Source organism: Leptonotus elevatus, chromosome 10 (assembly GCF_054856555.1).
Source record: "Leptonotus elevatus isolate MCC_2025b chromosome 10, RoL_Lele_1.0, whole genome shotgun sequence".
NCBI classification, from domain to species: Eukaryota; Metazoa; Chordata; class Actinopteri; order Syngnathiformes; family Syngnathidae; genus Leptonotus; species Leptonotus elevatus.
The window spans coordinates 4,343,845-4,415,933 of NC_141248.1; the positions used below are offsets into that span (position 1 = coordinate 4,343,845).

A 72,089-nucleotide genomic window follows, 5' to 3' on the forward strand; every position below is an offset into this window, starting at 1 on the left:
TTACCACAAACAACCGGACAAAAGTACTGAAAATTGGTACTGTTCAGTACGGTATCGATACCCTGATACTGACAATTGGAACCAAACCGGTTCAAATTGCAAAAGGTACCTATCCCTACTTGAACGCAGCCCATGATGTTTTTTCAACATCCATTCTTGGTCCAATAAATTTGGCAAATATGTTCGCATTTTTGCAAATGTTTTTTTTTTGACGCCATAAAATTGTTAACATTTAAATTCATAAATAATTTTTTGTCTGATTGCTTCTCACCTTGTTCAACCATTTTCTTGACCCAATTTTGTTTTGACTTCTTATCAGGCCTTACTCTTCTTCTCTAGTGGAGAAGTACAATTTTGGAGTTGGAGTTGCTCTGAAGCGATGTCTGCTAACCAGTGAAGCACAGCTTACATGTTCAAGAGGGAGTAGGTAGAAGTAAAAAACGTATCGAGTCCTACCCTCAAAAGAAAACACACACACACACACACAAAAAAAACACTGAACACTGTTAAAACTACTCATCTACAGTAAACATTATTACTTTCAAAAAATAATTGGCATGAAGCCCATAGGCCGCCAGTTGCCCATCCGGGTCTACTTGATAGAATTGTTGAAAGTTGCTGAAACATGAAATGACTAGTGAAATTCTTAGTTATTCATTTAGCTTTGCCCTAATGTTGTCAAGACCACTCTTGAAGTGGTTGTTCAACAGGAAATGAAGTTGCACTTGGAAAAAGGAAAGGCATTGGCTTTGTTAAGATGGGTAAGATGTGGGGGCCGGCGCGAGGTGACAATGCCATTGAAGCTGAGCAGAGGTTGAGTGGGGTTGGAGCCACACTGTAAGCCCTCCTTTCCCCTGAGACAGACGGAGTTAGAGGGCCAGGATGGTACTGGGTTACATGGAAGGACCTGGGGCCATTTCATTACAGAAAGTGTCCGTCCAGAAGATGGGAAAAGGATTATCCTCCAAACAGGATTTATTGGAGGGGATAATTCCTTGGCTGAACCCAAAGTGGTAAAGTGCCATATAGGTTGAGGTTACAATATCGCTTCATTCACAGCTCCCAACTGCCTGATTTCGTGCCATGAATGTGTGTGAGACTGCTTGTGTTTGTGAGTTTGGAACGAAAAAAGCAAGTCAGCAAAGGCATTTCTAGAGAAACTGATGTATACAGTATGTGGGCATCTACACATTTGAAGGTTTTCTATCTCTACTTCAAATGTTGCCAGTTATGTGATGTTATTAGCGACATTACGAGGTACCGCGAGGCTATTTTGCTGATTTAATGGACTACAAGTGACCACACACAACTCAATTGCAAAATCAAGAAATTCACCTTTTTGTGGAGAATATGTAAATGTAGTTTGTTTTATAACAGCTGAGGTGATAAGACAAAATAGAAAATAAACTAAGAATTGGAACTCATTTGTAGTCTTGGAGCCTGGAGGGTACTTGACAAAACAATAATGGAGACATAGAAGAACACTGGGGGGATTTGCATTTAACAAACTAATGTCTCCTGGCCTGTCATGTTGCATTAATGCTGAATAAATATTGCTGTTTTCTAATGTGGTAATAAGATAACAGTCTCCACAGAAGTTTTATTTGAGCTTTTAGTTGCTATATAGCTAGACAATTGGTATGAACATGCAGTTTTTTGGGGAAATCTCTAATCCCTAAATCCCTAGTCCCATCGTTAAATGTCTAATACTCAACTTTTCTCACGTGTAAACATGACAGACATGTGTTGGCAGAGGATCGCACTCCACTCCATGCGATTGTGTGCATCCACTTCTTGCCCTTTAATATTTTTCCAAGAGTTGCAAAAAAGAGCCAGAAATCATTCCCTCAAAAGGCTGTTGATTGGGGTGCTGGGGTCTATAATTTGCAATTAACGACTGGGCTCTGGAATTTGATTTGGGTCAAGGTCCTCATTTGCATACTCCTTCCTGACTAGTAGCGAGACTCCAGGGGTGCTCCTTCTTGATGACGGTGTCTCGTTGTCTGATTTATGTTCGGCGGTCACGGTGAGCGAAAAAAGCAGAGCGGCGTTGCCCTGTGCCACCTCACTGCACTTTTTGGAACTCGTCACTCTCTTTCATTTAATGAATTCAGAGCCCAAGCAGTGCTTTCTATTGGTTCACCTCAATTGCCTTCTAATGGCAGACTCGTAAGGTCGAGGAAATGGCAGACTGACATCGTCTTGGGCTGTGAGCACCACAAGGGTTAGACATTGCCGAATGTGGAGACGGAGGTATAGTTGCACCTTTTGATCAGAACTTTGCACAAAATTAGCAGTATAAAGCATAAAAGTATAAAGCTCCCTGGCAGAGATGAAATTATTTACCATTGAGTTGCCTTGTGTATGAAATGTGGTATCTAAATAAAACTGCCTACAAGCCTATTTAGCCTCGCCGTTCAAAGAATTCATGTATCAAATTGCTCAATGTGCGGGTGTGAATCGCCAACGCTTGGTGAATTTAGCTTCAAAATGATAATAAGACCTGATGTGGCCACCACAAGATGGCGAGATATTTCCAACTACCAGTCAAAGGAAAGCTGTTCTGATTCTGATTGATATATTTGTGTCTTTATGGGTTTCTCCTCATGTTTTCAAACAATATAATAACAAAGACAAAAATATATTACAATTCTTGTTAATTTCGTTGTTCATTTTTACATAAGTCTATCTTCTGCATCCTATTCACTAACAGCAACTGCTTTCATGTCTTCCCTTTCAACATCTATCAGCATTCTCTTTGGTCATCCAAGAGTTCTCTTGCCTGGCAGCTCCATCCTCATCATACTTCCACCAATATACTCGCTATCTCTCTTCTGAATGTGTCCAAGCCATCTAAGTTTGATCTCTCCAAAACATCTAACTCTGCCTATTGCTCTAATGAGCTAATTTCTCAACCCTGTGCAACCGGGTCCCTCCTAAAGCGAACGTCAACATCCTCATCTATGCCACCTCCATCTCTATCTGCCTCCTGTCATCTCTTCAGTGACACTATGTCCAAGACGTACATCATGACTGGTTTCGACACCATCTTATTAGGCAGACACTCTTGTGCATTTAACACACCTGACACTTTCCTCAACCTGTTCCAATCTGCTTGGGTCAGATTCTTCACCTCCTTACCACAGTCACCATTGCTCTGGACTGTTGACCTAAAGTATTTTAAAGTCCTCCACCCTTGCTATCTTTTTTCCCTGTTCGCCTCACTCTTCCTTCACCATCCCTCTCATTCACGCACATATATTGCACATAATGTATATTCTGTCTTACTTCAACTAAATCTTCATTCCTTTTCTTTCCAGTGCAAAACTGTACACGTTTTTTTAATATTATTCCGGTTATTTTCCAGAATGTTACTTTTAGTTTTACTAACTCATAAACAAGTTTATACAAGTTTATAAATCGTATATACTAGTCAAGTCAAGTTTATTTATATGGCCCTTAATTACACAAGAGTCCTAAAGGACTCCACATGCCCGCAGTTGACAAATATCAACGACATCCCCTAATCGAACCACAAGAGGGCAAGGAAAGAAAAATAAAATCCAACAGGCAAAAAATTATAAACCTTGAGAAAGTAGCGCAAATGTGGTAATCCCCCTTCCAAGATGATCAAGCTGCAATGGATGCCGAATGGGCAAAAATGTACTTAGTTTGTGATACTAAACATTATTAACTAGAATAGTGCGAACGTCCATTGAAGAAATTGAAGCACAGCAAGAAGACGTCAGGGAAGTGGGTCCTCCTCCAAATCCAGCCCGGTTGGTCGGAGCAGCTATCTCCATGACGGCAACTTCAAGATGATGGTCCCATCCCGGTCAACCAGCACAGAACCCGTAATCCAGCATCCAAAACGGTCATTAACACCTAACTCCCTCTCCAAGCCGAGGTGAAGGGAGGGAAAGAAAGCAGCGGCAGTCACCAGGTATACACCATTCAGCCAAATACAAGACTAAAGAAATTAGTCTTAAAACGTGATTTAAACGTTTCTACAGAGGTAGCGTCTCTGACCTCCGAGGGTAGGACATTCCAGAGCACTGGAGCCCGAATCAAAAACGCTCTAGAACCCGCGGATTTCTTTTTGGCTCTTTGAATCACCAAAAGACCCAGCGTGTTACGAACGAAGGTTTTGTGTCGGAACATACGGTACTATTAAATCGACGAGATAGGAAGGCACTAAGCCGTGTAATATTTTATATGTTAGTAACAGAACCTTGAAATCACATCTCATGGGAAGACCAGAGAGTAATACATTACAGTAGTCGAGGCGAGACGTAACAAATGCATGAATTATAATTTCTGCATCACCATCAGACAAAATAGGATGAATTCTAGCAATATTACAAAGGTGAAAAAAAGCAGCTCTAGTAATATTTTTAATGTGCATTTGGAAAGAGAGATTTGGGTCGAATATAATACTATAATAATATAATAATATAGAGTCACTTTGGCTAAGAATCAATTGATCAAGGTTTAAAGAGGTATTCATAAACAGATGCTGATAACGGGCGGGACCGACAATCAACATCTCAGTTTTATCTGGGTTAAGGAGCAAAAAATGAAACGACATCCATTGTTTAATGTCGGCGAGGCACGTCACCAGATTACAGCAGTTGTGTGGATTTGTTATTTGTAGAGGCATATATAATTATGTATCGTCAGCATAACAGTGAAAGTTTATGTTATATTTACGTATAATATCACCAAGCGGAAGCATATAAATGTTAAACAAGAGAGGGCCAAGTACCAACCCTTGTGGGACTCCACACGTAAAGTTACATAACTCAGAGGTCGCATTGCCATGGATTACACGGTGCGTTTTCTCTGAGAGTTGAGAACGAAGCCACGAGAGTGCTAAACTTACATGTTTGGAGATGCTTTAATAGTATGTTATGATCGACGATATCGAAGGCGGCTATAAAATCGAGTAATAATAATATTGATGAGGTATTGCAGTCCATTGCTAGGAGAAGATCATTTGTCACTTTAGCAAGGGCTGTCTCAGTAGAGTGAACGGCCCTGAATCCTGACTGAAAAGGTTCATATTGTTTGTTAGCGGCCATGTAATCGTTCAGCTGTTGTGCAACAACCTTTTCAAGTATTTTTGCAATAAACAGACTTTCTGGGTCGAGGTTAGGTCGTTTAAGTAGAGGTTGAATAACAGCAGTTTTAAAAGCTACTTGAACAGTGCCAGCATAAAGTGATAAATGTATAATATTTAAAACAGAAGGTCCAAAAATAGTAAACAATTCTTTAAACCGTTTGCCCGGGAGCGGGTCAAGCAAGCAAGTCGTTTGTTTCGCCGCACTAACCAGATGTGTAAGGTTTTCAAGCGATATTATATTGAAATAAGATGGATGGATGGAAGAGAGCGTTGTCGGACAGTTATTAGCTGCCGGTCGCATCAGAAAGTGTGCGATTTAACTGAGTTTAAGGCACAGAGCCCATAATCTCATCGCTAATAAACTGTATCTTTTGTGTAAAAAATTGCATACAATTGTGTGCTGAATGCGGGGAGCTCTGCCATGTCAGCTGCTGTTGCGTTAACATTGCTGCGGTATCAAATACGATTTTAAGGTTATTTTTATTAAGACCGATGATTTTAGAGAGATTATTAGTTTTTGCTAAAGCGAGAGTTTATTTATATTTATGCAAGCAATCGCACCATGCTTGACGAAAGACCTCAAGTTTCGTTGCACGCCATTTGTGCTCAAGCTGTCTATATGATTGTTTAAGTGTTTCGGTTACATTTGTAAACCAAGGAGTAAGCCTTTTCGGACGAGTTTTAATTCTTAATGGAGCAACAGTATCGAGGACATTTAACAAAACAGCATTAACATTATTAGTAAGATTATCTATTAAACCAATATACGAAGGAAAGGACGCAGTTGCCAGGGGTAGCAACTCAGAGAGCGCAGAAGTAGTTGAAGAACTAATCTTACGGCTGCTGTATCTTTGGTTATGGTTGCGACGTTGGCAGTGAGCCAAAGCGTCAAATTGAATAAAGTAATGGTCAGACATAGCCGTAGTATACGGCAACACCATTACATTTGAAGTTACTAAACCCCGGGTCAATACCAGATCTAAGGTATTACCATTTTTATGGGTCGCTACATTTATTATCTGCGTAACACCAAAAGTATCAATTATTGTCTGAAATGCTACAATTCTAACGGAGAATTCATATGAATATTAAAGGGACTACACCATGGTATTTTAAGCCCTTCCACAGTTACCTGTAGGCATATAATGATGAAATCTTACCTTTGACACAATCGCAATGTATTTTAATGTATTTCAATGTAAAACGCCCGGTTCAGTAAAACCCCACCTCTCCTCGTGTGGTTGCCGCACCGCTCTGCTGCCAAGGAGCGCTGCAAGACCGGCCAGCCGTTGTAGTGCAACTGTATTTTCTTTACATGTGGAAATTGGATGGATGTTCAATTCTTCAATAAACATTTGAAACAAAACGCTCCTTGCCGCAATAAATTGTAGTGGAGGAGGGGAGAAGAGGGAGGATTTTTTTTTTTTTTTTTACCATTAGCGGATCTTGAACTCGTGCCTGCTACTCACAAGGGGAGCGTGCTGACCACTATACCATCCGTGCAGTTATGCACAGTAATGCAATAAGTTTTACTTAGTCAGTGTCAGCCAGAACCTTTTCTGGGATTTTAAGTCAGCCAATTGTCATTGCACTTTGGCATTGCAAATGTGAAGGATAATTGATTGCTTTGAATTCATCTGGACAGAATGTTTATTGGTAAAGACTACTTTTGTCAATATCCCATGGAGGGCGGTCTCAAAGAAAGTGGGCGTGCATTTAGTCCGCAGAGGCGGTGTGGGGTTGGGGCCGCACGCAATGACGTCAAACCATGCCAACAGCTCATTTTCTCAGGTTGGGAGGGGCTGGTGCTTGGAGAGCAGAATAACCTAGAATTTCTCATGCAGGGACGAATGGAGGAAAACACAACTTTGGTCATGTTTTTGGTGAGGAATTAGCATTTTAACATGGCTAAAAGCTCCAAAAAGTTGATTTTGCATGTTGCAATCCCTTTAAAGTCACCCATAATTAGTATATTATCTGCGTAAGTTACCAAGTTGGCCACAATTTCAGAAAATTCATCAAGAAAGCCAGAGTAAAGTCCAGGGGGATGAAAAATAACGACGAGATAAAACGACATTGTAGATCGCATAATGAGAACTTTAAATGTATTAAAGACGTTACCAGAGCGAGAACTAAGATTAAGTACAGATTCGGAAATAAAGGCAACTAAGTTTTACTAAGTTTTCATCTTCTTTGATTCTTGATTTTACAATCCCCTTTTATCTTTAGTCTTCATTTTACTGAATTTGTAAACCATTATTGTCTATAATTATCTGTGTCTTTTTTCCTTCTTTCTTTTTACCCCGTTAGTCACCCAAAGACAATATTTGTCAAGTAATTTAGATGCTATGGAAATAAATGCATCATCTACCTCTCCCATATCAATTTCACCTCAATCGTGATTTGTTAATTCTTCCCTGAGAAAGTCAATAACCCTTCTGTTTGTTTTTCATACACTCTAAAAATTGATTGGTTAAAAAAAACTACCAATCAAGTAGGTTAAGCTCACATTGGCTTGATTAACCAATAGATTACGGGTAGCTACAGGCATATAATTTTTCCCCAAACGATTCCTTGACCGCTGCCCCTGCGAACAAATTTATAGGTGGGACAATCAGTGGTACTTTTTTTTTTTTTTATCCCGTGACCCGCGGGATTCCCGAAAAAATTTCAGCGTCCAACACAGATTAACCAATATCATGGTCAGAATGACCAATTTGTATCGGTTGGCCCAATCACCAATGTATATTGGTTGAAAACACCTAACATTCGAGAGTGGTTGTTTTAACCAAAGGATCTGTCGGACACATAACTACCAGCTCGATTGGTCAAATTTAACCTTTTTTTGGTCAATTTTACCAATCCGTTTTTAGGGTGTATTTGAAATTGAATCTATTTATTTGAAAGGGACAATGCACATTAATCAACATTTTACAACGTAAATGTGCCCGAGTTAGCCAAGTTAAGCAAATTTTCATCAGTAGTCCATTGGGCAGATGTAAGAGCCAGGTTAAAATGAGAATCATTAAAACCACAAATCAATTTCCAACAATATACAATAATGACAAGATAGCATTTCCTCCACAGGTGATCGTGCTAAGCAGTCTGCTCTGATTTGGCCCATTTTTTTGTTGAAGACACTAATATAAAGAATAATATATAATATTAAAGTTTTCAGGGCGGTACGGTGGCTGACGGTGGTTAGCACGTCCGCCTTCCAGTGCAGAGGATGTGAGATTCGAGTTTTGGCCTTCCTTGGTGGAGTTTGCATGTTCTCCCCATGTTTGTGTGGGTTTTCTCCGGGTACTCCAGTTTCCTCCCACATTCCAAAGACATGCATGGCAGGTTAATTGAATACTCCAAATTGTCTATAGGTGTGATTGTGAGTGTGGATGGTTGTTCGTCTGTGTGCCCTGCGATTGGCTGGCAGGGTATACCCCGCCTACTGCCCGAAGCCAGCTGGAATAGGCTCCAGCGCCCCTCGCGACCCTTGTGAGGTCAAGTGGTTAAGAAGATGGATGGATGGATTGAAGTGTTCATTTTTGACATTTGAATTAAATACCTACTGTACCAACACTACTGTTTATGTAATTTTTGTCTTGTTGATTTCTAAACTCTTACTGTCACTAAGGAAACGGTTAAGGTCAACACACACTTGATGTTGATAACTGGCTGTGAAAAGTTATTGTACACTCCAACTCCTGAAAGTGGACTGTCAAGTGCAATTTGCTTTTGCGCTACAACTATGAAGTTGTGTTTTAAGATGTTTGAAGTGAAGCAATACAGAGAAAGATGTGCTCCCATGATGATAATCTTTGGCAGTGGATTCCGTCCTCTGCGGATGGATCGAGTTTCTCACAATTGAAGGGGTTGTGGTAAGACAATGAGGTGAAGCCCTTGGGAGCTTCTGGCTTGCATGCTTGTTGACTGTACACCCCATTTATCAACCACCTCCTCTGCGTATGACATTTGGGTTCTACTTTTGTTTTTTAATTACAGTCTATACAGTACACAGTACAGTATCCAGTATCCTCAGCTATAATGTGGAATAATGCTTCTGCTTTTTTTTAATTGCTGGATAGATTACATAGCATCTTAACTACCACTATATAATACAACTCAGTTCATCTATTTTTTATTTTTTTTTAAAGTTTACTATTTACAACTCCTGCTCCCCTCATTGTTCATTACTGCTCACTGTGTCTGTGGCCTGTGTTAAGTCAAGGAGCCTGTGGTCTGACAGTCCCCAGGGTAGAGTGTGTTTGTTTAGGGCCACTGCTTTGCTCGGACAGCGAGATGCAGATGGTGGAGGGAGCCGGCCCTGGAGTGCCTTTGGACACGCTCCGGCAGAGTGCAGGGTCATGTTCTCTTGCCGACTACGAGACAGGAAATCCATTTAATTACCTGTGAAGCAGAAGAAGGGGTGTGGAGGCCTGACAGAAGAAGGCTGTGCTCCCTGTGCACTTTGCCAATAGTTAAGGGGGGAGGCAAAGCAAGGTACTCTAAAAAAAGAATAATACAACAAGAAAATGAAGTGATGAAAGAAAAGTGAAAACAAAAATAAAATACTTTAAAAAAAATGTATAATCAAATGTTGATCACCATTCTTGTGTTGGGTTGCTATAGGAGTTGGGCGGCCTGTCTCACCGTGCAATCAACTAAATCATTTCATGTTGATTCAAGCCTTTTTAATCGTAATATTACATACAGATTGCATCTGTCAATGAACATAACAGATTTTCAGATAATATGGGTGGCAATGTTTTTCTTCTTATGGTTGCGGTGGAAATTTGACTCAAAAATAGGTTTGTGATAGGACTCAGTTCCTGCACTGAAACAGCATTTATATTACCATACTGTCTTAAAATCATCAAAACTCACGAATTTTGAAAAAAAAAGAAGTGTAACTTGGTTGACAGAATTGTTCGGAAGTGACAGGGAGATGGTTTTGACATGTTTTCAAATGACAGACTCTACAAACTACTTAAATCGATACATGGATGGATGCAAACGCTAACTTTTGTCAGTGGTGTAGTCCAAGGTATACACTGGTATACGGTGGTAGTCACTTATTTTCAGTCAGCATTGCGTATACCCATTTCTAATGACTAAATCCCCACTGATGCCACCGTTCGGTAATATCTGTGAACCATTACCCATTCTTTCTTCAAGGATGGTCAAGCCATGACCCACCTTCCTCGGTCTCTAATTGGCTGGTATTTCCAACCTGCGCTGATTAGATTGGCTAACTTTAGGACTGAAAAGCCAATCAGAGGCAGAGTAGGGTGGGCCATGCCGGGGAAAATATACTTCCAAATAATGGCCTGAGAAGTGGCGGCAGCCCAGATTTTTAGCTTGTGGGAAATGCTCTGCCCTCGTACATCGAAGACTTGCTCGGGGCCTGGGTTTGATCCCCTGGGTGGACGCCACCGGTTGCACACTAGCCCACATGGTTTAATTTAGTTTTAGATTAGCAATAGTATAGCGCATATACACATACTCACCCACATACAAAATAAAAAATACAAAATAAAAATAAAAAAAACAAAATAAAAAAAATAGAAATAAAAAAAAGCAATGATGATGACATGTCAAATCGGTAAAATTACCGAATGAACAATACTGAGCTCTAAGAAAAAGCAAGAAAAAAAAAAGCAATAGTATAGCGCTTAGACTATTAAGGCAAATAGTCTAAGATTCATCCTAAAATAGTATTGAAGTCTAACCTGAAAAGAGGCTATATATTCAGAAATTGGAATGCAAATGTGAGGCTGAGAATTTTTTTCCCCGACACAGCTCGCATGCATGAGTGGGTCCCAGATTTCTGTCATGTTTTGAAGTAATGCCCTCGTGTCCCCCATCGCTCCTTTTATTCCTCTGCATTTCACCCATCTAAGTCTCCACTTCTTTTCTCTTTCCTGGTGGGTCAGCCAGCTAACGATCTGGCCGAGCGAGAATCCCACGAGACTCAGTTCAACTGCAGTTCAGGCCACGGCTGGGTGAGAGATGGAGCAAGAGACGGAAACACAAAAGGTATCCGCAGTATTCATCACCACCCTTGGTCGTTTCTCATTCTTGATGTTGCTTTGTAATAGCTGTTTTCATGCCCTAACTGCTGGGAAAAAATTGTGTCATTTAATCTTCGAGCTGAAACAATTCATATGGAAACGTGTCAGTGCATGTATCGCAGTTGAATAAATGCTGCACGCCTTTTCCAGAAAAATCAAAAGTGAGCTGTAAATTATTGATTCCAAATATTTTTACTTAACGAGAGCATACAAAATGGTTTTGCATTTTAATATGATCTTGAAAGTACAACTCAATGTGATGTTTTAACTTGTGACTCAGCCAGCGTGCCTGTCCCATCTAACTGTTTAAATAGAAACAAAACATTCCACTGGTAAAATCAGTGCCCGCCATAAATCACTCACAGCGAGCAGCGATATTGAGCAAGGTGTTTGGAGATGATAGTTTGCTTGTGGGGGCAACAGAGCATGAACTTGGGTTGCGAGAGATGTGGAGACGTGACATTCCTGTCATGAGCCACCTGTGTGTATGTCTTCAGTTGCTTTGTGTGTGTGTGTGTATGTGTGTGTTTGGCAGTATGGGGCAACATATTGTAGCAGGTGGCAAGAGATCAAATTGTTACCTCATGACTGCAGTAGAGACATTAGACGGCAAGTTAATGTCTGTATAGATGTATAAACTGCATTTGACATTTAAAGTAGTCAGGCTTTGCCTGGTTAGATGCTTCATCCTTTTATAAGAATTTTGTAGGAAATCATACAAATGAAATGCTACTTTCAAAATGTACTATTTGGTCACTGTCCTTGTGCGAGCTCTGTATACAAATACAGATACTGGCGCCATCCCCAGCCCCAAAACAGTGTTGTCTAAAATACGGCCCAGGGGCCATTTGCAGCCTACTGTCCAATTTTTTGCAGCCCGCAGTATATACAAAAAATAACATTACACACAGCTCGCAATGCTGTGGATGTTAATAGATTGTGACACCCACATCCCAGTTTCAGTGAAAAAAAAAAGTTCCTCCCTTTTCTGCTCTTTGTCAAAGATTAGATTAAATACGATTATGATTACTTCAGACTACCATGCACATACTGTAATTGTATATTATACGATATATTACATACAACGTCAACACAATATGGCAAATTTTCATAATTCCATCTGTACTTATGTATAATATGCCCCCTTGATTTTGTTTGTGTGTAAAAAAAAAAAAAGTTTTACATGAGTAATTACAGTATGGTCCTGACGTAAACGCTGCTTTAAAGCTGCTCTATGGAACAATTTGCCCAAACATATCTAGCCTAGCAATAGCCAGATATACCAAGGGCAGGGGTGTATCTATTCTAGTAGGATACAGGGCTGCAGGCCACCACAAAATCATGAAAAAGCCAGCTTCACTGTAAAAAACGATTTTGGAGAGAGGTAAATATAATCCACAAAAATTTAAAATTTACCTGATTACTTTAGACAGCAAAGAAATCCGTCGGAGGAGTGCCCGCGTTACATTGTGTACGTAATACGTACGCACGTGAAATACTTGAGTATGTAAGTTTTTAATACTTATGTACTAAGTATTTTAGTACGTATTTAAATGTATGTGCCGCATACTTAATGCGCGTACCCATGATGTCGTTTCTCACTGTCTCACTCATGAAAACTCTATTAACTAATTTGTTTATGATGAAATAGTTTTATTCTCCTTTCTTAATGTGGTAATTTAATGTTGTTTATAACACTTTACGTCCAACAAAGTAGTAGTATGCTAAGAAATTGTGAGTATATTTTACCCAATTATGATTTGTAAATATATTGAATTAAAATAAAGTGGCTGCAAATTGTTACCCTACATTTATTGGGTAAATTCTATAGTTTTTTTTTTCTTCCAGTGAAGCTATTACCTAATCACCTTTAAAAGTAGTTTAAATAATAATAATAATTCAAATACATCATTGCTTGATTGATTTCTTTATCGATGGTTTAGTTTAATGAATTCGAAGAATGCCGTAGTGGAAGAAAACATTTACCCATCCCTGACATACAGAAAAAGGCTTTGAAAATAATGTATCGTGCTACAAATCTATCTCAGTGTGGGGTTCAGGTTAAGGCATATTTTTCATCCATCACAGGGAAACTGGAGGTGACTTGGGTCCGAGGTCTGGAAAGACTGCCATTCTCACTCACGTTAACACCGATGGACATTTCAGTTCTCAGGTAACTCAAGTTTTGGACTGAGAGGAGTAGAAAGTACCCAGTAAACCAAGACACACATGTAAACTTCACAAAGAAAGTCCTGAGTTGACATAATTTCAAATACTTCACTTTTCATGCCAAATATAACAAAATGCAAGTGGTTTTCAATATGTTCTCTGTTGAAGTAGCAAGTATATTGTTTGAAATTGCGTGGTTTATGACCATGGGTGCAAGAAGAACTCTGCGGGTGAAATAACGTTATCAGAGTTGATCCAGGAGGAAGCCAACTAAGCATATCGTGAGGAAAATAATTAATAATGCATTTAATAAATAGCTACTGAGCCAGCATTGCGCAACCACCATCTGCTGTTGTATAATTATCTCCCTTTATTAATGTCAGAGAACCATTAGATGACTATGGAGACAATCTCTCTGAAGGCCACATGTTGCATCAGTTTAGTGAGGCGAATATGTACAAAGTCTGACTGCATACCATCGGTGATGTCAGTGCCTCCTCACTTGAATTTTCTCCCTCTGAGCTTTTTAGTTTCCTCGCCACATGCTCACAGTAAAAGCAGAAACCTGAAAGATCCTGCTCTGTGTTCTCCACATCAGGGAGCAGTCAGTCATTTCAGATTAGACCATGGATGGTAGGTCAAGGCAAATTAAATTGTCTACAGGGGAGATACAGTACACACTCCATCTCTATAGAGCAATTAAAGACTTTTATATTAGGGGAAGTAATGGAGGAGAACAGACAATTTTGATCATCGAAAATGTCATATTTTCGCAAGCAATAACCATAATAAAGCTATGTTTCACCACAAGGTACAGTTTGGTATTGTACACAAGGGATGTGAAGCCTGCACAGAGAGGCTGATGTCATCTGCATTCTTGATACACTGCCAAAGATATTAAACATTTTGGATATTTGTGAATGAAATAAATGAAGATTTCCTTTCCCTGATAGAGCCGAAATAATCAATTTGTGTCGTTCATCTTCCAAATTCCTTCTTTACACATAATTTTTGCATATCGAAACAGAAATGCCCTATCTTTACTCATTTTAGTCCTTTTTGGCTGAACCCATGCAAACATCTGAAACATGACTTAAGATAAAGATGACTTGATATTTCCACATTGTGAAGTATAGGGTAGTGTATGACAAAGGGACATAATACATGTATAGGCGGAAACTTGACTATTGAATCAATCAATCAACCAATCAACCAATCAATCAATCAATCAATCAATCAATCAATCAATCAATCAATCAATCAATCAATCAATCAATCAATCAATCAATCAATCAATCAACCTATCTATTCATGCATTTTAATGGTTGGCAATTATACAAGGATTTTTGCTATTTGTAGGCTGCCCGGGTCCCTATCACCCGCAAATAGCAGGGGCAAACTGTATAGAAATATATATTGTGGTGGTATTTATTTTTATTTTGTCTTTATGAGCATACTACTAGGTATTGGAGTGATCCAAAAGCAATCCAAAGTAATCAAGTTACATTACTTTAATATCATGGTACTTGGATTACGTTACAAACTATATTTTTTAGCAGGTAACTTGTAACTGTAACGGAATACATTTGAAAAGTAACCCACCCAAGCCAAGCTTAATACACCTCCATCACAATAAACCTGTTTCACAATACACTTATTTCTTTGAAATGTCCTGCGTTTCAATCATTTTCACGAATATTTGATCATTTCAAAATTTTCACCAATAAAAATATCCTAAATTTATGTATAAAAAGTTGCATAATGTGCTTAAATGTACAGTGTGTAGAATGTAATGCCATCTAGTAGTGAACTAACAGAATGCAAAGATAAGTAGCCTACAACCAATTGCTGCCAATTTTAATATGGAGCGAGCGAACAAGTGAGCAACCCGGCAAGCACAAACTACTGTGAGTGGCGAGCAAGAGTGGCTACTAGCTAACAAGAACTAGCTAGAGCGGCTAGCGGGAGAAGCTAGCGAGCGCAAAGAGGAATGAGCCGCGGGAGCTCAAATCAATGGACTCAGCAACAACCACCTATAGGCCCCAGCTGTGAAAGGTAAGCGGCAGTCAACCCAATGTGTCCAACACTAGCTGAGGCGGTCAACCCAATACGTCCAACACTAGTTGCAAGCACCAACAGAGCCGAACTACATTCGCAAACTTCTGCTCCTTCGGGTATCCGTAGCAGAAAGACAACGGCGAAACATGTCGGCCTCTTGCAAGGTGCGGTGCGACCTATGTAATGTAATTAGCAATTACTAGACTTACTATTATATATATATATAAAAAAAATTGCATTGATGTGATAGAACATATTTTTTTGCATATTATTGAAATTAATAGTGCTTTTTTAAATGAACAAATAGTTCACCACTAGATGGCACTAAATAAAACACTGTCCCTTTAATGAATTATCGTTTAATTAGGTTTACCTGGGAAACTAAATATGCAACATAATCTAGGCCGGAGAAACACTTGCCCGGAAAAAACAAATACTTAACTGTTAAACTTAAATCAATCCATCCATTTTTAATACTTATTTTTTCTTTTCTTTTTTTTAACAATACAATGATTACTTTGATTTACAAAGATTAGACCATTTCAAACTTTTCATTAATAGAAAAATCCAAATTTTTCATGACCCATAAAAATTTGCATCATTAAGAACAACCTACTTAAAGGCACTGAATGCAAGTTACTGAGTTTTTGCAGATTTGTGACCCCTATAGCAAAAAGCGGAATGGAAGCCAGCGAGTGCCGAGTCGTTAGTTAGTGGTAGTTTTATTGTGCATTGTTTATCATAAATAGACCCTATCGCATTTTCGTGTCGAGATCTTACCTTTTTAGCAAGCTTTGGGTCCCGTTTCATCCTTTTAGGTCTTTCCACATACTACAATATTCACGCTGCTCTAATATTGATCCACGTCCTCCCGCAACGCTTGTGCGACTTCAATTTTGCCCTTTTTGTCGCAATTGACAGTTATCCTTTCCTGTTTGCCGGTATCCTGACCGTGGTCGGGGGACACATTTCCCTCCCTGGTCAGAGTCATCTCCGGCAGGGGCATGCAGTGACCTTTAGATGGGCAGGTGCTCAAAGCAACAAAAAGGGGCACATGATAACGTGCCTGCACTATGCACTAGGGGTGTTAAAAAAAAAAAAAAACGATTCGGCAATATATCTCGATATTGCAGTGCACAATTCTCGAAATGATTCAATATGCTGCCAAATCGATTTTTAAACATCAGTTTTTGATGGAAATATTCAACAAAATGTCTTACTTTGGGTTAGGGTTCACACTTTAAGCACGGAAGAATGTTATATGAATGAAACATTAAGCCTTAATATTTTATTTTAGTGCTGTTCAAACATGAAACAGACTGCAACTTGTTTGTTAAATATAGTGGCTCAGTTATAAGCCTGAAGTTTCAGATAAATAAATACATTTTCATACAAATCTTACACTGTACACGTACAAGTTTGCTGATTTGTATTTTCTAAATTTGAGTAAAAGAAAAAAATTGCAATAATCTATTTTTAGATTTGTATCGGGATTAATTTAAATTGTTAGAAGGTGTCTATGTAGATGTGTGTGTGTGTGTGTGTGTGTGGGGGGGGGGGGTAACCATTGTAACATTCCTAATTTAAATAATGGCTAAACAATAAATCACACATAATGAAACTGTTGTTTGTTTGCAATGCCAATGCCAATCACAATAAAAACGTTTTGACATTTGTGTATGAATAATCATTTATGAACAAATTTACATAAATAAAAATGATTATGTAAAATGCACATAATTTAATTTACATTTTAAATAACAAAACTAGGTTTTCCTATAGTGCAAGTAGCATAAAAATGTCTTACTTTACATTTAGCTTGATTCAGGTAAGAGCAAATGCCTTTTATTATTTTTCTGCAGGTGCAGATGTTAATATTTCATTATTGGGACGGTACCCAACAATTACTGTAACTGCCACATCTCAGCAAGGTACATTGTTTGTTTTTGATAAAACGCTGTGATTGTTGTTGTTTTTGCTTCTTCTTTTTTTTCTTTTCTTCATTGTCCCCCTAATTTATGAACACACTTTTACCTATTTCTTATTATGACCTTACTCTGACCCAAACACACCAAAACGAGCTCTTAGTTACAATAAAAACAAAGATCATGTAGCAATTTCCACTTATATTTTGAAGTATATTTCAATTCAGCTATCATTGAGTACATGCTACAAGTTGAAGTATTCAGGAAGATTTTATTAAAATTCAGTTACAAATTCCGACATATTCTGTGTACCGTAAACGCATCAGTAGTTGGAGCAGAAGCTCCATGCCCCGTCCCAATGGAAGAGGAACGTGAGCTCTTAATAAAAAAAAAAAAAAAAAAAAAAAAAAGGAAGAGGAACGTTAGTTTTACCGGAGATATTTGCCATGGCGATAGTAGATGGGAAAGTTCGTGGTCTTCATGAAACTGAGGGGGACATCTTCCCCGCGTCCTCAGAGCCAACTGCGCCCAAATGTCAGACGTCATCGTAGTTGCAAGGCTGATAACAACTTGTGTCACTACATTTCAATTGAAGCTAGGCTAGCACGCAGCATGCTCTGTGATCATGTCGACAAGATCTATCAAATAAAGGGATTTGTTTTGCTTGAGTTTTTTGCATTCTATGACCTTGGCTTTGGTTTACTGTGAGTGAGACTACGTATATACAAACAAGAGAGACCAACTTACCGACCGCAGGTGTAGTGGCAGAATGGGGCGCGTCTTGTAGTATGACGTCATCCAAGGATAATGTAATAATAATTTGTTTCATGTAAATTATGTTGCTGAATTTTAGTTTTGAAAGGCAACAAAACTACTTTCACAAATTATTATTTTAAAATATAAAATAGATAAATAAATAAATGGGGCACTTTGGGCATCAGTGCCAAAAGGGCATGTGCCCCGGCACCCATATTGTTGTAAAGAAAATTTTTGACTTGACTTCCTCTTTAAATTGCATGTGCATAATCATTTGTAATAATTTATAGGAGTGTAGTAGAGTGTAAATAATTTCTTTTCTCTTTCTTTTCTCCAGACTTGACTCCAGGTTTATGTTTTGTGTATTTTGAGTGTAAAGCCAAACTGCTCCACCAATTAAAGCAAGCTGTAGCTATAAAACCTGGTGATGAGTGTAGCAGCAAAATTATATCTGACTCAGTACTGCGCTTTCATGTTTGAAAAATCAATGCGCCAGAGGAGTTACAAATGCCATGTTCTGGTGAATGATTTATACAATTTCTCCAACAAAGAAAGTCTAAGAATCCTCTCTCCAGCCTTTCCTCATTCTAACTCTTTGAATGCATATATATGCCATTGTAGCTTGAGAAACTATATGTGAATACAGAATATGTGTACCATAAATTAAGGTTGACTGGACAAAGCTGGTTCTCTGCCCTTTGCTACAAAAGGGTATTATTGTGCAGCGGAGAGGCGGAGGCGAAGCGAAGTCATCTGCATCTGTGCGGGCGAGGAGAGGGCTCGAGCATTCAGCGCGAGCCTCCTCTGTGGCCGCCGAAGCCAGGCCTGCTGCTGCAGATAGACTTGTTCCAGCTCGTAGCCCTCCCAGGCTCCTTAGCCTGCCTCGGCCCAGGAACAGATGGAGAGAGGAGAGCAAAGGGGGTGAGGGAGGGAAATTGCTCCCTGTTCAGAGTTTGGCACGAGCATTCCAAGTATGTTATACAGTTAGTTTATTGTACACTACTACGATGCGGCTTTAAAAGTTTACTGTGAGGACAAGAGCAGGTCCATACAAATATGTCACACATTCATATTTCATATGTTCCTTTATGTGATCAGTGCCCAGCTAAATGTGCGAGAATGTAAATATTTGCCGTTCTTCCTTACTGCTTTAATCCCCATCCCGTCTGTCTTGTTGAGACCACTCGTAACGGACCCAATGACCTCTAGTTCTCCTAAATCTCCTTCATTACACTCACGCTGCTGGTTATGGGACCAGGGAGCGGCTTCAATGGCAACGTGCCACGGTGCAAGGGCCACATCTGATGACATTAAACGACTTACATCAAACCCTTGTGGGCCTCTTCCTGCCAGAAATCATAAATGGAAAACAATTTGCATATTTGAAACTCATTTACATATTCAAAACCGACTAGCAATCATTTGCACGTGCATATTTTTAGTCACCAATGAAATCTTTGGTCAATGAACTATTTAACAGATACGATCCTGTGTTTGGCTCACATTTCATAGCATGAAACCTGATTTAATGAAGCCGTATTGCAAAGAGGAGGAGTCTGGGTATATATGTATGTGTTTGAGATGATGTTCAGTGATGAGCTCAGGAATAATAATGACGTTAAGGGATAATGATAAAAAATGTAGCTCAGATATTACAAAGGAGAAGGATGGAAGAAAACAAAGAACGCGCAGCAATGTCTCCTGCAGTTCAGCGTGCTATCGAACATGTTGCAGATGGCCACACTGTGCCCGATGAGACGGCGCAAGAGTGATGCGTGTTGAAGCAAATTGATTCTATCTGAAAGGGCTTAGAAAACTTTAACCCAGATCAAAGCTCATTGTAAGTCGCTCAGATCAGCCTGTAACCAGGCAGAGCAGCAGGGGAAAAGAGAAAAGTAGGAGTGTCTTGTTCTGTCTAATTATGCATTTCAGACAGCTCACCACCAATTATCTCCCCTTCAGTAGCATCTGCCCTTCCAATGACCGCAATGTTAATGTGTGGCAAGCCCACCATTGGGTTTGGAACTTGTGCTTAATGTATGGTAAGCTGGCGGAATCTCCCTAATATCTAATGATAACAAACTCAAGGTGAGACAAAAGTTTAGTCAAAGGCTGAACAGTTAATTGGCACAGTTTTAGCATCATGCAAATTTTGACGACGACAGCCTTTGTCAGTCATACCACACTCACAGACCGCAAAAGCAGTAGCACCTATCGCTTTACCTTCACTGAGGTGAATCAATAATGGGTAAGTGCTGGCTAAATTGTCATTGTTTCATTGATTACAATATGGGACAATAATTCAAATAACGGTTGAGTCTGAATGATAGTACAATGATAAATTAATAATGGTAGTAATTCTATTCTATTGCAAAGTGCAGTATAACTGTGTGCATGGGTAGAGATTTCTTTCTCTTGGCATTTTCATAGACAGACGTAGTTAGTCATTTGTGTTGTGGGACTGAACACCAGCGACTTGATTACCGTCCAATCAAAGCGGCTCCCGTTTCAGCGCAGGTGAGGTATGTGGGCTACATGGCTGAAGGATAACAGACTCGCTGGAGTCTGTGCAGGAAGTAGGTGCGTGCAAAAATACGTTTCTAAGGTACTGCACACTCTTAAAACAACAAAATATGGGTAAAAAATGGACCGAGCCTCTACATGAGTCTATTTGACCCAACTTTGAGTCAAGAAATGGGTCTTTTAGTGTAAAACAACTCCTAAATATTGGTCAGATCCTTTACTTGGGTCAAAAAATTGGGTCAATTTGTCTAAAACAAAATGTTGGGTCAAATTGACCCTTAAAATTGGGTTACCTTTGACCCAACAGTTTTTAGAGTGCAAGAAGAGCTCCCCTTGCAGATAATGTCAAGTTGGCTGCTACGAAGTCTGCACTTGGAGACTGCCTTCAATCCTTGATCGTACGTCTGTGTGTGAGACACATACCCCAATAATAATGTGTTCAATTAATTTATTTCTACATTGATTCAGAGTTTTCGGTGCAAGCTGATGTTTTATTTACAAATGAAATACAACAACATCGACCACACATATCAGCGGAGCACAGAATCTGTCTGCCTGTTCCTGAATCTAATTCACCAAAATCATGTTATACAACTTAGACCTGGTTTAACGTCAGTCTACTTTCTATCTCCAAATGTGTCTGTCGGAGGCGTGTTATAGAAAACACTCTTGGTCTGCCAAAGGCGTAGCGCGATCTGCCAAATTCCCAAGCAAAATTCAAATCAAATTTATCATGACACGAAAATGAACAGATTTGTGCTTGACTACCAAAATAGGTCCTTTTGTCTTAATCTAAATGCTTCATTTATAAGACGAACATATTTGAAAACAAAACAAAGAAATACATATTTGCTGAAACACTTTCAGTTCAAAAAGTGCTTTACTATGTCATACCATTTCATTTTCTGAATTTAATTTGTAAAGAAAATAAATAAATATTTTCATAGTGAGGAAAGTTTTTGTTTCACACAATCTAATATGTTTAACAATACCCTATGTACAATCTGAAGGTAGTTACTGTAGTGCCAACTAGTTCATTGGGTGCAATTACAAGTTTGTGCAAAGATACCTCAGCTGGAAATTTCATTAAAAGTAAACATTTAACTTGTCTTGAACAATGTTATGCTCATCTGACAGAGACATTAAAACGTATCAACAGGACATAAGACAACAACTGACAATGCATTTGTTTTCATACTGAGCTGATGTCTATTGTAGTTGACAGCTCTGAAGCACGGATGCCTTCTTTGGTTAGATGCTTGTTACTTCTTCTCTCCTCTGCTCACATCTCAGGTGGCACGGCTGGAAGACAGGAGCAGAGATGAGGTCAGTGGTCCAGGATGTACAAGTTGATATATTAGTGAATGGAAACATATTCAGTGGTGTTGGTTTCTTTTTTTTTTTGCATAGCCTACATACATGAATATATACATACATACATACACTGGCGGAGCCAGAAGGGAGGCCATGGTGGCACGTGCACCTCAAGATTGGACTCCGCAGGCGCCAAATGAGCCTCCCATTTTTTTTTCCAATCATACACCTACTAATTGTTATGTCACAGTATATATATATATATATATATATATATATATATATATATATATATATATATATATATATATTTATATACAAACCCAATTCCCCAAAGGTTGGGACACTATACAAATTGTGAATAAAAACGGAATGCAATTATGTGGAAGTGCCACATTTGAATATTTTATTCAGAATAGAACATAGAGAACAGGTCAAAAGTTTTAACTGAGAACATTTATAATTTTAAGGGAAACTATGTTGATTTTAAATTCCATGGTGTCAACAAATCTCAAAAAAGTTGGGACAAGGCCATTTTCACCAGTGTAAGGCATCCCCTTACAATATAGTCTGCAATTGTCTGAGGATCGAGGAGACAAGTTTCTCAAGTTTAGAAATAGGAATACTGTCCTATTCTTGTCAAACACGCGTCTCTCTAACTGTTTCAACTGTCTTGGGCTTTCTTGCACCTTCCCCTTTATGATGCGCCAAATGTGCTCTATAAGTGAAAGAAGTAGACTGCAGGCTGAGCCCTTTCTGTGATTTCCCTTACAGTAAGCATTCCTGTTTGCGGTGCAGTGCCATTTAAGGGCCCGAAGATCATGGGCATCCAGTATGATTTTTCGGCCTTGACCCTTACACACAGAGATTGTTCCAGATTCTCTGAATCTTTGGATGATGTTATGCACTGTAGATGATGATTACTTCAACCTTTTAGTAATGTTTTGCTGGTAAACACCTTTCTGATATTTCTCCCCTATCTATCTGCGCAACATTCGAGTACTTGGTGACTCTCTCCCCATCTTTGCTTCTGAGAGACACTACCAGGCAATTTACTTTTCCAGCCTCTTATTGTTACCTGTCCCAACTTTTTTTAGATAAAATAAATTTTATAATCAACATATTTTTTCCTTAAAACTATACATGTTCTCAGTTTAAACTTTTGACCTGTCATCTATGTTCTATTCTGAACAAATTATTTGAAATGTGGCACTTCCACATAACTGCATTCAGTTTTTATTCACAATTTGTAGTGTCCCAACTTTTGGGGAATTGGGTTTATATGTATACATTTTCTAAAAATCCACAAAATGCAAATAAGTCATTGATAAAATACTTTTAAAGGTCAGAAATTCCAACAAAGCTTTCAATATTTTGCTTGTCCGATGTCAGTCCATCTCACTGGTCATAATCTGTTGTATTGGTTCCTTGTGTGTGTGTGCACGCGTGCGTGTGCGCGCGCGCGTGTGTGTCAAATAAATAAATAAATTAAGTTGTACTTTGCTCTTATGTTAGTCCTAAGAGTAATGGCTGATCCGACTGAAGTGCTGGAGTGAGTTTGCAACACCCTGAAAGGTGCGACTCATTGGTTCAGATAAATCATGCAGTCTGTAGGCTTTAGCAAAGTGAATCAGCCAGATGCAAAAGTGAGTGTGTATAAGTGTGTGTGTGTTTGTGTGTCCATGAAAGAGAAGACCTTTCCCACACTGCAATAGGCTTCATTGGAGCAGGCAATTGCAGTGTAGCCATGTGAGAACAGGGCAAGTTGGAGTGACTTTTGCTGATGGCTCTTCGAAAACTCAACAGTTTTGATAGCGGGACACACCATGCCAAACGCTGGACAAACATTTCCAAAGGCTCTTGCTTGCTGTGCATATGCGGCAATGTGTTGCTAAGCTGACTTAATGTCTCTCAGTTGGAAATGGCTTTGCATGGTAATTCTCACCATGGGATGACTCATTACAGAGTAAAAAAATACACAGTTGCAGTCTTGAAATCTCATTTTTATTCATATTTTTTGTCTTGAAGTCTTATTTTCCAGTAGGATGCTAAAAAGTTGATTTAGAAAAGAATTCAACTCTTTCCAAACATCCTTCCTGCGGTTCTATTTTCAGACGTATAGATTGAATGTGGAGGCACTGAGCCATGCCGTCAGTGCTGAAGGGCTGCTTCCTCTCGCATGGCAGAGTTTATTGGAGGCATTAGCTCTATTAGCCATCAGCGCAACAATTGTGTCCTCACTTACAGCAATAGTGATGTGGCCTAACTATAACATTAAAAGCTAGTTTACAAGGGTCAGTGTGGTGTAGACGTCTAAAAGGTGAAACATTGTCAAACACAATTAAGAGGAAATTTAAGATGTAAGAGAGAATTGAGATACAGTATGCCATAGTATTTTCATGATAGATCCAACACACACTCACACCGTGTAATACCAACAGTCATTTGGCTGATGTGTGTATTTTGCATATCAAACTGATATGGCAAGCGTATCTGCATTGCTACAACTCACTTTGCCTTATGTGGAACAAGTGTGACACAATTGAGCTGATCATGCTTACACTAGTGTGGCGGGTGCATGTGTTGTCACATGACCATGTCAATCAAACCTAAAATACAATTTTGAAGATGGCAGTTCATGTAATTGTCATTGGCAATGCGGCATACATATCTGTTTAGCAGATGAAAATGTCATACCAATGGAGTCTGTTAATCTTGAACAGAAATTGAATAGTGCCAGTTAGGGGTGGGTGATATGGCCTAAATTTGCGGTGACGATATTTTTGACGATATTGGTAATAATTACTGAACAATAGATTTGTGATTTGTCCTTTGGAATAATAGAACTTTTGTTGCAGCACAATATTTAAACCACCTTTTTTTCCCACAATTGAAATGTAAACAAAGTGCAAATATAGCAACTGTAATGAATTAAATAAAAACAGGCCAGCAAGTGTTTACCTCGCGATTTCTAATTGTAACATAACTGCTTAAAGCACATACAGCACATTTACTTAGCAAATACAAACAAAACACAAACCTTCAGAAGTCAGTGGAAAATTGCACGAGTCAAGAAAGTCCATTATTTTCTCCTGTGTGGTTGATCCTCGTGTTGTAGGGGCAAAAAAATAATAAAAATGATACAATAGCAGCCAGTCTGTGGCGTCATGCTCTGTACATCGCAGGCAAGTGTATTGTTGACATTTTTTTTCCCCCTGCGATTGTTTAGGCAGAGGTTATTTTTGTCGTAACCGGCAACCCTACTTTGCCGTGAATGTCTGATTGTTCAATAAGAGGAGCGAGCAAATACCGTGATTGCTTGTAGGCATTACTAGCAGGCATGAATAACGCAAATGTGCATGTTTACCCCAAACAGCTTCCGCACAATGAATGTAGCTCACTCCCACTTTGCCGACAGAGTGACGCATGTACATCCAAATAGACACAAAGACGTATGACGTTACGCATTATGTCATCACGTCAATTTCGCAATATTTCAAATTTTTACTACCCAAAAAAATACACCGGTAATATCGTAGAAGGTATGATATGGAACACCCCTCGTGACAGTTTTAAATAGTGTTTGTAATATACTCATCTATATATATATGTTTGACCCTGTTGCACCATGCTCGCTTTAGCTTCCCCCCACTCCTCAAGCAGATAAAGCCAGTTTCCCTGCTAGCTGCTGCCGCAGAACATTCTGTAACAGTCTAATTGTGGCTAATGGCTTGTGCAGATAATTAAAGTGTATGAATTACAGTAATCAGTCAGCCGCATGCAGGCCTTGCCGCCACGCTGCTCCTTAGAGCATGGAAGGCCGAAGCGCGAATGGGGGGCTGCGAGCCTGGGACTCAAAAAGGTGAGATGAAAGTGATGAACAGAAGAGGAAAGACAATCTTGACACTGAGTCCTGAGGACTCTGGAGCACATCAACATAAATGGATGAAAGATGGAGGGCAAGAGAAAGCAAAGAGAGGAGAAGGACAGATAAGACTGGAAAAATAAAATGTACAAATGTCATATGAAAGGGAAATTTGGGGTTCAAAAGTTTGAAAGTCTGGAATGTGCTTTTTATTAGTTGTGTGTCTATTATAGATATGACGTCTACAATTATGATTATCTGTGATAACATACACAGACGATATATCAGAGAATGGAAATAGATTTCGGTTTCAGTAATTTGAATGAAACAAATGTCTAGCCATCAAATGGATGGAGGAGGGTTGGAAATGAAACAACAGAGCATGCAAATGTATTTTGTACCCCCTTGACACACTCTACTTAAGTATTTGAGTTCCAAATCTCCAGTTAAGATTGACCCTGTGGATTCCCTCTTATTTGTAATCCTTAAGGTTTTTCTTCGGGTCATTTTGGATGCTTCCAAAGTGGAAATTGTTTGGGGAAGGGCTTTTTTTTGTTCCAGCCTCCATCATACATACACCTTTGAAATGATTTAGAATAAGGATTTGTGAGCCAAACCTTTTCTCAAGCCCGCCTCACAAATGTTGTGTTACGGTGTGGTCACGGAGCGGCGTGGTGTCTGACGGCGTGTGAAGTGGAGGACCCAAAATGCAGGGAGGCAGGAGAACCACAGCAGGAGTGCGGGCGAAACTGCCGTGCTTTATTTGACAGAAAACACTAACCAGGGTACTGGTTAATGCTAACTAAACAACGAACTGAAAGATACAAAATCTAAATGACAGACAGAACTCCAGGGGTGACCGTGACAAGCAGCAATGATCCCACGCTGACTGATCACCACCCGGGAACTAAATACACTCACACTAATTGGGTAACTAGCCACACCGAGGGCCAGGCACAAGTGGCTGAGGGCCCGGATTGGTCAACCCGCGGAAGGGCTGGAACCCACTCAGGACCAATCGGGACCCTCAACCAAAACCAGATCTTCCCAGAAATGACATGTTGCTCCGAATGAATTTCCAAAAATCTCCCATTCCAAAATCCTCTTTTTGTTCCTGTGATATCTAATAGGTTCCCCAATACATTTGTCTACATACTATATTAGTGTTGCTGAAATACTTTTTTGACACCCTTTTTCTTCCAGATAATTCATCCGATACACATCATTCCAATTGCAAAATATTCAAAAAATGTACGCTATTGAGTTTTCAGGGGGGGGGGGGGGGTATCCCAAAAATTTGAGGATTTTGCATACTTTTACATTATTCAAATAAAAATATCCCACTCATTCCAATTGAGGCCGAATTTCCTTCAATACTTATTTACAATTCATTTCCTTCAGCACATTCAAAATAACAGATTCAGATAGTTTGAAATTGAAATTTACATTCATATTGCCTATTAAATCCACCTATATGAACAATTTTCAACATGCAAACATTTTGCAAATACCAAAAATTCCTATTTTTGTACCGAAACAAAATCCCATAATAGGACATATTTTACACTATTCACTTATCCCTCAACATTACTTGACTTGACAAGCTATAACTTAAAAATTTGCAGATCATTCAAGCAAAGCCCCAAATATTTACATATTTACCTCCGGTTTCCATGTTATATTGACCGACTAAAACCATTCCAACTTATTATTAACATATTCAGCACATTCCAAATTCTTCAACATGCTTCAAGATTTTTTTATTCAGCCTTTCAGCCTTCACACACAATTTCTCCAGAAATTGCAAATGTCTATAGTATTTAAACCTCTACTATACGATATAGATGGACCACACCCTGAGTTTGGTAATTAACCCACTGGACATTTTAGAACTTTTCCAAATAATACTTTGATGAAAGGAAATGAATCAAGTGTTCACGATATAGAGAACTCCTCATTACTTGGTAGTAAGACACACACATTTTTCTAGATGGTGAAATGACTTAGTAACCAAGGGATTTATTCCCTTTTAATAGGGTCTCAATTGCAGCAGTCACACTTAGACAAATGAGCAAACAAGTCAGAGAGTGACAGTGATATCCATTATGTGTTTAATTATCTTCAAAGTTCCAGTGAAGGGCATTTCTTTGGCTAATGGGGAGACAGTGCACCGTGTCAGAGCAAAGTGCTCTTCAAATGCTCCAACAAAACTGTCTCGCTGTTCCATTTTGCAGCCTCTTATCTGGGTTTTGACAGGCGGCATTAGGTTGGGGAAATTGCCACAATCAGTGTCCTCATCAAGAATAACTGACATTCGTTCGCTATTTGTTTCTTTTCCTCTCCCTTCCATTTCCAAGTCAAATTTCGCCGGCAATAATTTGACTGACTTCCATTAGTTGGCACTGAAACAAGGCACGTTGATTGGTGCATTCAGGGTGAGATGATTGATACAAAGATTGGAGCCTGTGCAGAAATCTCATTTCTGAGTGGAGCTGATTGCATTGTGCTAAAGCAAGGATCTGTGATTTTTCCTTTAGCATTAATCACAATGAGATTAGCTGCATTCTGTCACGACTCTGTGCGTGTGCGTGTGCGTGTGTGTGTGTGTTGACACAAAATTGCCAAAGAAAATTCACTGCTGGATGCCCTACTTGTTTTATACAAACACATCTCCTCAAAGAGAAATTATTAATAGAGGTTAATTAATCTGAAATGATTTTCTAACATTGTGATCATCTCATTTCAGTAGAGCACATATCTGCATTTTTATGGATGGTATCAACAGTGCTAACCTGATAGAAAAGATGTCCCCCCACACTTTCATTTATTTGCTGAGTAGAATGATAATTAGCTTTCCAACTGGGGCGTGGCAGTAAGTCGCTATGTAGGCCAAAAATGTCGTAAATATGGCTAAATGTTATTATTTATTTGGGAATATGAAAGCAATGAATGGGAACATCTGCTGCTGTGTAGTGCCATGATTGTGACTGGCTCCCTGCCCCAAAATACCCGTTTTCGGCTTTGCGCTTTTTTTATTTGTTAGCTTGGTTTTGGTGTTTGGGATTATGTTTTAACAGTGTTTGTGCGTATGCATGTCTCTTTTCATCATCATAAAACATCATCATTTAAAAAATGTGACTGTTATCAGTGTCTTCAATATTTAGTATTTAAATGACTCATGTGAAGCCACACATGCTGGGCAAACACGCACACACATGATAGTGTTGCTTTTTTAGTGAATATGGTGCACGGTTATGTCATGTATGGTAGATGCAGCAAGGAGACGTAATACTTTCAGGCTAGTTCAGGACTATAGAAACAGGACTATAGTTTTTCCATGACAAGTTTTGTCTAGGTAACAAAAAATAACAAAATATCAAAAACTAAATCTACGAAATAGAATAAAAAATGAAAATGCTTTAAAAAAATATACAAAAACTCAATGAAACTACATCTTACATTTACAAAACTAACAAAAACCAACTAAATTATAATCCTTCATTTGATTCTTTGGAGTTGATTTTAAATGTATATATTTTGGCAGCACAACATCACTTCTGTTTCCCGCAAGAAAGAATGTCGAACAAGTCGTCTGGGAGTTGTAGTACTTTGACTTTGTGGTACCTAGAAGCCACGTCATCTAGCGGCAGCCAATATAAGATATCACCCAACAACAAATTACATTATGGCTCAGAAGGCTCCCCTGCTTTTGTCCCCTAATTCTGTACAAAATGTGACACTGGTTAACAAGTGCTGTCCTTTTTTGGTTCGACTGAACATCCATCCATTTTTTTCACCACTTCTCCTCACAAGAGTCGCGGCAGGTGCTGGAGCCTATCCCAGCTGGCTTCGGGCAGTAGGCGGGGTACACCCTGAACTGGTTGCCGGACGATCGCAGGGCACACAGAGACGAATACCCACCCACACTCACAATCACACAATGGACAATTTGGAGTGTTCAATTAACCTGCCATGCATGTCTTTAGAATGTGGGAGGAAACCGGATCGACTTAACATAAAAAAAAAATAGCATACAGAGTACAACCGGGTTTAATACTTCTCAACAGGAATTCAATTAATTTGTAACCCATAAATCCACTTTAGAAGTTGGCAACTTAGCAAATAAGGGATGGAAAGTGCGGCCATCATAGCTTAGCTTTATTTAACACATTAGGGTTTTGATGCATCTAACTTTAGAAGTGGTATTATGCACTGTACTTATTGTGCTTTAAAGTCTGTGGGCTGTTGTACAGTAGGCTACCTGTATTTCATCTGTGGATGGTTGTTTTTAAAATGTTTTTAAAATAATATATTTTTTGAGTAGTTAGTACACAATGCTTACCATGAAAAACACATAAACTAATACAAACTAAACAATTTCAAAACCAAACTCAAAACGAAATAAAAATTAACCATAATGAAACTTCCAACTGGCTGCCAGCCAAATATAGTGGACTAGAAATAAATGTAAAATTGTCCATTTTTAGTGCATGGTGGTGTTTGTGGCAGTCATGTTTATAACATTTATAAATGTAAAACCCCCATCGCCATGATGACTCATGGGGTCTTTAGTAAGGAGGTTGTGAAGCACACCATTATAGTAAGCAGCTGCTTAGACAGTTGCTCACAGAGCAGTGCTTCTCCATTATTTTCGGTTAAAGCTGCATTGTGCCGTTTAAAAAGGTAATGGTACAGCTTTTTCTACATCATGCATGTTTCACCAATGCCCAGATGAGTACAAAGAACCCTGACTGTTTTACTCTGACTGCACCTATCAGCTTTTATCTTCCCTTTATAGTAGAGTGTGCGGACCCTCACACTCCACAGTTTCTTTGGTGAGGGGCAAAGTTTTTCTTACCTTACCCTAAGATCGTGTACGTACTCGCACGCGCACCATGAACAAGTCTGACACAGATGCTGCAGTTACGCTTTGGGCCAGAGGTGGCAGTCGCAAATAAAAAAGTGACAAACTGCACAAAGATCCTTTAAGGAAGGAAGAAAAAAACATACATAGTCTAGCCCCCTCCCACACCCGGGAATAAGAAAAGGTTTGACAAACCTCTATTATTTATTATCAGTTGTATCATTTGTCTATAAAATTGCAACTATTTTACTATACTATTATCTTTATTAAAATTGCATTCTAGCCTGTAACAGTAAAACTTTGAAGAGCGTCAATTTGCCTGAAATTAAAAAACTAAATTAGTGTCACTGCCACCGACTGTAGTGGATGTAAAATTACACTTTATTGTAGTTAAAGTAATTAGAGAGAGAGAGAGAGAGAGAGAGAGAGAGAGAGAGAGAGAGAGAGAGAGTAAAATTTGAATATTTCCTCAGTGTTTTGTTTGCATTGTTTATGCCTGAAAGAAATAATTCAATTTTAATCCACTTATGTCTAGTGCTGTGTAAAAGTGTTTGTAATGGAAATGCTTCTCAGAAAAAGTGCTTTTGTGTTGCAGCAATAATTAAAACCATTCTAATGTAACTGCATGTGTCTTATGAATAAATTGTGCATTTTTGTTGGTTTCTTTTAATTTAGTTCAAGGGGGAAAAGAACACTAAAACTTGGACTATATTTTCACTTTATCAGCATATTAGAGGAGGGAAGGCTAAGACTATCCAAGTGGCTGCAGTTGACGCGAGGCATCAATCTTTCATATGCTTTGAGGCCACTTCAAATCAATTTCACCGCTGCTTCCAGGCTAATCATGTGGCATAGGCCAGGCAATATGCCAGTTTGGTTAGGATTGAGGGACGGGCGAACAGACATATAGGCAAACAGACCTGCAGTCACTTAGACAGATAAGCAGAGAGACAGTCAAACATCCCAAACCTGCACCAGGGAAGATATGGGGGAAGTTGATCTGAAGTGACAGCCAGTCAACCATTACCGCCTCAAAATATTTATACTCTGTTTTGGTACTCAAATGTATTCCACTATATATGCCAGAGGATTCTGAATTTAGTCTTCAGGAAGGAGCAATCAGAAGAAGATTAAGGGAATAGCTTTTTAAATATCCACTGCGCTATTAAAAACAAACGAAATTTGAAGCAGTCACCTTCGTGAATACATACAGCTGTTTGTGTGTAATGAATGTGAAGCATTTACACACACACCCGCAGGTAGAGCTACCAATTGGTCGCACATGCATATGCAAAAGCAACTCACACGGCGGTGGAGTCCGTCATGCTATGCTTGAGTTAGTAGCTCATATGTACACCGAGCACGCTGACATTGTTTATTCTATTGACTTATTGCTTCTGTCTATCGATTGTGTTGCCTTTAGCCATGGCTTGCTTTTCTCCCTTTATATCACCACCTCCTAATTATCTGTCACATTTCCTACGATCCCATGCCAGAGACACCCATTGGCCGATAATGACCCCCATAGACAGCATCTATCAGGCACTCCGCCATTGATTCCTCTGTCTCTTTTTGTCCGTTGTGCTCATTTTCTCTCTGTTGCCCACTTGCTCGGTCCTTGTCGTTCTTTCTCGGTCGGTTCTGCTCTCGGTCGGTTCTGCTCTCGCTTCCTGTCACTCTGCATGGGCTTGGCAGCAGCGCACAGCTGTTGAAACACAAAAGCATCATCGTAATGCCTTTTTCTGTAAATGCGACTCATTTATCTTTTTCTTTGCTTCTCAATCAAAAATGTCTCAGCATCGTTTTTCAGATGAATCACAACAAAGATTATGACTTTGTGGGGGAGCATTTGTTTTACTCAGAAATGTTCGTCTTTGATTCCTCACAAGTGCCTCAAGTAGGAGCTGTCACTGGCTGACTGAACAGACAGTGGGGAGTCAAAGTAGCTGATGGGCCAATGTGTGGTCAGAATGGACTCCAATATGACAGTAATGCAGCTGGAGTGTTAGTCCCCTGGAGGCTGGAGAGAAGCTCATTCCCCTCCCACAGTTTCTGCTGGCGTCTGTCCCCCTCCCTTGTACATGTCACCCGCTGCCGACACCCATCACCCCCACATTCGCTCTCAAAATCCCCACAAAAACGTCACACTGCCGAGAGGGTCATTACAGCAAACTGTCAGTGGAAACTCTCTCACGGCCCAAAGATCCAAGCGTCACTGTCTGCCAAGTTTGTTGCTGTTCGGACATCCAGCATCAATCTTCCTCAACTAAGAAGTTCACCAGCAACCTCTTTCCTTTACACCACATGCACTTTGCCATCCTGATACAGTGATTCTTGTATACCTGAATTGCAAGCCTCAGTTTGAAGTTGGGTTGTTGTGTAAAATGTCAATAAATACTGAATACAAAGATTTGCAGATTATTTTCAATCTACATTCAATTGAATACACTACAAAGACAGCATATTACATTTGTAACCATAAACTGATAAACTATTTATTTATTTAATTATTTACTTACTTACTTATTTATTTTTGGCAAATATTCACTCCTTTTGAATTTCATCACTGCAATATGTTCCCAAAAAGCTGTGACAGGGGCATGTTTACCACTGTGTTACTTTCCTTACAATCAGGACACATTCGTTGAAGCTTTGTTGTTGGAATTCTTTCCCATTCCACCTTGACGTAAAACTTCAGTTACTCAGCAGCCCAGTATCTATATGATCCAATTTTTCCTCTTCATAATGTGGCATACATTTTCAATGGGAGACAGGTCTGGACTATTGGCATGCCAGTCTCATACTCACACTCCTTTACTACCAAGCCATGCTGTTTGCATTGTCTTGCTGAATGAAATAAGCAGGATGACCCTTGCTTGGATGGCAGCACAACTGTCTTTCAGCATTAACAGTGCCTTCTCGGATGTGCAAGTTACCCATGGCATGGACACTAACACACCTCCAGACCATCACAGATGCTAGCTTTTAAACTTTGGGCCTTTTGTTCTTTGGCCTGGAGGACACGGTGTCCATGAATTCCATAAAAAAATATTAATTTGTAGAATTGTGGACTTTTTTTCCACTGGCACACATTTTTCAACTGGTAATGATTTTGTGGTTTAGGATCAAATAAGCTATCATTGTAAAGTATTGGGGTGTTTTTGGACACAGTCTTCAGGCAACAGTTGAAAATCAGAAAACCTCCTTCCTCATGTTATAGTATAGCAATTTTCACGCACCCAAGTGCGGCAAAGTTCATTCTCTGCATTTGACCCACCCCCTGAGGGAGCGGTGAGCAGCTCAAGGAAACATTTGGTGATAAGTAAGGCAAATGGGTCCCATTTTTATAGTGTTTGGTATGATGAGGCCATTGATTGAACCCACAACCTCTCAGTCTCAGGGTAGACACTCTACCACTAGGCCACTGAGCTGGTCACAGCTAGTGATAATCACTTGCTAATGTAATCACTTATAATAATTAAAAAATACATTTAGAATACAATAAATTGATACAATAAATATTTTTCCAAGTGATCTATCAAGACTTACTTTCTATTTATAACCAATTTCATTGGTTGTTTGGCTAACCAATGCCCTTAACCACCTGGATAGGTCAATGTCTGACCAATTTATTGGTTAATCAAGCCAATATGAGCTTAACCTACTAGCTTGGTAGTTTTTTTTACCCAATCAATTTTAGAGTGTAGTAAGAGTTGCAAATCATTTTATTTCAATTCAAGTTGGCCATATTAAAAACACTCTCTAGTCACTTAATTAGGTACACCAGTATGAATCTGATGAGACGGATATAAGAGCTTAAAATATTCCTGTATTGATTGAAAGATTTATATATTAATGGTTGTAAATCATGTAATAGTTTGCAATATAGAGTGAGTGTCATTTATTGTGTACTATAATTCCATCCCAACACTGGCATGGGTTGGCATCCTATAAGTTCCAGCTTGTGGAACTTTTCATGTTACTGTGCTGTTATATGACATAAGTCTCTGCGTTCAATGTTTTTTCTTCTCCTAAGTCAAAGTTTTTTTTAGAAAGCCACACTAAAGTCAATTGTGCTTCAAACCTAAGTGTGTAAATCATGCGCACTGTACTGTTTGTTGTGTGTGTTTGTGTTTACGAAGTCAGCTCCCTAAGGACCTCTCTCTGGGTGAGCCAGTTCTAGTTGCTGTAATCACCATGTCCACTCCAAACCTGATTTCAGCAGATTGTTTCATTTTGTTTTCCTTGGCTACTGCACAAAAGTCTCCATGCCTCTGCTTAAACACATTGCCACCAATTTCTCTTTCTTCTCTGCTATTTATTTATTTTTAACACACCCAATACCCATCAGTCCGTAGTTGTGCACCCAGAAACCTTCTCCTCCCTGCTTTCTTTTACACTATCCGGCTTCCTTCCTCCTCTGGGTAATGCAGCTGATTGATGGAACTTGTTTAGCTTTAATTACATTGCAGGTGTTGTGGCCAGGTCTGTTCTTACCCATGAAGCAGAAAACTAAACCCAGTTAGGTTATGGATTGAATTTCTCTAAGTGGAAACACTCGACGTCTTCACATTATTGGTGTTAGCCTTGCCGTTTCTTAGTCCTGTCTGTGTGTACTGTACATCATGCATGGGTAAAACTCTATCATTATTTATACAAGTTTTGCTTTTCTAAATATTTTCAAGCATTGTACATAATCACCATCTTATTTGAAATGTATTTTATAATGTATAGCTCAAAGCAGCTCTAAAACTTTACATCTTACCAGATTCTTGAGTCCAGTACTATATTGCATTAAGACATTTTTGTTGTTGTGGTTTTAGTTTTTGACGACAGAAACACACATGCACACACAAATTGGATTTTTTTTCCTTGACCAAGCTCAAAATAGGAAAGAAGAAGTGTTGTTTTATTACTGGAGCCTTAATGATGGTGTAGATGACATCAGTCATCAGGGTGCTGGGAACAGGCAAAAGATAAAATGTGGAACCTGGATGATGGAAGGAGTACTACCAGCTCCTACAAAGGATGACCAGAACACAGCAAACACACTTAACTAGAAAGAATAACTATTACAATATACATGTGTGTGTGTGTGTGTGTGTGTGTGTGTGTGTGTGTGTGTGTGTGTGTGTTTGCCTTTGTGTATTATGAGGACATGTCACCTGAATACACGCAACACTGCGAGGACATTTTGAATTATGAGGACACAGCCCATGTCCTCATAATTCATTCAATGCAGAAGTGCTTCTAGGGCTGTAGAAGGCTTAAATCCAAAGTTTTAGCCAATGTCCTTGTAAACCATAATTACATGAATTTGTGTATTTTTGTGTATTTGATGACGCCCCCTGTAGGAAGGTCCTCGTAATGCACCACTTCATGAATTATTCACACCAGTGTATATTTCACAGCATTTGATTGGCTGACCGTCACCTGTCCCCACAATTACGCACATGTCCCCATAATTCCGTTTTTTCTCAAAATGCTGTGTATTGTGAATGTTTGTCTGTAGACGCAGAGCCTTTTTTTTTTTTTGCAGCCACCAATTCCTAAGTAGATAAATTAAATAATGAAATACACTATGACATTTAATTATATATTTCAGCATTTAATTCTTGCAGTGGTTGTTTATTTGAAAATATACAATGGTTAACAGCTGTTTATCACATCACTTTGAACAGCTGGAGGCAGAGACAGAGAAACTGTCAGTGCCGTATATTGATTCATCATTTAACATCCCACCCTGCCTTTACAATGTAACATCTTTCTGTACACCAGTGGCCAAATGTTTTGAGAATGACATTGATTTTCTAAAAATCTCCAGTGCTGACTTATTATTATTGTTTTTTTATGATGGCAATTTGCATGTACTCCAGAATGTTATAGTGATTAGATGAATTGCAAAGTCCCTATTTGCCATGAAAATTAAAGTAATTTCCTTTAGTGACCTTACAAACTTTAAGTGAAGAAGGCTTCAGGGCACCCAAGAAAATCCAGCAAATGCCAGGACTATCTCCCAAAGTTGATTCAGCTGCGGGATAAGGACATCACCACCAGTGTAGAGCTTGCTCAGGAATGGCAGTAAGCAGGTATGAGTGCATCTACACCCATGGTGAGGGAGTAAGACTTTTGGAGGATGGCCTGGTGTGACCAGTGAAAAGGGGATTCCATAAATACAGACCAAAATAAGAAAAAAAGAGTTGAAGTTATTTTCTCTGATTAACCCCCTTTCCAAATGTTTGGGGCATCCGGAAAAATGCTTGTCTGGAGAAGAAAAGGAAAGCATCATGTGACCATTCATTTGCAGGGTTGCTTCTCAGCCAAGGAATTGGGCTCGCTCACAATTTTGCCAAAAAACACATGCATCCATTACTAAAGTATAGTACTAAAACATCCTCGGACAGCAACTGTATGACAGCAGCAAGGTTATTTTATTTACTAAAGCAAAAAAACATTTTCGTTAATGAAAAAAAAAACCTTTTTAAAAAACTGAAACTGAAATCACATTTTATGATTACAAAATGATCTATAATTCTAGCAATAATATCCTTTGTTTTCGTCTGTGGTAATTCATTTAATATATGAGCCTTTGGGGTTCATTTTAAATGTGATCTATTTTTTTTTATTGACACTGTAAATCATAGAACAATAGCCACTCTTATCAACAAAGTTCATAATCCAACGACTGAACCAATTTGTTGATTTGAACGGGATTTATTATATTGCCCTGAGTACGGAAGTGACGTCATCTAGCAGCCCCGATAGAGAACCGCCCCCGGCTCTATTTACTTCACGAGATGTGATGGCGTGTAGCTGTGCTAATGAGGTAGGTTTGAAGCTCGAATTCTTGTTGTTGTTGGTCGCTTGTGTACATTGCTCCCTCTTTCGCGAAAATGATTTATAATGCAAGTCCAGTGTAAGTGCAGCTAAGCTTACGTTAGCATACCTAACCATCTGTTGATTATGATGGATGCAGCTAATTATTTAGAATTGCTACGCTTCTGTTAGCGACGGTTAGCATAGCAGAGCTAACCGTCTGTTGAGTAAGATGAATGCTAATTGCAATTTTTAAGAGGAAAGCAATAACAGGCTGGTTTTTGATGTGAAAATATACAATGGCTTAGTATTACCAGTACAGTATAAATGAAGTATTGGTAAATTGCTGCATTTGTGTTTACTTAAATTTGTTCTTTCAATAGAAATATTTCAGTAAAGTCTGTTAGTGTTCATTACATTTAATTTATGCAAATATTTAGCAGAGCTGTGCTATCCACTGTATTTTATTTTCGTTGGCACATTTACTGCACACTGCACAGGCTATTATGGTACACTGAAAGTCAACTTCAAGACATCTGCACCAAGTTACCTATCAAACTGATTGAAACTCATTTTTTTCTATAGCTTTAGATCATTATCTTCAGTGAGACATGTCAGTCATGAGGCCACAGAGGGCAAAAGTTAAACCCAAAGAAGAGGTAGCATACTTTTCATCCTTAGGTAAAGACAAGAATGGCTTCACCATAAAATATATTAATTAATTCAAAGGTGAGTATTGGTAAAATATTCTTTAGTATGGGTCTAGTTTTCATTATTGTTATAATGAAATATTTCTGTTGTATCCTTTTTTCTTTGTAAGGTCGAGGAGTGTTCAGTTCCTGCTCCTTTCAGAAGAGAGACTTTCCTACTGAATATCGAGGAGAAGTTCTAAGCAAACAGGAACGTGAAAACAGGCTGAGAGTGTATCATGATGCCCGGAAGGTTTTCATGTTTGAATTTCGCTACAATGGAAAAACACTATGGTATGTTTATATGGTGTGTTGTCACACTTAATTTTGTTTTTTTGGGGGGATATCGTGCAAGGTTTGACAAAACATAAAAGATTAATTAAAACTCAAAAGCAAAAGTACATTCTTTTCTCAATATAATTTTTTTATTTTTTTATTTCATTTTTTACAATATTGTGACTTGTTTTTTTATTTTACTTTTACAGTTATCGTGAGTATCGCTAACCTCACAATATCATGTTAATTATCATATCGTGATTTCTTATGACATTTGGATATTGTGTCATACATGTGACATAATAGAATTACTGGTCGCACATTCATGATTACATGAAATTATATTATAGCAGTCTAGTCTTAGTAAGAATTTAATTGTATTGGTATTTTTCTATTCATCTGCCCCAGGTTTCCACTGAAGCACAACCTGATGAAGACACAGCTATCAGACTGCGCCAAAGTTGACCAGGTGACTAGATTTCTTTTTGAATGTTGTTGAAATCAGTTTTCCGAAGCAAGACATTAGTGGAGGGTGGAGATACTAGGGCTGCACAATATGTGGAAAATATCTTGCCGCACGAATGACTCATGCAATATGTGTATTGCAAAGACGTGCAACAAATGAATATTGGATTAATTGTATACTTTAGTCTGAGGCTAAGCGATATGGCCAAAAAATAAAATAAAAAGTATTTTAAACCAACCATCCAGCATTCTGCCACCACTTGTGCAAAATTACAACTCACAATAACATCTGGATGTAACAGAACATAACAACAGCTTTTAATAATCCAGAAGACAAAATACATTTCACGATTTAGCAAATTTTCAACGATTCAATTTAAATTTAATTTATTCAATTAATTTGATTTATTGCCAGGCCCTACTTGAGTCTGAATTTGACCAATCAGAGACAACATTAATTGCGCATCGCCATACAAGAGAATTGTATCGAGGAGCATTACTAACAAAAAATAACTTATTTGGATAAGACTAGATCACAATGAGCATGATTATTTTTCTGCACGTACGTGTATTTCTTTAATTAGATTATATAGATATATATATTAGGTCCATGTTCAATGTCAAAATAATCTCCATCACTGTATAAAACACCCATGTCGCATGTTTTGTCAATACTGTGCAGACCTCACAGGTGCATAGTCTTCACAATGTCGTAGTTGTGAATAACTGACACTCTGAGGACAGTGTATTTACACACTGCGAATGTAAAATAAGTTTTCAGGGGTTTGGAGTTACACATACAGTCCTCATAATTCATACTCTGGTATGGACACTCTGAGGACTGTGTATTTTCTATTGATTGTTTCATTGTGAAAAATAGACGTCACCAATTTACACAAACCACTAGTGCTGACGGATTATTTATTTTTCAAATAGCAAATAAAATGTATTTGCATTCACAATACTTTAACCTATTCATTGTTCTTTATGTACTGTAACTGTGTAAATGCACAGGTACAGTCGTGTTACTAAGAATTTAATTTTATATGTATTTTTCTCTTCATGTGTACCAGGTTTCAAATGAAGCACAACCTGAAGACATAGCTAAAGATGTAGCTGTCACAGACCAAGTTGACCAGGTGACTAGATTTGTTTTTGAATGTTGATGTTGAAATACATTTTTCAGAAGCAAGACGTAGCACAATATATAAATAAATATTTTGTCGCACGAATGGCTCATGCATATACTGTATGTATGTATACAGTATATGTGTATTGCAAAGACATGCAACAAATGAATATTGGATTGTATACTTTAGTCTGACTTTGACCAATCAGAGACTACCTTAATTGCGCATCGCCATACAAGAGAACCGTATTGAGGGGCATTACTAACAAAAAATAACTTATTTGTATAAGACTAGATCACAATAAGCATGCTTATTTTTCCGCATTAACGTGTATTTCTTTCTTTGGATTATAAAGATTTCTCTATTTCTCTATCTTTATCTCTATATCTATCTATCTATATCTATATATCTGTCTCTCTATGTCTCTCTCTCTCTATATACAGTATATATATATCTATACATCTATATCTGTATGCATGTGTGTGTGTGTATATATATATATATATATATATATATATGTGTATATATATATATATATATATATATATATGTGTATATATATATATATACATACATATGTGTATATATATATATATACATACATATATATATATAGATATATAGATATGTATGTATATATACATACATATATATAGATATATAGATATATACTGTATATATAGAGTGTGTATGTATACAGTATATGTATAGATCTTTTTTTTAGGTCCGTGTTAAATGTTTAATCTCCATCACTGTATAAAACACCCATGTCGCATGTTTTGTCAATACTGTGCAGCCATCACAGGTGCATAGTCCTCACAATGTCGTAGTTGTGAATAACTGACACTCTGAGGACAGTGTATTTACACACTGCGAATGTAAAATAAGTTTTCAGGGGTTTGGAGTTACACATACAGTCCTCATAATTCATACTCTGGTATGGACACTCTGAGGACTGTGTATTTTCTATTGATTGTTTAATTGTGAAAAATAGACGTCACCAATTTACACAAACCACTAGTGCTGACGGATTATTTATTTTTCAAATAGCAAATAAAATGTATTTGCATTCACAATACTTTAACCTATTCATTGTTCTTTATGTACTGTAACTGTGTAAATGCACAGGTACAGTCGTGTTACTAAGAATTTAATTTTATATGTATTTTTCTCTTCATGTGTACCAGGTTTCAAATGAAGCACAACCTGAAGACATAGCTAAAGATGTAGCTGTCACAGACCAAGTTGACCAGGTGACTAGATTTGTTTTTGAATGTTGATGTTGAAATACATTTTTCAGAAGCAAGACGTAGCACAATATATAAATAAATATTTTGTCGCACGAATGGCTCATGCATATACTGTATGTATGTATACAGTATATGTGTATTGCAAAGACATGCAACAAATGAATATTGGATTGTATACTTTAGTCTGACTTTGACCAATCAGAGACTACCTTAATTGCGCATCGCCATACAAGAGAACCGTATTGAGGGGCATTACTAACAAAAAATAACTTATTTGTATAAGACTAGATCACAATAAGCATGCTTATTTTTCCGCATTAACGTGTATTTCTTTCTTTGGATTATAAAGATTTCTCTATTTCTCTATCTTTATCTCTATATCTATCTATCTATATCTATATATCTGTCTCTCTATGTCTCTCTCTCTCTATATACAGTATATATATATCTATACATCTATATCTGTATGCATGTGTGTGTGTATGTATGTATGTGTATATATATATATATATATATATATATACTGTATATATAGAGTATATATGTATATGTATGTATGTGTATATATACAGTATATGTATAGATCTTTTTTTTAGGTCCGTGTTAAATGTTTAATCTCCATCACTGTATAAAACACCCATGTCGCATGTTTTGTCAATACTGTGCAGCCATCACAGGTGCATAGTCCTCACAATGTCGTAGTTGTGAATAACTGACACTCTGAGGACAGTGTATTTACACACTGCGAATGTAAAATAAGTTTTCAGGGGTTTGGAGTTACACATACAGTCCTCATAATTCATACTCTGGTATGGACACTCTGAGGACTGTGTATTTTCTATTGATTGTTTCATTGTGAAAAATAGACGTCACCAATTTACACAAACCACTAGTGCTGACGGATTATTTATTTTTCAAATAGCAAATAAAATGTATTTGCATTCACAATACTTTAACCTATTCATTGTTCTTTATGTACTGTAACTGTGTAAATGCACAGGTACAGTCGTGTTACTAAGAATTTAATTTTATATGTATTTTTCTCTTCATGTGTACCAGGTTTCAAATGAAGCACAACCTGAAGACATAGCTAAAGATGTAGCTGTCACAGACCAAGTTGACCAGGTGACTAGATTTGTTTTTGAATGTTGATGTTGAAATACATTTTTCAGAAGCAAGACGTAGCACAATATATAAATAAATATTTTGTCGCACGAATGGCTCATGCATATACTGTATGTATGTATACAGTATATGTGTATTGCAAAGACATGCAACAAATGAATATTGGATTGTATACTTTAGTCTGACTTTGACCAATCAGAGACTACCTTAATTGCGCATCGCCATACAAGAGAACCGTATTGAGGGGCATTACTAACAAAAAATAACTTATTTGTATAAGACTAGATCACAATAAGCATGCTTATTTTTCCGCATTAACGTGTATTTCTTTCTTTGGATTATAAAGATTTCTCTATTTCTCTATCTTTATCTCTATATCTATCTATCTATATCTATATATCTGTCTCTCTATGTCTCTCTCTCTCTATATACAGTATATATATATCTATACATCTATATCTGTATGCATGTGTGTGTGTATGTATGTATGTGTATATATATATATATATATATATATATACTGTATATATAGAGTATATATGTATATGTATGTATGTGTATATATACAGTATATGTATAGATCTTTTTTTTAGGTCCGTGTTAAATGTTTAATCTCCATCACTGTATAAAACACCCATGTCGCATGTTTTGTCAATACTGTGCAGCCATCACAGGTGCATAGTCCTCACAATGTCGTAGTTGTGAATAACTGACACTCTGAGGACAGTGTATTTACACACTGCGAATGTAAAATAAGTTTTCAGGGGTTTGGAGTTACACATACAGTCCTCATAATTCATACTCTGGTATGGACACTCTGAGGACTGTGTATTTTCTATTGATTGTTTCATTGTGAAAAATAGACGTCACCAATTTACACAAACCACTAGTGCTGACGGATTATTTATTTTTCAAATAGCAAATAAAATGTGTTTGCATTCACAATACTTTAACCTATTCATTGTTCTTTATGTACTGTAACTGTGTAAATGCACAGGTGGTCGTGTTACTAAGAATTGAATTTTATATGTATTTTTCTCTTCATGTGTACCAGGTTTCAACTGAAGCACAACCTGAAGACATAGCTGAAGACGTAGCTGTCACAGACCAAGTTGACCAGGTGACGAGATTTCTTTTTGAATGTTGATGTTGAAATCCATTTTTCAGAAGCAAGATGTTGCACAATTTATAAAAAAAAATATCTTGTCGCACGAATGGCTCATGCAATATGTGTATTGCAAAGACATGCAACAAATGAATATTGGATTGTATACTTTAGTCTGATTTTGACCAATCAGAGACTACCTTAATTGCGCATCGCCATACAAGAGAATTGTATTGAGGAGCATTACTAACAAAATATAACATTTGGATAAGACTAGATCACAATGAGCATGCTTATTTTTCCGCATTAACGTGCATTTCTTTCTTTGGATTATAAAGATCTCTTTATCTCTATATCTATCTATCTATATCTATATATCTGTCTCTCTATGTCTCTCTCTCTCTATATACAGTATATATGTATGTGTATATATATATATATATATATATATATATATATATATATATATATGATAGAGATAGAGATAGAGATATAGATATATATATACTGTATATATAGAGTATATATGTATATGTATGTATGTGTATATATACAGTATATGTATAGATCTTTTTTTTAGGTCCGTGTTAAATGTTTAATCTCCATCACTGTATAAAACACCCATGTCGCATGTTTTGTCAATACTGTGCAGCCATCACAGGTGCATAGTCCTCACAATGTCGTAGTTGTGAATAACTGACACTCTGAGGACAGTGTATTTACACACTGCGAATGTAAAATAAGTTTTCAGGGGTTTGGAGTTACACATACAGTCCTCATAATTCATACTCTGGTATGGACACTCTGAGGACTGTGTATTTTCTTTTGATTGTTTCATTGTGAAAAATAGACGTCACCAATTTACACAAACCACTAGTGCTGACGGATTATTTATTTTTGAAATGGCAAATAAAATGTGTTTGCATTCACAATACTTTAACCTATTCATTGTTCTTTATGTACTGTAACTGTGTAAATGCACAGGTACAGTCGTGTTACTAAGAATTTAATTTTATATGTATTTTTCTCTTCATGTGTACCAGGTTTCAACTGAAGCACAACCTGAAGACATAGCTAAAGACATAGCTGTCACAGACCAAGTTGACCAGGTGACAAGATTTCTTTTTGAATGTTGATGTTGAAATACATTTTTCAGAAGCAAGACGTTGCACAATTTATAAAAAAAAAAAGATCTTGTCGCACGAATGGCTCATGCAATAGGTGAATTGCAAAGACATGCAACAAATGAATATTGGATTGTATACTTTAGTCTGATTTTGACCAATCAGAGACTACCTTAATTGCACATCACCATACGAGAACCGTATCGAGGGGCATTACTAACAAAAAATAACTTAATTGGATAAGATTAGATCACAATGAGCATGCTTATTTTTCCGCATTAACGTGTATTTTTTTTTCATTGGATTATAAAAATATATAGATATAGATAGATCTTTTTTTTTAGGTCCATGTCGAAATAATCTCCATCACTGTATAAAACACCCATGTCGCATGTTTTGTCAATACTGTGCAGCCCTCGCAGGTGCATAGTCCTCACAATGTCGTAGTTGTGAATAACTGACACTCTGAGGACAGTGTATTTACACACTGCGAATGTAAAATAAGTTTTCAGGGCTTGGAGTTACACATACAGTCCTCATAATTCATACTCTGGTCAGGTATGGACACTCTGAGGACTGTGTATTTTCTATTAATTGTTTCATTGTGAAAAATAGACATCACCAATTTACACTAACCATTAGTGCTGACGGATTATTTATTTTTGAAATGGCAAATAAAATGTGTTTGCATTCACAATACTTTAACCTATTCATTGTTCTGTATGTACTGTAACTGTGTAAATGCACAGGTACAGACTTGTGTGTTACTAAGAATTTAATTTTATATGTATTTTTCTCTTCATGTGTACCAGGTTTCAACTGAAGCACAACCTGAAGACATAACTGAAGACGTAGCTGTCACAGACCAAGTTGACCAGGTGACGAGATTTCTTTTTGAATGTTGACGTTGAAATACATTTTTCAGAAGCAAGACGTTGGCACAATATATAAAAAAATATCTTGTCGCACGAATGGCTCATGCAATATGTGTATTGCAAAGACAAGCAACAAATGAATATTGGATTGTATACTTTAGTCTGACTTTGACCAATCAGAGACTACCTTAATTGCGCATCGCCATACGAGAAACGTATCGAGGGGCATTACTAACAAAAAATAACTTAATTGGATAAGATTAGATCACAATGAGCATGTTTATTTTTCCGGATTATCGTGTATTTTTTTTCATTGGATTATAAAAATATATAGCTATAGATAGATCCTTTTTTTTTAGGTCCATGTTCAATGTCGAAATAATCTCCATTACTGTATAAAACACCCATGTCGCATGTTTTGTCAATACTGTGCAGCCCTCACAGATACTTAGTCCTCACAATGTTATAGTTGTGAATAACTGACACTGAGGACAGTGTATTCATACACCGTGACTGTAAAATAAGTTTTGAGGGCTTGGAGTTATTATACAATTCATACTCTGGTCAGGTATGGATTCTCTGAGGACTGTGTATTTTCTTGTTTTTGTTTCATTGTGAAAAATAGACGTCACCAATTTACACAAACCTGTAGTGCAGAAGGATTTATTTATTTATTTTTGTAATGGCAAATAAAATGTATTTGCATTTACAATACTTTAACCTATTAATTGTTCTGTATGTACTGTAACTGTGTAAATGCACAGGTACAGTCGTGTTACTAAGAATTGAATTTTATATGTATTTTTCTCTTCATGTGTACCAGGTTTCAACTGAAGCACAACCTGAAGACATAGCTGAAGACGTAGCTGTCACAGACCAAGTTGACCAGGTGACGAGATTTCTTTTTGAATATTGATGTTGAAATCAGTTTTCAGAAGCAAGACGTTAGGAGTGAAGAGTGTAGAGTAGATGCTAGGGCTGAACTATATAACTAACAAATATAATCACAACAATTTTTTATGCAATGTGTATTGCCAAGACGTTCAAAATATTGTATCCAACAATAAGCTTGTATGGGACTAAAATTCCTACAAGTCAACATTAAAAATATCTCAAATTGAAGATTTGTTGGCAGTTTGGTGATTTGGATTATGCACTGTAGTGATCTTTTGTTCCCATTAATTTATTTATGGTGGATTTTAGAGATGAACTCGCTATCAATTTTATTTTATTTTTTTAAACAGAAGTGTAAACATCAGGTAGTTAATTTACTTGTATCAAGCTTGGATAAATGTGCTTTATGTTTTGGATCTTTCGCTGCACTAGAATGGACTGGCATGATGGGTATTTTATCTTCTGTGTTATTTGTATCTGCAATGGATCTTTGTTTCACGCAACCAGAATTAATAGTGCAGGCATTTTCATTGAATGAATATAATTTAGTCAAGAGGATAAATTATGACCCATGTTTATACCTTTATCTTTAGTTGCAAGCAGCTAAATGTTGAGCAATTGTCTCAATCTTAACGACTGTCTGACTCGGTAAAATAGAAAAGTCTACTGTAACTGAAGGACTGTATCACACAATATCTGTTTTAGGGGCAATGCCATAGATTAAGCATATTAACTATCCCTCTTGTTAAATGCTTCATCTCATCTTTCGAATAAATGTGACTAGATTTATAATAATCTTTAGTATGTGCACAAACTTTAGGTTCTAAATGCTTTTCTAGTTTGCTCCAGCATCTGGCACATATCCCGTTTAAAAAAAATGCAAAACTGCTTGATGATGAAGACCTTTGGTAAATTAACTTTAGCACATTAGCCCATCAATGGCGGGAGCTACTTCTGCCGCGAGCGCTCGACACTTTTCTCAAGCTTCTACTTCGAGTGTAACATCACTAAGTAACAGCGAAGTAAAGCTAGTAAATATTTATGACCACCCGCCAAAATGAATTTTAACCCGCATCTGGCAGGTTAATTTTAGAGCCACTGTATATATGCATAAGTATGTGTGCATCTACTGTATATATGGATATCATTGCTGTCCTGTGAAAAACACGTTTCCATTTTTAGGTCGCGGGCTGCTCTCCGGTAGCTCCTATGGTGGAAGTGTTTTTCACAGAACAGCGACAATATGTGTATGTATGTATGTATGTAATAATTGTTTTCGTTTAAAAAATTAGGTTGCTGATGTATCCAGTTCAAGTGAGGATTCGTTAGCAGAGGAATATGTTCCAGATTCTCACAGTACTTCGGACACTTCCTACATTGAACCTGTTTCAGAAATTCAGAAATCCGAAGGTATTTCAGGAATGAGCTATGAGAAAACTGCTCATCCTTTAAGATGAGAGGTAGTCATGTTTTAAAGAATAAAATGTTCAATGTTCACTGACTCTTTTGCATCTGGTTTCATGTCGAGCTTATCCATTACAAAGCTGTGTTTGACCTAGATAACCTGTTCACATAAGAAGCAGTTTTATTAACATACCAGTTTCAGTCTGTCCTAAAATTGTAAGTTGTAACATGAGCACCATGTTAAAACTTACAATTTTAGGACAGATCAGGTATGACTTTGCATTTCACAGTATTGTTATGTACAACAATGTGTCCTTATATCAGGTAAGTCATTACACATCAATGCCATTTTAGTTTGTGTAAAGTCAGAATGCCAGAACTTTCAAATCACTTCAGTGACATGGTTGCTGTGTGTTGTGTAAACTTTGTCCTTGTAATGTGAGTTGGTCCTCATAATTACCATTTTTGCAATGGGCGTGGCTTATTTAGGTCATTATCTATGTCCTCACAATTACGGATTTTTTCAGGTTTTTCTTTTTTTCGTGTGTTGAGTTTTTTCAAGTTTTGAAGTGAAATTTTCCTGGACAACCCCAAAAAAAAATTTTGGGTGCAAGTCCCATCTCTCTGGCATTAGCAGAAAGGGGTGTCCCTGTAATACACAATTAAACCGGTTTGGAAAAAATGTCCTCATAATACACAGAGGCAAGTAGGGGTGTGTGTGTGTGTGTGTGTGTGTGTGTGTGTGTGTGTGTGTGTGTGTGTGTGTGTGTTAGCTGCTGCCACCCTAATCTACAGGCTACAATACTCCTCTCTTCACCTTTTGAAAATATGTACAACCGTTGACAGCTCTTCAGACAAATTCTCTTTTGCGCTTATTTAAGTGTCTGATGTTACCTAATAGCTTCTGCTGTTTTGCTTTTATATCCATCAATCAGAAGTATTGTTAATTGAGATTTGCTCTTCATTGGATCCATGTTATATATGTTGCTACAAGATTTTAGCTCAGCAACAAATACTGGTCAGTATCAGGCGTTGATTTCACTGTTCATTTGTTGTACAGTATCTTTTTAGCTGTTACCACCCACCAAAAGAACATTATACAGGCTCTTGCTCTCCAGTGATGCAATTCATGATTTCAGTTTCGTATTAAATCCCAGCGTGAATTTTATCTGATAAAAGTCTTACTAACTTGGTTGATCTATGCATTCATTTTCTGTTGCACTTATCCCATTCAGCGATGCGGGGAGCTGGCGCCGATCCCAGGTGACTTTATGCAAAAGACAGAATACGCCGTGAGCACACACGCATATAGAAAAAGACCACCACTCACAATCACAAGAACCTACGCTACCTGCATAAAGTTTGCTTGCTACACATTTTCTAATAACATTTTGAAAATATTGTTTACATTGGGTGAAAAGTCATATATACTAAAACAAGGTAGATTAAAGTGTAATCTGGATCTGATTAGGGAATGGGGTGATGGGTAAATTTCATAGCCACTTAAGGAATATCTGAATCAAATCTTCCAAGATCTGGTTGCAATCTAGATTTTTACATTTTGCTCCTTTGAAACCTGGAATAAATGTTGAATCTATATGAAATGTTCCCTCCTTTTAGCTATTAAGATGTACAACAGTTTGTAGGCAATCTGTCATTGATTTTGCAAATGTCTTACTTGTTATACTTAACCATATCATGGGATAGTTTTGTATTTTACTGAGCAAAAACTACTACAGTAGGAGCTACATATTTGGTCTACAGTATCTTTATAAAATCCAAGTAAAACAAAGTAGAACTTTTTCCTCAACTACAGTTAACTCACCCACATTAAGTAAAGCATCAAGTTCCTGATGTGTGATTCTTCTTCTTCCTCCCTGTTCTCACATCATGGATCACAGAGTGAACAATTTCCTGGCCTCTTTCTTTCAATGTGGTAGTGAATCAGGACCATGGACAGAGCTGGTAGCTGTCGACATGAATCAAAATGTTTTCCTGACAAAGTGTGGCGTCACAACCATAACACGTATCTGCACTCCTCCATAAAAATAGCTGTGCACATCTCACCTCCAGCTGCAGCTGATTGTGCACAAATGTTCCATTATGATTCAATTGTATATTTAGACACATCAACACATCAGACATCAGCTGCAGGCTCACATTTCATATTTGGACTATAAGTGACTGTTTCCTGTAACACGTCATAGTTCACAGTTGAGATATGTTTGCATGAAGCAATTTGTTATGTTTAACGGATCTTTGTGCAGTTTGTCACTTTTTTACTTGCGACCGCCACCTCTGGCCTAAAACGTAACTTCAGCATCTGTGTCAGGCTTGTTCATGGTGCGCGTGCGAGTACGTGCATGATCTTAAAGCAACAGCCACAGTTGACAAACGAAGACATGACTCCAAATAAGATAAGAAAAACTCCGCCCATCCCCAAAGAAACTGTGGAGTGTAAGGGTCCGCACACTCTACTATAAAGGGAAGATAAAAGCTGATAGGGGGCAGTCCGAGTAAAACAGTCAGGGCTCTTCGTACTCAGCTGGGCATTGGGTGGAGCATGCATGATGTCAAAAAAAAAGCTTTAATATTATCTTTTTAAACAGCACAATGCACCTTAATGTCAATTATTGAATGTAGAATAATAATGTAATTTGTGTGTTAAGGCTGGAATGCTGAATGGAAATATATTGAAACGTGGAATGATATAAAATGATTTTCAATGTAATGATTTTTTTGTTGTTGCCGAAAATAATTTCCATGGTGAATCAGTGGACCATTTAGAATTAGGAAAGGGAATGATGTGAATCTCTTCTGCTGAATGTGTCATTAAGTCAAGTCATTTTTATTATATAGCACTTTCAAACAGCCTCCTGCCCCCGCCCGGTTGGGAAGTGCCCCGCTGGTCGCTCCTCTTAACTCACTGCACTAGTTTTGCACAATACACATTGTTAATAGACACATAGGGCACATAACACACACTTTGGGTGCGGGGGGGGTGGGGGGGGTTTGGGGGGGAGACACCGTCTTCGCCCTACAACTCCCCTCCAATTTGAATGCACCCCACAACTGGGGGCGTGGGTGTGTCGGGGTGGGGTGCCATCGGTTGGGGCAGGCCGCAGTATTAAACAGTACTGCGGTCCCCCATCCGTATCCCCGCCGCGCCACCACGCCTCCCCTATTTTTTTTTTTTTAATGCACCACATACACTCACTGACACGTCTGGGAGGCAGGTGGATCGGAGCGGGGGGATATAATTTCCTTCTGCTCCATCTCACCTGCTCCCAATTTTAATGCACCACACACACACACTTGTATATACACTGGGTGGGGTCACATCCACGGTGTAGGGGTAGAGTTCGCCAGTGGGCGAGCTGGCGAACTCAGTAACAGGGTTAACTTTCACTAAGTACGCTGGCGTGACAACCAGGGCCTTTCCCCGCTGGGCCTGGGGTTCGGGGGTGCCGCCCGTCCCTCGGTGCTCCCATCTCCCCTTCCACCCCCAGTGTTCTGTCCCAAACATCTAAATTTGTTGGAATTTAGATGTTTCTGGGGTTGGTGAAAGACTCTGGTTGGTAACCCGTTGGGTAGTAGGTGATGTCTGGTCGGTGCTGGATTTTTCACTTTCCCTTCTTTTCTGTGATCCTTCCTCGAGTCTCCTGACAACCTCAAGACTCTTAGGTGAACGGTATGGGATTTTTAATAGGTTTTCGGTGAATTAATGAGTACACACTCACACGCACGCACACACACACACACACACACACACACACACACACACGTGCATGCACATACTCACGCACGTACAAAATAAAAATTACAAAAAAAACTAAAACAAAAAAGAGCAATGATGATGACATGTCGAATCGGTAAAATTACAGAATGAACAATACTGAGCTCTCTCACGAAAAAAATTAAAAATAAAAATAAAATAATAAAATAATGTGTCCTTCAGAATGAATAAGGCTTTTTTGTGAGAACTTTAATTGTGAACTTGTTGATTTTTTTGGTAAAGCAGAATTTTTGTCATGTGAATTGAAGGAGCTGAACAGTTTGAATTGTAAATGAGAAATATATGAATCTATTTTGTTAAAAGTGTCATTGGGAATAAATAGGAATTTTACGGGTACATTAATGGTGATTTTTTTTTGAAAATCTTTCCCAAATTGAGTTGCATTAGCTGAATGATGTAAATCAATAAATTATTTTAAATGTGCCTTTGGGAATGTATGACTGACAACAATTTGCAGTAAATTTGCCTTCATTGGAAATGAATGAGTAATTTGGGATGACAAATGTTGAATTTTGGAAAAACTGTGAATGTTTGGAATGAGATAATTATTAGCCCACATGGTGCAAATATTTGGAATATGATGAAATTGGAATGATGTATGTCGTATGAAGTATGTGGAAGGAGATGCATGTCAAAAAACTGGGAGGAAAAAAAACCTTCACACAAGCATTTCACGCCTACATACGCTCAGCAGCCACTTCATATATTTACTAAACTGAAAGAGCTATTCATTTATCAATAATGTCGTAATTGTGGTAGTTGCTTTTGGTGGTGGTGTTTTTAACATTTTAGCCCACACATGCTTCAATACTAAAAATATTAGAAAGAATATGGCATTTTTGCCAACAGAAAAGTCTTAATGACTTTGTTGTCTTATAACGTATTATAGGGATACTGGATAAAGGGGCCCAAAATAGCTTTGAGACTGCAGTCATGGTCAAATATGTTATCTGACAGAGGTGATTTATGAAGAACCATTGTAAATTCCCTGCTCCGCTAATAGAATTGGTTTATGAGTTCAGTTATGACAAGCAACACTTCGAGTTTCACATAGTGATAGCAGTTTTGACTGAAAAGTATCATCCTTAATTTTTTCCAGTGAATTCAGTATATTTGATATATAATAATAAATTTCCTACTATAATCATCTATAGGAACCTCAGAGTGTCCCTCGACCAAAAGTGAGCACCGTGTGTGATTCAAGGAATGGCCTTCATCAATATTATTCCCGCTCACAAATTTCTTGCTGGTCAAGTTGATGTTTCATAGCAGGTCAAAACAACCTTCAGGCTACAGGGAAATTATGCTTTAATATTGCAGTATGGCCTTTGATCATGTTGGAAGCTGGTGAACATATTGTACCATTTCATTAGACTGAAACGTATAGACTGAGAGACAAGACTAAGGCATCTTTAAAATTGATGGTATCTTGATACCTTGTTTTCCTGCATGCTGAAATGTCTCTGAATGGCCTCATACTTGCAGCACATATTGTTAAACCTTATCAGCTCTTGTTCCCATCGCTACTTAAAAATGTTCAGTGCTAATAACACATCACATTACCCAAACCCCACAGCAAGCAGAGTGCACGCCTGTGATTTCTGTCATCAGCGCTGAATGAACATTGACATCTGTCGTCCAAGTATATCTTGAAAGACCTTTGTAATAAGTGTGTTAGCACTATCTGTGAAATGCTGCGATCCACTCAGTTTCAGCTCTTTGCCTGTAATCAGTAATTCATTCTCAAATTTGATTAAAGTAGACATGTTTAGGCATGCTGTCACCTAGGTTCCATCCTTTTTGTTTACACATCTCAAGGCAATTAGATATGACATGCTGGTGGTGAGTAACAAATTTAGTATAAGTGCTGTGACACAATCTCGTGTTACAAAAGCAAAGTATCTCTCCATAGTTGCTGTAGATGTGATTTTAAAATAGAAACCATGTCGAATGTGAGCAAAAACGAAGCGACTCATTCCCCCACCCTCTACTGAAACAAATGAGGGATATGATCAATGCAAGTGAGGATCCCATAATTAGAATTAATGAGCATCAGCTATCATCTGAAATTTTTCCGCTGTGGTATTGACTTGTCTTATTTCACTGTATAATTTGTTATTGCTCCAAATATCTTTTTACCCAGGGTGATTTCAAGTGCCTCCTTGTGAGCCTTTGCCAGTTGGCCTTAAAGAACGTTTCAGGCTATTTGTGCATATTGGATAATGTAAATAGTACATGATGTGGAATTTCATAAAAGGGCTATAGCAGAAAAATAACTACAGTGCTCAACATAAATGAGTATACCCCACAGATTTGTTAGGAAATGTGGAGTAAGCAATGGTATACTGTACTGTACAAAAATATATACTGGTATGTCAGTATTTTGTGGGCTATTGGTTGCATTTGAGATTAATCTTTTTTTTCTCAGTTCATTTGAGCTCAGCCACGCTCATGTCGTCAATCTTCGCGAACGACCAATCAGCAGCCAGCGTCAGACACGGGCGAACGTACTCCCATGCTATTGCCGTTAGCCAACGTGGATCAGCGAGTGAACGAGTCAGTGAGTGAACGTGTTGCCATTTCCGGTTCATGAACGTATCAGCGAGCGAACGAATCAGTGAGCGAACGTGTTGCCATTTCCGGTTCACGAACATATCAGCGAGTGAACGAGTCAGTGAGTGAATGTGTTGCCAATTCCGGTTCAGGAATGATTCAATGAGTGAACGTACATTTGTTTTTGATAGAAACACACTCATGACAACAAATATAGCAACATAACATTAATTGTGTGTTTTATTTTTTATTTGTTCTATCAGTCATTTTGTAATAAACAAACATGGTACAATATATTGAGGTGGTTGTGGTGGATGATTACTTTTTTGGGGGGAGGAAAAAACAGCAGCAATCTTTTTCAGACGCACATACAATATGGACTTGGGATGATCAGCATGACGTGCAACAACAAGTGGGAAAACTGATCGAAAGCAATAATACCAACCCACCCAATGATGGGGGGGATGAATATGGGTCATGGAGTTAAAGACGTCGCAATAAAGATGACTACAGACATTCATGCTGAGAAAAGAATGTTAAAGATCCTGCATGAAGCAACAGTCACCGAGGGGTGTCTAAAATACAGAACTGTGCACACTAAAATACATTATGGCAAAAGAAAGCTGTTTGGATCTTCACAGGAGCAAAAATATTGATTTGAAGTTTCATATGGTCAGTGAGGTTCTGCCTACGAATGAAGGGCAGTGTGGTAAGACAGAGAGCAATGCAGAAGGGTAGAAGAAAAGAACCCTGAGGCTACAATGACCATATCGAAGGCATAGTGGGCCAACAGGTGGTCACCCTGCTTCAGGGTACATTCAACTGGTGAATGCTGTGTCGCAACCCCTACTAGGAAGAATCAAATATTTGATCTCCAGTCAGAGGCTGAGGACGTTTTAAAATTAAAATGTGAGCTGTTTACTAAGTCGGGAGTAAAGACATTTTGCACCCTCAGAGGAGGAGAGGAGCATTGGTTTGTGTGTATCTATGTGTTTGTTATGTATGTTTGCAATTCGGGAATCGGGGCCGATTACGTGATTGGTATTAGCTAATTTCAAATTTTTCATAATTTCTAAAGTCAACAATAAAATACAGTATCCCATTTGTTTTCTTTATTTGAACCACTGCTGGCTTACAGCCATATACAAAGTTATCATGTTGGAATACCTTTATTTAAATTATTATAATTGTTTAAAGTAATTAAGACATTTTGGATGCATGGCATCAGATTGAAACTCGGTATCGGCAGATACTTAAAAGTAAATGACTTAAACAAAATGTGATCTGGACCTGAATGAAACATATTCATGATTTTTACTATTTATACTGCAATTAATTAATAATTATTACTCAAAATTAATTAACATGAGTAAAATGGTGAATGGGATTTACTTTTATAGTGCTTTTTTAACCTTTGAGGAATTCACTGTCTTCTCATTCACCTACTTACACAGCATGCAAGTATTTCATAGCTTTTAGTGTTATTTACAACAAATTTCTGGGTAACACTCGTTATGATATAAAATGGATAGTGTAAGTTACGCTTTTCTTTATGTTGTAATTTCGTTACTGCCTAAAATAATCAGCTACATTTCATATGATTTCCATGGGTGATACTTACCACTCTCCAAAATTGTTTATTACAGTGTATAATTATAAGAGCTATTTTTACATGTACTAGATTTTCATCTCTTTTTTTTTTTTTTTTTCAATTGCGACACAGCGTAATGGAAAATCTACATAAAACTTGCAGGGAGATTTGTCTCGTTGCCCAGACCTGCAGCTATGAAATGTTAATTGGAGTCGCTAATGCTGTTTGCAAAATTCTCCCATAATTCAATCCAGTCACCTTTGATATCTCTTTTAACGCATGTTTATGATCAATTCGGGAGAACACGATTTGTATTTATTATTATTTTGTGATGCTTAAAGGGGCAAGAAACAGTTTAATTCCAATTGCAGTAAGTAATTTTCATTAAATGTCAATTTGTTATTAATTCAGAGCAACGCTGGAATCAAATGGGGTTCATTAATCACAGTGCCGTCCGGCAGGCTGCTAATTAAAATGTTGGGGGCCAGCTCGTTATTCACTGGCAGACCTGATTGTTAATGTCGACTCATTGTCCTCCTCAACTATGCTATCATTTATTTTCTTTGGTTTTCTTGTAGACTCTTGCTAATTATTAAACTGTTTGGTTTTTGTTTTGTTTGGGTTTTTTTTTTGGGGGGGGGGGTATTCCTTGTGTCAGTTTTTAGATTATAATCAAAGTGCTGCCAAGGAGTGGAAGACTCTGATGTGAGACATAATAATGATATGATACAATAAGCAAAAAGCAATAAAAAGTGTTAAATAAAGAATGAACCAAGTATAATACTTTGGAAAACTAATTTGATAGCTTTAATGATTATGTTTGTTCGGTAAAAAAAGCACTGCTTTCGGGGTTAAGTTCTGTTTGCTGCACGCTTGTCTTTATTAGAGTTATTTGGCACTGACAGAATCTTGAACTACGGAAGATTAGCGCCAGTGAAGAGAAAACAAAAAGGTTGGCAGGATTCTGACTTTAAAGTGAGAATTCTGACTTTAAATCAGATAAAAAATCTGAATCCTCAATACAAAGTCAGAATTCTGAGAATAAAAGTGAAAATTTTCACTTTAAAGTCAGAATTCTAAGAATAAAGTGAAACATTTCACTTTAAAGTCAGAATTCTGAGAATAAAGTGAGAATTTTCACTTTAAGGACAAGCGATTAATAAAATGGATGGATGGAAGTCAGAATTCTGAGATTTTTTTTTTTTTCACCGGCCATCATTCTCTTCTGTATTGAACAGATACTAAAATGGAAGAAGTTCATTTTTATTTTCTAAAAATAGGTCTTGCTGTGGTAAAACACTCACTTTAGTGTTTTAAAAGGTTTAAAATAAGTCTTTCTGCAGCTGGTATGCATGGACAAATTAGTGTGAGGTGTTCCACAACAGGTTTACTCCCACAGTAGAGGCCCAGCGTCTGTGTCTTTGACTCAAACCCCTCAGCCAGCGATATAACCTGTTTTCCTACTCCTCAATTATGCATGTTATCCACCAGCAGCCATATGTCTCTGTCAATACCTTTTCCTAGCATTCAGCGGCCGTCTGTGTGGGATTTGTGTGCGTTAAATAATGCAGTACTGAAAGGTCAGGAGGGAGACGAGGAGAGGGTCAATGCTTTGGCGAGTTGCACAAGTGGGGGTTTGGAGCAGAAGCTCCAAGAGACAGCCGTTAATTTCCAGGTCAGTTCCAATAATGAAATGCATACGGTAAATGTCAAACAGCACCCGGTAATCAGTAATCCGGCTCAGCTGGGAAATAATGAATGGCTTTCTTTAAAAGCCCCAAAAGCTCATTGGAACTCAGATATCAGCATTTGCTTGAATTATTTTTGAGACAAGTCTTAATCATGTCGTCGCTTCGCTTGTGGGTTTGCTGCCCACACATGGCCAATGCGCCATGTGAAATAACTATATTTGTAAAAAGTTCACAAAACACTATCAATACTAAAGTAATTGTTCTACATTTGAAAAATATGTACAGTATTTTCTTTGTTGATATAGATAATATACTGTTTGAGTCCCACTAGCCAGGCTTTTAAAGTTCACAATTAAATATACTTAGTGCTTGTATAAGTATAAATACTTTGAGTGCGAAGCAAATCTAATCAAATAAAAACATATTTAGTTTGAAGAAACATCAAGGTAAATCTTTTTTAAAAAGTAAACCAAGGATTAAGCCAATTTGCAAATAAAAGCTGCTTTTCAAGTGAGGTTTTGATAGATAATTCATTTCAGAAAATCATTCAACAAGCTTGAGTTGACAAGGCATATATAGGCAAGTATGAAAAAAAAAAACTCTCAGCTTTACTAGCCATGCAGCTTTCGGGACACTTGTTGGAAATCTGTGACTCCTTTGGAGAAATGGCACCCCTGAGATGCAGTGTAAGGACGAGTCTAACCAGACACAAGCATGAACAGTCTTAAAAGATGAGGGTTACTGAACATGTTGGAAATTACTTTGCAGAGATGTGGACAGTGGGAGCTTTCAGTTCTGGGGAACAAATTCTATTACTCAACACAATTTTCATAAATCATGTAGGTCTGTGTTCCCCTGCTTTTATTGACCCAGGGCACTCATTAAATAATTCTCACAGCACACCAAACAATTATGTCACAGAAATTATAAATGTTGTCTCAATTTACTCACAAATGGACTTGAAAGTGTGAAATCTGAGTCTGTTTGGTTTAATACAAAGCTAATATAACATAGTGTACTTATTGTATCGTATGAATGGCAACAGTCGGATGCAGATTATTTGTACCTAAAAGAACAAGTAAAATGAGTTATTAATAGATAAATCATTTTCAGACAAATTAAGTGTAATTGTACAATTTCCCATGGCATTCCTGATGATATTTCACGCCACACTCGTGTGCCATGGGAATCACTGATCTATTGGGAATATGCATAATACAAAAAAACTGAGTCCTGAGAGATACCAAATGAAATATAAACGAGAAGGAAGATGCTGAATGATCTTTTGATCATTTCTGTTCATCAAGTATAAAAGTGAACCTCTCCAGAGTAACACTAGTGATTACATTTCAGCCTTCAAGACACAGTTCCTTGACAAATGATGATTTTATTTAAAACGAGAGTAAAATACAGCAGGAAGTGTGTTACAGTGAGTTTTTTTTCAGTGTGAAATACTGATTGAACCGAGTAAAAGACTAGTCGACATGTAGACTTTAGAACATCACAATTATGGTTATACTGTAGCATTAGGTTGATTATTCGCCAATCATGCGTTTTGGCAACAAGACTGAACGCTGAAATGAACAGGTGCTGGGTCTTCGAGTGGACATACTAAATACAGCCCCAAAGTCTCTAACGCTATCTAACCAGCAGCCTTAAATTCTCTCTTCAGCAGTCGACTATTCCTGTAGCTGTGAAAAGACAATACTGTATTGTCACAAATTAAAGACACTTTCAGGGTCTCACAAACAGTTGAATCCTACAAAACTCTTGCAACAATCCACATAACACAACTGTGGGTTTGCTAAAATATATTACAAAACATTCCCTCCCCCTGTATTTCTTTTTATCGTATATTATTATTTGATACTGTAGCGAGTACGGACCCTGCTGTTGTAACGTAATATATAGTTTTACAATTTCTGACTGTTGTGAAAGTGTCCAAAAGCCCTTTTCACACTGCATTTAGCAGGGGACCACAGATTGCAGCGTTGATGGGTGGCATGGCGCGTCAAAGGGACTTCTGCCACGACGGAAAGGCAAATATGAATAGAAAAATGCTCTATTTGAGAGTGGCGGCCTCACGACGTCATATATGTGTCTCCAACTGGAGGATCTGGCAGATTTATTTACAAATAACAGCATGATTAAGCTATCCAAGTTCCTACAGGGTTTTTCTCTGCTGCTCGTGCTCTCCTGCTTCTCGAAATGAGTAAAGTGAGGGCTTTCTTTTGCAACATTGAAACCAGCGGTCTAACCAGCGGCAAAAGCTCCATTTCTACTTCCTGGTAGGCTCCTACGTTACCACTTCCAAATGTGGGCACAATGGCAAATAGTCATTACGCGATGCAGAAAACATGCTGAGCAAGTGCAGTGTAAAAAGGGCTTATGTATAAGTGACATCATCTTTTTGTGGAAATCGACTTGACTATTATCAGCTTAAAGGTATTAGAGAGGATTCTGTGGCAAACCAGTAGCCCAACCGCTGTTTGTGGTTTTCTCAATAGCGCGCATGTGTAAAACTACCCAAACCCACCGTCCCTCCTCCCTGCTTTTTACGCAGGAAACGCCTGCTCTGGAAACTTGCGCTGGAGTCTCGTGTATTTCTTTACAACCACTGTTCATACATAAGCTACACAACATAGGCTACCATTGAGCTGCATTGATGCTGGTGTCATTATACAACTTTACAATTTTAACCAACTTCATAAAGTATAGTTCTTACTCAAAAAGTAAACTGAAGTTACCTGTCCAGCAGAAACTTCACAACCAAAGCATCCGTCTTCAGACCACTCTGCTGCTTTAGGGCACGCCATTGCTGAAAAGACTCACCCAAAATGACTTTTGTTTGGCTTTGCTCTTTCAGTCCTTGTCTCCTCCGTTCAGCAACCTCAAAAACAGTTTTTCTTTTACGGCTCGGTGGTCCTGTATCCTTCTCTGCCATTGTTGGTTAACTTTGAACACACACACGAGGAGCTAGCTACAGTAGGAAGAAGCTACGCCGCCGTTGCGCTGGTAAACACTGTTACGCTCTACAGGCCTAGGCAAGCTACGTACTTGGGGCATATACGCAAGAAGTGTGATTGACAAGCCAGGAGCCATCGATAACGAAGCACCTTTGTTATTTATTGGCTAGAATCTAACATTCCCCTCCACGTCCACAGCTTATGAATAATACTTTTTTTTTTTTTGTTAACCATAAGTACAGGTTGATAAAGCAATTTTTATGTGAATCAGACAACTTAGTTTGTTGTAAAATCCTCTCTAATACCTTACTTAACTTAACCTAACCGTTTTCCACTGAGTTTAGACTGTAAAGTACTTAAATAAAAAGTAAACCCCAAAAAAGTCCTTACAAAAATGTGTTATCTGAAGCCCCACAAGTTTAAACACGACATTCTGATTAATGTTGTATTTGTGTAATATGAATTAAGCAGCAAAATCCACTCATTTTTATCTTTCTTAGGATGTGGCCATTTTGTCACTTGCTGTCGAATGAAAATGATGTCCAAGATGTCAGGGCTCAGGCAACGACCAATCACGGCTCACATCAAACAGACATCAAACAACATTACCTAAATCCTGAACAACTGTGATGTCATTTTCAGTCGACGTCAATCGGCAAAATGGCTGCCTCCTGAGATGGAGATGAACGGGTGGATTTTGCTGCTTAATTCATATTCCACAAATGCATTATTAATCATAATGCCATTGTAACAAATATTGCCCGTCACGCTCATTTTTAAAATTGAATTTTACCTTTTTAAACATTTCCATGTGTGTCCTTAACCCTGTGTTTTCTCAAACCAACCAGAGACAGTTCAAAAAGAAAAACTCTTTGAATTTCCCTCCAGCAGGGACTGGATTTCGTTTTTACAACACACAGGAAACACATGCCTCAGCGCCTACCGAGACCTAAAAGCCTGTTTAGCAAGCAGACTAGCGATAAGACTGCTTATCAGTCCCCAGACCATATTTATGGTCTGGTCTATCCACAGGAATCAGCCATGTGTTTTTGGAAACAACGCCCTTTGGAAGTTATACGGTACAACAGTGCCCTTCAGCGGTCACTATCGGTATTATCCTCAAGAATCCTGCCGCTCCTAATTAATCTGAAGTCTACATAATTCGGGACATAAACTGACTCTATGTTCTTGACTGACATCAAGTGACTTCTCTTGTTTATCTTAAAATCTATCTTAAATGAATTATTTGTGTAACTTCTTTAGCCACCTAAGTTTAGCTAATTAGTAAGCTTAGCGGATTCAATAACTTTATGATCGCGGTAATGTTTGAAATGTGTTCAGAATGATAAATGAAGCATCTGGCTTGTCAATTCTGATAAAAAATGATCAAATGCTATCCCAAAAGCTTGATCTCACTTGACCAAGTCTGTTTCAAGCGCACGGAAGAGGCGGGACTACTGCCCGAACCCCTGGGAACTTCTCTTCTTAGCCTCTCTTCTTGCCCCACAAACTCCTCCTGACCATCACGAGAGACGTGGTCGCCGAACACTCTGGGAGCGACCACGTGGCTTCTTTCTTTGAGCCCCGGACTTGAGCCACAACGCGCGCCCCAAAGCAGGCATCACGTAAGGACTCGTAACCACACTGCCCATCCCAAAACGCGCGTGTCTGTTCCTGCCGAGAGCCGACCCACCTACCTTCGGCTCTCTAAATCACGCAGCGTCCCGCTGACCCGGTTCCACGACGGCTGTAAGGCACAGAGCCGCAGTGTGCCAGCGACCTATTTCTGCTCCAGCCGTGCACCCGAGACGCCCCGCAGCGCCCAAACCAACTGACTGCGGCCTCTCAACCGCGGAAGCACATCACCACCAACCAGGACTTGCGCCAGCCAAGGACCTGCCGCGGCCTCCACGCCGTGCGTGCACCTCGCCACCAACCGGAGACCTGCAGCGGCCTCTCAGTCGTGCACCCATCACCGACCATCAGCCAGAGACTCCAGTGCAAATCACACCAATTACAATTGGGCCCCCAATTTTCTCAATATGCGTAAAATCGCTGGCATCCTGATTACACTCAAATTGGCAATTAAACATGTTGTCACGGTGCTGGTTATTTGCACTGACTCAAACTATGACCGCCTCGCTTTCACCTGTCATCTACCGGCGTGGCGTCGAAATGGTTTCCTTACGTCAGCGAAGAAACCCGTTCAACACCGTGACGTCATTGAGATGTGTGACCACGTGGTTTCATCCAATGATATACACATCAGCTGGAAAAAGGTCCGGGTACACTCAAAAGTTCCAGGACCTGATAAGCACTTAAACGACCTGACGGACACGTTTGCCAAGCAAGGGGCCCTGAACGGCACTCCTTGGACATTCAATAACTCTTTGCTTCCCTGCCAGTTTCGGCCAGCAAACCCGAGTCACCGAACACTACTCCAACATGAAGGAGTCACCTTCCCATGGTCTGATCTCCAAATTAATTGGGTGGGACCCCTGGTCAGATGTCTGGGAGGGAATAAATACTTTCTCACAGTAGTTTGCGCATTTACCAAGTGGGTAGAATGTCTGCCTGCTCCAAACGACACCGCGCACACCACCGCATGCCTGCTGATGAATCACGTGTTCTCCCATTTCGGGTTGCCCTCACAGGTCAACTCAGACAGGAGAACCCACTTCACAGCTGAGGTAATGCAACAACTTTGGCAAATGCTGGGAACTAAGGCCCGGTTGCACATTAGCCATCACCCGCAGTCATCAGGACAGGTAGAGCGGACTAATGGCACCGTGGCAAATTTGCTGAAAAATTTTGTGACTTCTAATCATCGGGACTGGGACACCCGACTCCCACTGATACTTATGACAATTCGAGCCGCCCCGCAGGAATCCACTGGGGTGTCCCCCTCTGAAATGATGACCAAACGGCGAATGACGCTTCCCCTGCACTTGACGTACCAGCTGGGAGAAACTAACCTAGCTACGGCGTACACGGCCTCCCAGTAGGTGGAGGACCTGCAGACCCACCTCCAGGCCACGTTCACGTTTGTCCAATGACGACTTAAAGAAAGCGTAGAAGGTCAAAAAACCTACTACGACAGAAAAGCATCGCGAACGGAGTCTCAAATCGGTGATCAAGTGTGGTACTATTTGTTCGCACAACCGAATGCTAGTACACCGCGAGCCCAGAGGGGCGTCACCTGAAAATGTCTTCCCCATTGACCCTACAAAATCGTTGACAAGCTGTTGCCCGTTGCCTACCAAATTAGGATGAACAAAGGACGTCAGGGGAATCAGCTGAGTGTCATGTCTGGGAAGATCTGGTTTTGGTTGAGGGTCCCGATTGGTCCTGAGTGGGTTCCAGCCCTTCCGCGGGTTGACCAATCCAGGCCCTCAGCCACTTGTGCCTGGCCCCAGGTGTGGCTAGTTACCCAATTAATGTGGGTGTATTTAATTCCCGGGTGGTGATCAGTCGGCGTGGGATCATTGCCGCTTGTCACGGTCACCCCGCGGAGTTCTGTCTGTCATTTTGATTTTGTGTCTTTTCAGTTTGTTGTTTAGTTAGCATTAACCAGTACCTGGTTAGTGTTTTCTGTAAAATAAAGCACGCCAGTCTCGCCCGCACTCCTGCTGTGGTTCTCCTGCCTCCCTGCATTTTGGGTCCTCCACTTCACACGCCGACAGACACCACGCCGCTCCGTGACCACACCGTAACACTGAGGTGGGTCTGCCGAAATCAAATCAAAAGTCACTGCAGTTTTGAATGCCCGGACTCACAACCAAACGACGCTCGAGACTGACAAAGGGGGTCACCGGCGGACAAGATCCAGAGGCCTAAGCGAGCCCTCGACTGACACTTTGACACCGTTGACGGACCCAACTGACTGATGAGTAAAAGCACCAGGTGTGTGTAAGGGGGGTCAATACCCCGCTGCACTCATTGGACAAAAGATGAACTTGATGTACCCCTCCCTAGTTAATACCGCAACAAGCGAGGTTAATTTGCATGCTTTGTTGGCTACTAGGAAATGATGCTAATGACAATCCTGATGTTTGGTATGACTACTGTAGTGAATCAACCAGGAATGGTTGAACCTGGATCTGCCGAATCGCTAGGATTGCTAACGAATAATGACTAGAAGGTAACATACTATGGTTTATTCTACTGACTGCGGCCTCTCAACCACGGAAGCACATCACCACCAACCGGGACTTATGCCAGTCAAGGACCTGCCGCGGCCTCCGCGCGTGCACCTCGCCACCAACCGGAGACCTGCAGTGGCCTCTCAGTTGTGCGCCCATCACCGACCATCAGCCAGAGACTCCAGTGCAACATTCCAGCTGCGCGTGCGCCGACCGCCCAGATCGCCTCCAACGGAGTTTTCTTCAACTCAAATTCCATTTCTGCTGAATCTTGTGTTTAGTGGATTAGTAATTCTTTTATTAAAGCACATAACTCCATGATTAACTAAAGTATCAACTTCAGATTATGAATACTTGATAATAGGATTTGTATTGTATATTTTGCTCCCATAAACAAGCAAAGTCAACGTGATGCCCCCAGAGGTTGCTGGGGAAATTACAACTCCCCTCAGTACCGTCTAAATTTCTCATAAGCCATTACGGCAACCCAAATAATCGCTACACCATGTTTAGACTATTGGGGGAGCATTAAACATACTGTATTTTCGTAAATACATGTTTGGGGTTGACTTCGCCTTTAAACGACTGCAACCAGCATCATGCTAGGAACCCAAGCCCCTAGCGTGGTATTCATCATCATTATGTTTTATGTAATAATTTCATAGCATCTGCTGGTATCCCCAAAGAAGTTCACCGATGTGTTTCGACTGAGCATCTTTCATATTTCTCATTAATAATATGCTATGAATAGAGGTTGCGCCACGAACAAACCAAATACTGTATGAGTATAGGAATAGCCACTTTGAATTGTTCAGATGCTGTGAAATGAAGACACTTCACCTGTTATCAACAAGATTGCACTGCACATCTCTCAGTTTCATTGTCATAAATTATTGAAGTGATTGTGGGGACGATAACAACAACACTGCTACCCTTAGTGGAAGATGGAAGCTGTAATGAAAAGGAAAGAGAACTCAAGGTGAGTGTGACTCACAGACTACATTATCTTTCGCTTGCTCTGCTCCAATGTCAGCAGCAAAGAGAGATTCTTCTTTCATCTATGTCCTTGTTCTGTTTTCTTGTGTGTGAGCGAGTCTGTAGGAATATGCTGGAGTTTGAGCGCACTTGCTGGAGAAGCAACATTTTGCGCCGTATAAGGAAAGCGTACATTTTGTGAGATTAATGAGGACAGCGATGATTTCTGATGATAATTTCGCATGGTTACCAGCACTTGACTTTTGATCCCCATTTACCCGAGCTCTGTCGCTATTCAGTTGAGCATGGGAGGAGTGCGTTAACCTTGGAGGGTACACACAAACACACACGGGAGGACGCAACAGAAATGCGCTCGTCTTATGCACTCCGATGCCCCGCACAAGACCCCCCCTGAAGCCGCCCACACAGACGCACAAACATTTATAGCCCCCTCTTCTGTTACTCTCTTTTTATCTTTTCACACACATACATCAAGCATGTACACACATGCAAACAAGGAAAAGAGGCATTTGGAAGCACACACATGCACACAAACACCTGAGGCGTTGGAATAAATGCATCTTTAATGATAGCAGATAAGGACTTCCAACCAGGCCCGTAGTCATAGCTCAGTGATTTAGCTCGCAGCAAAAGGGAGTGTGGGAATGAAAAACAAGCCAGTGGAAACTTCTGGGCCTGCAGGAGTCATCTACCCAAAAAAATAAAAATAAATTCAGTCAGTCGGACAGAGAGGAAATGCTCAGAGCTACTATTTCAATATGCTGTCAGATGCTAAGCAAAGCCTCTTAAAACAACATAACTGCTGTTGTAGTTTTGGCTACTTCCAATTGACACATTCAAATTATGTTTTTGTGTGTTTTAGGGAAATGTGTTGGCTTTGCTGCGTCGGTGTTATTCTCTTTTATTGCTGCTGTTAATGAAATTGCTAATGGCTTTCTGCGGTGACACATTAACAGATGTGTTATTGTGCACGTGTGAGAGAAGGCGCTCACGTGTGAGATGATGAGATTGATCAAAATGCTTAGCATCCGTCTGGGTTATTGTTTTGCAGGTCTTATTGTGTGTCAGTAACATATGTTGGCTTGGGGCTTGCTATGTTCAGTCTCCTGTACAAGCCATGATTGACATGCAAGAGTCTGCATTCTTTATTCATTCACTTCTATCCAAACATCAATGGCACAAGGCGGTATCGCAAGCTAGAGCTTAAATAAATGGCATGGCTCTCCCTCAGGCCTCTCAGCTGACATTTCCCGGATTTATTATGCATGTGGATGGGCTGCAGGGAATTCAGGTGACACTAGATAATGCTTGTGTTATAATGGAGGGTTTGTATGTCTTACAACAACACAAATGCCCATATGGTATTGGGGAACTTGATTGTGTTGGTGTTCAATATTCAAGGCCTCCTGCCGAGAGAAACGCAAGCATGCCCTTACATATTTTAACTTCTTAATACCTCTTTTGCTTCTTATAAGCCGGCTCTATCTCTTTCTCAAGGAGCAAGCATTAGCCAAACATGCCAGCATCGAGGTCAGACATACAAGTGTTTAAATCAGCGGGATGCTAGACACGTACATATTTGTACAAATTACATGTACACTATTACTTTGGTTATTTTGCCAATAATAGCCTAAGAATAGTGTTTGTAAACACAAGTTCATTAGACTTTTAGCATTTAAATTAATTGGCTCGGCAGTTTTAGCATAAATGCTTCAGTTTAAATTGAGTTATATTAGTATATTTTGTCAATTCAACAGGCATTTGTTTCATTAATTCATGAATGAAACATTTATATGGAATATAAAAGGCTGTGGTCTCTCTGGGGAGTGTCTTCACACATGGCAGAAAATAATTTCAACCAGCAGACCATGCTTATTTTTCTTGAGCTATTCAGTAATAAATACTAGTTAATTAGCTATCTTAGTGGAGTCAGCCAATTTTTTATCTACAAGTACCTTACTATATTTGGAGTATATTGCAATTCAAAACTGTTGGGAGAAACAAAAACAGCTGTTACTTTAATCTCGTAATATAAACAGTATACAAGGGGTGTAACAAAACCAGTTTAAAACAGAAAGTCGTTTTTTTCATTTAATAGATGCAACTACATTAAATCGAACCAAATTTTTTCCACTTTGAAATTTAATTGGAGACCTATATCTTAGAAGGAAATTGCAAATTGTACCTTACTAGTTTATTCAAATGTATGTAAACTGACAGCAAACAAGTTAATGTATCATACCCTCTCAAACTGAGACGTATCATATCAAATCGAATCGTAATCCCACTCCAGTAGAACCAAATTGAATAATTCCTTTTTCAAATTGAAATGTCCTCGAATCATTTCGCACCCCAAGTATCGAAGGCTGTATCAAATATTTTGTGAAGCAATGTACTATATATATATATATATATATATATATATATATATATATATATATATATATTTATATATGTATATATGTATATATATATATATATTTATATATGTATATATGTATATATGTATATATATATATATATATATTTATATATTTATATATGTATATATATATATATATATATATATATATTTATATATTTATATATGTATATATATATATTTCGACAGTAGTTACTTAGCACCTGTCAATGCATCCATCAATGTCTAGTTGTGTATAATTAAACAAGTGTTGAGTAAGAACCCCCCTCTGCTATTCATTATTCATGATGTGTATAAATGTTTTGGCCAGCTTTTAGTAATTAGCTCATTTCAAGTTGCCGCTAGTGTTTTAAAGCAAAGCCTCAAGCTGAGCACCACTGTTAAAGGGTACAAAATAATTTAACAAATCCCTCTGTTGGGCGGTGGCACATCGGGTGTACACCTTTCTTTGTCCATTCACAGCCTGGGGTGTCACAAATGATAAGCTTCCTATTCGTATGTAAAACAGGTCGTCCGTATGATCCTGCTGTTGGACTTGTGATGAGAGTGGCTCAAAATGCCACACGGAACTCATTAATCAGAGACAAGCCAATGTTGCTGTTGGAGGTGATTGCAGTTTAAATCCTTGCTAAAAGTTAAGTATGCCTTCTTCACACTGAGATGTTGTCTGCCTGAAATACCAGGGAGATTTACATGTGTCTTTATGTCAGGCAGAACTTTGTATCCTGTTATTTCCATTGAATCTTTACCACACTTATTTTTCTCATGTAATGTATTGTTTGAAAATAATAATTCAAACACTCTCATGTTATATTATAAAAAAGAAACAAATAACTTAAACAGGAAGAAGAAGGATTTTTTTTTATAAATACTGAAATACTGAGAATGGGAAAAGAATACACAAAGAACCAACACAGGTCTTAATGTCAAATTCAAAGGGAGAGTGGAAAAAAGGGGAAGGGTGTTGTTAAAAAAAAAAAAAATCTCCAAAGAACTATAATCTGAATCCTGTACGACTAGTAGAGTGAAATAGGAAATACTTTTGTAACTTACTACCAGTCCATCATGAAGAAGGTTTGACTGCAAAGTCAAGATGTGTTACTTTAACATCCTATCTATCACTTCAAAATATGCCGGTAGTAAAACATCTGATTTGTCTTGGCCCTTTGGTATAGTGCGCGATTTCACCCACATGTTCTGTGAAAATGTTTAAAACATCCTAGTTGAAACCACAACCCGCCAACATAATGCAGTGGAGAGACAGAGAGAAGAAAGCATTATTAATTTAAGGCTACAGCAATAATGCAATGAAACTAAAGCAATTTAAGAGAAAATGACAAAACATCTATATAGTCACTTGCTGGCGACAGGTAACAGCCAATCATAGCTCAGCTAGCAAATGTCACATGACCAAACTCAGGAAACAGGTGAACTGTTATTGGTGATTATCTGATCCCTGAGCAACTGTGATGTCATTTTCACTCGACAGCAAGTGGCAAAACGGCCGCCCCTTGCGATGTATGAAAATGAGTGGATTTTGCTGCTTAATTCACATTCTACAAATATTAATCAGAATACTGTGTTTAGACTGGTGTGGCAGCATAAAATAAATAATAATAATAATAAAATAATAATATTATAAAGACAATTTTTGGGTTGAATCCCCTCTAACAACTACAAACCCAAATCCCAGTGAAGTTGAGAGGTCATGTAAAGTGTAAATAAAAGCAGAATAGCCTACAGTAATTTGAAAATGCTTGTATTGAATTCATTTGAATAGTCTACAGAAACAAGACATTTAATGTACAAACTGATGAACATTGTTGTTTCCTTAGCGTAAATGCTTAGATTATGAAGTTGATGCCTGCAATATGTTCCAAAACAGCTGGGACAGGAGTAACAAAAGCCTGGAAAAGTTGATAAATGTTCAAAAACACCTGTTTGGAACATTCAACAAGTGAACAGGTTAATTGGAAACAGGCGACTATCATGATTGGGTGCAAAAGGGGCATCCCTGAAAAGCAAGGATGGGCTGAGGCTCACCACATTGGGAGCAACTGTGTTAGCAAATTGTCCAACAGTTTCTCTATGTTTCTCAACATACAATTGTGAGGAATTTAATTTCATCATCTGTGGTCCCTAATTTCATCAAGTAGTGGCCGAAAACGGCACTGATGTGTTAAACCCGCAAGTCGGAAGTCCTTGGCATCTGTCCTCATTTCCCAAATGCTTATTGAGTGTTGTTGAAAGGGAAAGGGATGTAACACAGTGTTGAACCTGCCACATCAAATTAAAAATGAGCAAATATTTGCCCCCCCCCAAAAATTTATGTTTACCAAAAAAAAAAAAAAAGTTTGAACATTAAATATGTCTTTCAATTGAATACAGGTAAAATGATTTGCAAATCATTGCATAGATATGTATTGTGTTTTTTATTTGCATTTTACACAAAGTCCCAACTTTATTGGAACTAGGATTCATAAATGTCAATTATCTCCTAACAGCTGTAATTACACATTCCTCTCCCCAATGATGTGGCATTTTAACGCAAAAAAGAGATGGATCGTTGCCAAAACCGGTAACAGGACAAAAATGAAACTCTGTCAAGGGTATTATAGAAGTGATAAGGAAGGCCATAGATCAAAGCGTGGGACGACCATTTGTTCCTGAGGAATAATAGCTGTGATGTGCGCCAGACCCGTTGACCTGCTGGAAGAATAAAGCCGAGATGCGACTGCCTAAGAGCAATGACCTTGTGCGGATGAAACCTGCTTGAAACGGTGGGGGAAAAAAATGAAAGATGGATAGGATGAGGGATGCGTGAGCAGGGAGAAACAATAACAATCTATATAAAGGCTGATTCCTGTCCGACACGGCTACTCACTCTGCTGGGAGAGGACTGTTGACAGCTGCCTCTTAAGAGCATACTGAGAAACGGATTTGTATTAGGCTTGAAGGTTGTAGAGATTATTTGTAATGCTAGTAACCACTTTTCTTTCAAATGCAAAAATGTTTAAAGAAAATATAACCTTATTATTCCTCTATTCTAGCGTAAACACAAGATCAACATTATTCTGTGGAGCAAAATACTCAGTGACTCTGCCAAATATGAAACAGATAAGTAAAGAGTTTTGTTTTTATTGTTCTTTTGTCAGTTTATTATTTTCTTTATGGCCAATTAATGATTGACAGGATCAAAAACGGTTCAATTAAGTCATCTGGTTTTTACCTAGAAACTGAAACTATAATTTAGTGCACATCCAATGCCAATGGAAGCACAAAGACAGAACTCAGGAAAAAAAAGTGCCAGTGGTTACTAGTTAGCTCCAAGGACAACATGAGCCCAGGGGTCTGTTCTAAAAATAGCTCACCAGTGATGGAACTTACTAAGAAGAATTAAAACATAAGAAGAATGTTAACATTTATTTATTCAAATGTAACACATTTCGTCTGTACTAATTTTATATGTTTTATTTAAAAATAAAACACATTGTATTTAATCTGAGAAAATTTGTTTTTTTTTCATGTAACCAAATATAAAAAATGAATTAGAACTGCAATTTTAATTGCATTCTATTTTGCTGATGTAATACCGCAACATTTTTGTTCAGGGTTATACCATCAGAATTGAATATCGGCCAATGCCTGCCTGCAGCATAACGTGTTGGTAGAAAGAGAGACTAGTGGGAATGCATCTCAAAACATTTGTGTCCTGAGTCAAGTCTTGCATCACAACTTGATAGGCTACTAAAACTACTTGCTTAGCTTATAGCCTACATATAAATGTACAGCCACCTTAATTTTAGACACATTATATGCCATCTATCTTTTGAAATTACATTAGTCTCACGCAATTTACTCAAAATATGACCTTATTCGGAGAGGCCGACAACAACTGTAAAATTGAGTAAGGTGCCCAACAGCTTAGACAGAGGCTTTACTCTAGTGTAAGGGAAACATCCAATTGTGAGGGAAAAGTGGCAAGGAACAAATCAAAGGAAAAAGCCATTCAGCCACCTCAGAGATAGGTAACAAAAGGCTTTCCACAAGCTCTGGGCTTCTCAAGAGATAAAAGTCTATCTGAGAGACAGGGTGGCTGACTGGTGTTCATTGTG

General features: G+C 38.5%; 1 long non-coding RNA gene and 1 pseudogene across 1 annotated transcript; one reads left to right on the forward strand and one right to left on the reverse strand.

Annotated features, from left to right (window-relative positions):
* The window catches only part of LOC147166787 (uncharacterized), an 8,091-nt pseudogene extending 868 nt beyond the window's left edge, over nt 1-7,223 (reverse strand).
* A 28,565-nt stretch (nt 7,224-35,788) lies between these two features.
* On the forward strand, nt 35,789-40,056 carry LOC147166788 (uncharacterized). The gene is made up of 4 exons (XR_015096315.1): nt 35,789-38,209; nt 38,301-38,463; nt 38,854-38,914; nt 39,984-40,056. It is a non-coding gene; the product is annotated as an uncharacterized LOC147166788 (long non-coding RNA).
* Nucleotides 40,057-72,089: the final 32,033 nt, after the last annotated feature.